This window comes from Eucalyptus grandis, chromosome 3 (assembly GCF_016545825.1).
Source record: "Eucalyptus grandis isolate ANBG69807.140 chromosome 3, ASM1654582v1, whole genome shotgun sequence".
In the NCBI taxonomy this organism is placed as follows: domain Eukaryota; kingdom Viridiplantae; phylum Streptophyta; class Magnoliopsida; order Myrtales; family Myrtaceae; genus Eucalyptus; species Eucalyptus grandis.
This window is the reverse complement of record NC_052614.1, coordinates 47312242-47384330: the sequence shown is the minus strand read 5'-3', so window position 1 is coordinate 47384330 and position 72089 is coordinate 47312242. Positions and strand designations below refer to the sequence as shown.

At 38.7% G+C, this 72089-nt stretch overlaps 2 protein-coding genes across 5 annotated transcripts; both read left to right on the top strand.

The window, feature by feature from the left end:
- Window positions 1-19049: 19049 nt before the first annotated feature.
- Window positions 19050-25419, top strand: LOC108958631 (TMV resistance protein N-like). Of its 3 annotated transcripts, none has more exons than XR_005549374.1 (7): window positions 19050-19217; window positions 19497-19694; window positions 20239-20717; window positions 21270-22392; window positions 22655-22942; window positions 23030-24601; window positions 24707-25419. XR_005549374.1 is itself a non-coding variant. In XM_039308631.1 (6 exons), the coding sequence occupies exons 1-6, from the start codon at window positions 19086-19088 to the stop codon at window positions 24464-24466; spliced, it is 3657 nt and encodes a 1218-aa protein (XP_039164565.1). In that variant the 5' UTR covers window positions 19050-19085; the 3' UTR covers window positions 24467-25419. The 3 variants fall into 3 exon arrangements, 1 of the variants encoding a protein (XP_039164565.1); XR_005549375.1 differs by having other exon boundaries at window positions 23030-25054; window positions 25137-25419; XM_039308631.1 differs by having other exon boundaries at window positions 23030-25419.
- A 39101-nt stretch (window positions 25420-64520) lies between these two features.
- On the top strand, window positions 64521-70987 carry LOC104439794 (TMV resistance protein N). 2 transcript variants are annotated; one of them, XM_039308795.1, is made up of 9 exons: window positions 64521-64581; window positions 64923-65156; window positions 65700-66178; window positions 66740-67853; window positions 68115-68402; window positions 68490-70056; window positions 70205-70306; window positions 70432-70647; window positions 70733-70987. In XM_039308795.1, exons 1-6 carry the CDS (start codon window positions 64552-64554, stop codon window positions 68982-68984), a joined length of 2640 nt encoding a protein of 879 aa, XP_039164729.1. In that variant the 5' UTR covers window positions 64521-64551; the 3' UTR covers window positions 68985-70056; window positions 70205-70306; window positions 70432-70647; window positions 70733-70987. The 2 variants fall into 2 exon arrangements, with proteins under 2 accessions (XP_039164729.1, XP_039164728.1); XM_039308794.1 differs by having other exon boundaries at window positions 70432-70987.
- Window positions 70988-72089: the final 1102 nt, after the last annotated feature.

Here is a 72089-nt window from a genome sequence, read left to right as displayed (position 1 = left end):
TTAGTTTTTTTTTTTTTTTTTTTTTTTGTGTTGCCAACAAGTCATACCCACGAGCTAGGAACAGTTGTAATGAAATGTTGCTCCCATGATTATATGTTTATTTTTTTCACTATTAATTCAAATCTTTAGTGAATCAAATAACAATTTTTTCTTAGTGAATTAAATAATTTTTTTATGTAATAAAGTTGGGAAATCAAAAGAAAATTCGAAGTTTCACTAAAAGTTAAGAAAAAGGAGTTGCCTCGCCACTTTGAAAACGCGGTTGGTTTAATCGCCGTTCGATCCTTTTACTGGCTTTTCTTGTGCCTGATCCACAAGCGAGTACAATACTCAAACATTGCCCGCGTGGGGTGTATGCATATTCAAGTACATCTCCCATTCTTCTTTGTCTAAAACAAATCCATCCCCAACTTCAATACTTGGTCCAGTAAAATTTCGTACTTCTCACACTTGAGTACTCTCATCATTTTCATCATCAATGTAATATTCAACATATACTTTAACTTCCTTGACATGAAGATAATTGGAAACAACATCCTTAATACTATTATCATCATGAAAGTATCTCAAATCATCCTTCAAGCTTTTCCCATGATCACAATAGTGCAATTTTTCTATTTTGCATTGTAACTGTTGCACTATATCTCTGCTCTTCAGCAAATTGGGACACCATGCATGGAGGTTAGGGTGCAAGCTTTGTCGAATTAGTCATTAACTTGGAGGTGGGATTGATGGCCTCCTTACATAAGCAACGATGGTACATTCATTTCTACCAACATATTCCCACTCATCAGTGCCAACAACAAATTCCCCACATAAAAGATCATGATGTCTAGTGCCATCCCCCATGTTGACGCTACACCGAAGGGAAAAATAAATAAATTTGGAACTACAATTTAGAAAGGATGACAATCGCAACTATTGATTAAACAACAACTCATCGGTTCTCGCATTGATCCATAGAACCGGTTCCCAATATTTACAAAATTACATTCATCAATTAATATCATGGTGAACCTAGTTTATATGTAGAGCATTAAAACTTGTTTGGCCTTAAGTTTGGATTGAATTACAAGCCATTGATTTTGATTAAGAATTAAAAACTATAGTATTGAACAAATCGACAATACTCTTTAGTTAGGAACTCAATTTCTCTAAAGCTCATGGTGTGTCCTCTTAGGGTTTCTCAACACGGAGAAAATGTGGAAAATTAGATTTTACATTGGAAATCCCAACCTTTATAAAAGTCAAAACATTAATAGTTTGATCAATCTTTTTTTCAACATCAACCTAATCTAGTCATAAGGATGGCTAAAGAGAGACTAATTATGCTCTTAATTTCGTATCATCAACATTTATGGACATCTTCAATTCGTCTCTTCCATCCTCTTCCTTTGTCTTTTTTTTTTTTTGAATAAGAAAAAAAGTAAACGGATTATTAGAATGAACAAAAAGTAGAGGGGTTAATCCCATTACGCACCCGAGAAATAAAATTAGTCAATAATGTCCCATACTACAAATATATATGTAGATATATATTAAGCGAAAAATTACAAAATAATTAAGCAATTGAGTTGAAATCTCTTTTTTTTTTTTTTAAATAAACAAACAAATAAATATAGGTCCTATCTAGGCATGCAAGTGGAGTGTTCCATGCTCGGAACTGAATGCCGAACCGATACTCACCAGGTTCAATAAATTGAAATCGGAACCGAATCAAAATCGCCAGTTTTGGCACGATCCAATTTGGTTCTGGCTGGTTCAGGCAGTTCCTAATTCTTTTGCACACTTCTAATTTCCGCGACTTTGTGCAGAAGAGGCGTGGAACCTAACAAGCAATAGTCACATTCTCATATGCAATACTGACACCTGCTTGAATAAGAGTTAATATCACGAAAAATCATAAATTGGTATATCTATAACAAATTTTACTTTCCAATAAACAATCAAAGTGTTGAATTGAAGAACACGCGACAGTTGACGAATGTACTAATTTGAGATTTTACTCTTTGTTTGTTATGGATGTATTAATTTGTGGTTGTTCATAATATTAAGAAACTAACGGAAAATAAATTTATCATAAATATATCAATTTGAAATTTTTGGTGGTTTGTCACAGATATACCGATTTGGAATTTTTTTGTGATCAAAAATTAATTTTAGGTAAATTTATCACAGAAAAACCGCTTTAGGGCTTCTCGTGATAATGACCCAATAAATAAAAGAGAAAACCAACGTGCAATACTGATGTTCCCTAGTGGAGTGAGTAAGCATATTCTCCACCAACCCATTTGGATTAAAATGTGAATTGGCATGATGCCTAAAGTCTCTTTTGTTGCAGGAGGCATGTGCATGGTCGGTCGCTGTCCCATCCCATTTGTAATAATATCACAAGGGCAATAAAAATTGGACCCACGTCTGAATTTGCACCGTCTGAGTCCAAGTAGATCTTTCGATTGTAAATGTAGCTAGAAGCAATGTATCTTCTTAGTCATAAAAACTCTCGGCCCAAATTGCGCCGCGCTCTTGCCATCCAACGGTGTGAGACTCTTGTCGATCGAACGGTCGCTATGCATGATGCATGGAAAGCGCAAAATAATTGCACGCATGATTCGCTGCACCAATACAGAGGAGGTGCGTAGAAAGGGACCTCGGCAGGGGCTTTTTGACTTGACTGGCCTTTTTCTATTCATAAAGAAAATAGGAAAGAGAGAACCAATCAGCATGCTCCTTGTTTAATGATTGGTGGGAGAAGGTAAAGAAAAAGGAAAAGAGAGAGTACTTTTCTTTTATTTTTTATTTTTCTTTATTTCCTTCTTCCCCTGTTACCGATTGTTGGGTCTCCACGACCGGCTAGAACTGAGGGTCCGTAAGCGCAAATCTAGCCAGTGGCATAACGAGGCTCCCTCCCTGCTAGAGAAGGAAGAAGAAAAGGTTAAAAGAAAGGGAAAATAATAAAAATAATATTATAATATTATTAATAGTTGTTCACGTCAATTTCAACCGCTCCACATAAGACGACCGTCATTTATATTAGCGATTTTTGATTAAATTAATTGAATGTATACAATTGATAAAATATGAAAATATTTATAATTTAATTAACAAAATTAAAAGGTTGGATTTTTTCTCCTAGCACGCAGCGCACTTTATTGTGTATGCATGAACGATGCTGCGTTTTTGCCATCCAACGGTCCAGGACTCCTCACGCTGATCGAACCGCTACGGTGCATGATGCAGGGAAAGCGCAAAATAATTGCACTCGTGATTCCCCGTGGCAGCCGTGCGCGGGAGGTGCGTGGAAAAAGAACCTCTGCAGGTACAAGAGGCCTTTTTCACTTAACCCGCCTTTTCTATTAATAAAGAAAACTGAAAATAATTGATTGACTTAATTAAATCAAATTAATTCCTTTGCAGGACATTACACGAAAATGCATTTATCGTGCAGGAATTTCCGAGTACTTTAATACCACCTCTTTAAATTATCATACCTTCCTTCACCCACTTCCGTAATTTTGTTTCCTCTCCTAGCTGGGAAGATGGCGTAAAGCTATATCTCCAACACAACAACTAGAATAACGCAGTATTCCCATGGAGACATTAACGTGTGACAAAGTGGAGACGGGCCTTTGCAAGCATAATAATCTTTGGGCCATTGAGAGAGTAATGACATATTGTGAGCCACAAATTTTTAAAATAGTGAGACGCATTTTTCAAGTAGTGAGGGAAACTTTTTACTTTTAGTGAAATTTTGGATTTTTTATTTCTTGACTTTAAAAAGTGATTAATTACATAAATGTTATTTGATTACAAAAAATAAAGAAAAATGTTGCGTCACTAAATCAATGCGTAATTATTAGAAAAATAAATGAATAATCACGGGAGTCATATTTCATTACAACTGTTCCTAACTCGCATCGTTAGTATGACTTATTGGTGATGTAAATGAATTAATTTAATCAAGAAAAAAAATTCATTGGTTGAAAAATTTTACTAAATCAATGCATTTTCATGTAATGTCCCACAAGAAAATTTCTACAAAATCCATGCACCTCCTGCATGTTTCTGTGGAAATTACGTGTGCAGTAATTTGCCCTTCCCGTGCAGCATGCATCGCAGCGGTTTGATCGGCATGAAGAGTGCTGGACTGTTGGATGGCAAGAACGCAACATTGTTCAAGCACGCACAATCGAGAGCGTTTTGTGTTGGCGACAACACGTCCAAGGCTTATAAATCAGTGGAGATCGCAGCAATTATTTTTTATTTATCAAATATGAGATTGATCTTTTAACATTTATCTCATTTGTGAAATATAAGTCGAATATAAGTTATCATATCAAAATAGGTTTCGCTACTTTGCTAAACTCTTCAAAACCTCGTCATAATCTTCAACATATTCTACATATTAATAAATAATTCTTTTTAGCATTTATTCCCAAAAAGTCAGAATCAAGGAGTAACATCTACATATTAATAAAAAAGTGATTGACATTAAGCTAATTATCCGATATTCAAACAATAACATCTACCCAAATAATTAAAAAAAGTCATTGATCACCTAAATTGTTATTTTAGTGAGGGAACTTTTTTACTTTTAGGGAAGATTTGAAAATTTTGTTTTAGGTTCTAACTTTACTATAATGTGGATCACGTTTGCCTTTATTAAAAAGGTCATTGATGGACTAACACATTTTCATTCTCTCTTTTGTTTTTACTTTACCCTCTCCCACCATCATATCTACCTAAATAATTACAAAAAACATTAATCCCTTAAATATTATAATAATGTAGATTGCTTAGCGCGTTCATTATGAAAGTCACTAATGATCTAACACGTTTTCGTGTACCGTCTCTTTTGTTATATCTTTACCTTTTCCCTCCATCCACAATCAAGTGAGGTCTATGAGTTCAAAACGTGGAATTGGAGAAGTGCAATTTTGAATTTGTGTTCCAACCGGAGGACACTAACCGAGTTTTGTTATAAAAGGAATCAATCCTCGTTTTTCAATATTTTGGCTATTCAATTCATTGCGAATTTATGTTAAGCAAATCTGAATATTGCAAAAAAGCTACGTAAACTGTAAATAAGTATTTTCTAAACGCCACATATCTTCTTTTTCAGTAATTGAATTAAGTGAACCTTTGTGTACAGTGTGACGCACGTACTCAACACAATAAGCTATAATAAAATTGGGTTAATATCCTGAAAATCCCAAACTGTTATGCATGTGACAAATTTATTTAAGATCATGAAAAATCCTATACCGATAGACCTGTGACAAATTTATCCAAACTAACCATAAAAAACCACAAACTGTATATTTGTGATGAATTTACCTCAAAATAATTTATTTGACCTCCACAAACTCTAAAATTGTACATTTGTGACAAATATACCATCAATTACATTGAATTAATACAACAAAAAATTACAAAAATTGTATAACTGTTACAAACAGATAGTAAAATCCCTAATCAATTATTACGTGTCATTCAACTTAATAATTTAACGGTAAAAGTTAAGGGATACATTTTGGGATAAATATGGTACTAGTTTAGAGCTTTTTGTAGTAAAAAAAATTAGTTTATAATAAATTTATCGTAAGTATACCAGTTTGGGATTTTTTAGGTTATTAACCCAATAAAAGTGTACTCGTTTTAAAATAACAATTCATTAAAAGTCATTGCATATCATGTGTTTTGTTTTCGTAATTTCTCGTGGATACTTCCGAAATGCAGAGTCCGAAGCAATGAACCTACAACAGCTGCAAGAGAAAAATATTTGCGAAGAATAATCAGTTCCCAACTCACGTTGTACGTAAAGGCATTAATTTAATCAATAAAAAAATCGTTGCTTGAAAACTTCTACCAATTCCCAAAAAAAAAATGTTCCATCTTTAAATATGAGGGGCTCAGTCCGCAAATACCATAACCATGACAAAGACTTTGTGACTTCTTTATCGTAGAAAGCCTCATGTTAATAATCAATGAAAGAAACATTATATATGAATTAAAAACACGGTGTATATATGATAATTTACACTATTATTCTTAATGAATATTAAATTATTTAAGCTCTAATAGTTTTGTAGAAAATGATGTTTGATTATATCGTTTACAAAAATGAATAATTAGAAAAATATTTTTATCATACACGAAAATGATTAGATATAAATAATTATTGATAATGAAAATATTTTTTATTGACTAATTATTTCAAGTAACAAAACAGATCATTTAAAAAAAAATTCAAATTATTTTTTTTGTGAAACAAAAGAAGCATTAATTATATATTGAATTCAATATTGCATAACTCACGAGGTCCACTTGGCTATATAACAAAAATGTGATCGATAAATATGGTCTATGATAATTTGTTAGGATCTAATATTGAAACAAGAATATCTACCCAAATGATTAAAAAATTCATTGATTAACATTTAGTGAGTGAACTCAACGAGAAAGTTTTCACTATCGATTACTGTAGTATTTTATTAATTAATACATCCATGACAGGGTGCGATTAAAACGTACCGTTTTGTTTTGATATGCTACGATGAAAAGACACCCTTTTGAAAGAGTGTGATGGAGTCATATAAAAGACTCCGGATGACAACCGTTGATAAGGTTGGCAGAATGTATGCTGAATTCTCTCATTGTTTTGTCCCCTTTTCATTAATAGAAAAAAGAAGGCGTTCAATTACTTCTTTACAAGAACGATCGGCATTTACGCTGTGGAAATCGGGTGTTTTCCTTGTGATTATATTCAGACCAACGTGAGGTAATATTGTTCATGATTCATCCGCAATTCAACGTTCGTTCCGGGGTTAATTGTTGTTTGCGCATCGGATAAAGGTAAGTCGTCTTCCACCGACTTGAATTCCAACATTGGTATCAGAGCCCGGTCGTGATTTTTGCCTTGTTTTTTTATCGAATTTTATCGTTTACCGCTTGATATCAAGATCCAAAGATTGAAATCTACACTGTTTGGATGTCTAATGGTCGGAATTGCTATATGAATTATCGAAAACGAACCGAAGCGAAGAACGGGTTCGAGGTCGGGTACACTCATATGGTTTTGGCCATTTTTTGACATATTTTTTCGGCCAAAATCATTTTTTTAATATACAGGGTGAAAGTGTTCGTCGAGACGAGTCTGACGATGGGTAGATCGCCGCTGAAGGATGCCGGACGTGCCCACACATGCGGCCAAAAGCCGCTGTATGTGGGCGTCACGCGCTTGAAGCGTTGGGAATGCCAGTGTGTGCGTAACACGCGCCGGTTGGCGAACCGGCGCGTGATGACGTCACCGTGACATCATTCAACGGTTGGTTGCCGATGACGTCACCACCGGTGGCGGTTCGCCAACCGGCGACCCGACCCACGACCCAACCTCGACCGTTAACCGGTCCGAAGGTCAAACCGGTCGAATCGGTCATCGGTTGGATCGGTTGGGCCGCTTGCCGGTTGGACCGGTTGGACCGGTCGGACCGGTCAGGAGTCATTTGGCTCGCTGGCACGTGCGCCACATGCGCCGCGCACTCAGGCAACACATGTGGGCGTGTGAGAGCTCCGATTGGAGGGTTATCAGCGGCGTTTGGTTCATATAAGTGTCCTCTACACTGTGATATATTTATTTTGTATGTTTTAATTTTATAAATGTATAAAATTATGTACGGAACCCTATGTACGCGTATTTTTAAGGTACAAATGCGTAGTTTATTCATTTTTAGCTTGTATTTTCTTAAGTTTTAGGAAATACAGTAGCTGGCCTGTATGAAAATGATATCAAATATGCTGTGTAGAGCTTGGTTCGATGGTAGCATGTATATAATTTAATATACTTACAATTTTCTATTTCCAAGAAAATTTGAACAATGGTAGGAAATCCTTATTTTCCTGTTACATGTTGAATTGCGGTTTTGATTGTAGTTACAGCATGATTATTTTTTGTACGTTGGTTCACATTATGCTATGTTTTTGTGTTAATGGAAAAATGTAGAAATTACATGAGGTCATACAATTATTTGTCCTAGTGGGAGTTTGTAAGTTGGTAAAATTCGAAGGAGTTCTCACCTAGAACTTAAAATTTGCACAAATTAAACTAATTAATGATAATGGAATAATCGTACATAAAAGTTGATTGGGAACATAGTGAACTTTTGTTTCTGTGTCTTTTGTTGAATTATCATTAATTTAGTTTGTCTTTACTGCAAATTAAATATGTGTGTTACTCTTAAAAGTGTGCTAGTATTGATTCTGCGTTTATTATGTCAATGTGTTATAGCAATTGATTATGGTTTCGGCATCCAAGACCATTGTGGCTGACCTCAATAAGGGTGAGAAGCTGAACGGTGACAATTATGATATTTGGCACCGAAAGGTTCAGTACATCCTTGAGGAGTAAGAGGTTTTGGAAACCCTTAACGATACCATGGATGAATCTGAGCATGGAACTTCAGCTCAACACATGAGAGATCTAGAAGCTTATCAAGCTTGGAAAAAGAAAAATAGTATTGCTCGCATCACGTTGCTAAGCTGTATGCAAGATGATCTCACGTGTGAATTTGAAAGTTATGATAAAGCTCAAGCTATGTGGGTTGCCTTGAAAGTTAAGTTTGGGGGTATATCTGCCACTAAGCTAAGGAGACTCACCATCAAGTTTGACATATACCAAAAGCGCCTAAATGTAACGATGAGACAGCATCTTTGAGAGATGTTAAACATGATTCATGAACTAAAGTCGGCAGGTCACTCCCTTACTGATGAACAACAAGTTCAGGCTGTTATAAGGTATCTTCTCGACAATTGGGAGCATATGAAGATCAATATAACGCATAATGAGAATATTGTCACTTTTGATGATATATCACGTCATTTGGAATTAGAGGATAAGCGCCTAAAGGCTGCAAGATCCTTTACCCATGCTTATGTTGCTGAATCGAGTTCGCGCAAAGTTTCGGGCTTCAAGCGCAAAAGAAATTCTCAATTCAACAACAAAAGGAAGAAGACTGATCAGGCACCTAAGAGGGCTAAAACCTTCCAACACAAGAAGCATGGTGGGAAGAAGGATAAGGCCAAGATGAAGTGCTACAATTGTGGCAAAATGGGTCACTTTGTTCGTGAATGCACTGAGCCGAAAGAGGTACCCCATTACTCCATTACTTTAAGTAATGCTTTTATTTCTAGCACTGTAATGCTTGCTAAATCTCATCTAATGTGGATTGTAGACTCAGGAGCAACAGATCATGTAGCTAGAGACCGAGAAGCATTTGTGGAGTATCGTCAGATTCAACCTGGAAGAAAATTGATATATGTTGGGAATAACTCAAGAATTGAAGTGAAAGGTATCGGCATATGTAAATTAATTTTACGTGGTGGTCGAAACCTATTCCTACATGATGTCCTTTATGCTCCAGATATTCGATGAAACTTGGTCTCCGTAGTTATTCTTCTTAGCTTAGGTTATGAATTGAATTTCCATGGTGATTGTGTTGACATTTTGTATGGAACAATTTATTATGGTTCAGGTCATGTGTCGAATGGTTTTATGGTGTTAAATATTGATTATGATTAGTACAATATTAATGTCGATAGTTATTTTTCTTTAATTGCATTTTCTAGTAATGTTGAGTTTAATGCAAGTATTTGGCATGCTAGATTAGGTTACATTAGGTTGTAAAGAATGCAAAGATTAGCTAGAGAATGTCTTTTAGGGTCACTCACTAATGTTGATCTACCCGTATGTGAATATTGTCTAGCGGGAAAAGCAATTAGAAAATCATTCGGTAAAGGGACTAAAGCCGAATTTCCATTGCAACTCATACATTCTGACATTTGTGATCCTTTGAATGTGAGGGCGAGGCATGGAGTCTCATATTTCATCACTTTCATAGATGACTTCACGCATTTCGGTTATGTCTTTCTGATCTCTCATAATTCAGAAGCATTAGATTGCTTTAGACGATATATAGCGATGGTAGAGAATCAGTTGAACAAAATAATAAAGACATTGAGAACCGAACGCGGACATGAGTATTTATCGGAGCAATTCAAGGCTCTTTGTGATGAAAATGGGATTGTACGACAATTGACTATTCTTGGTACTCCACAACAAAATGGGGTAGCTGAGAGAAGGAATAGAACCCTATTGGATATGGTTAGGTCTATGATAACGCAAGCAAATTTACCTATCTCTTATTGGGAAGATGCATTATTAACTGCTGCCCATGTACTTAACCGAGTGCCCTCAAAATCGGTCACTTCCACCCCTTATGAATTATGGACTGGTAGAAAACAAAACTTAAGTAATCTACATCTATGGGAATGTGCAGCTTATGTTCATGATTCTTCCCATAAATATGGCAAATTAGGTCATAAAGGGAAGAAATGTATCTTTATAAGATATTCTGAACACTACAAAGGGTACGTGTTCATAGGTGAACAAGCCGATGGAAGTGTGACCGAAATGGAGTCATGAGATGTCACGTTCTTGGAGAACAATTTTCCTAGTAGATGTGAGATTGATAAGGACTTCCAATTATATGAAATGGAAGATCCTAATAACACACCCACTAATGTTGTAGAGAAAAATGAAGATTTACCTCAACATGCAAGAAATAATGGGAGTGTTGCATCGCTTGACGAATTGAATTCAAGAGAAACTCAATTGCGTAAAAGTAATTGTAAAAGTATTCTTCGTCGTCGTTTTGAGATTGAAGGGGAAGCATTTATGATTACTCGGAAGACGATGCCGAGCCTAAGACTGTTCAAGAGGCTCTCTCATCCTCTCATAAGGAAGGATGGAGAAAATCTTTAGAAGATGAAATTGAGTCAATGAGGGCAAATCACGTCTGGGACTTGGTTAATCTACCACTCAATTGCAAGGCCATTGGAAAAAAATTGGTCTTTAAGATTAAGTGACGGGTGGATGGATCCATTGAAAAGTATAAGGCTCGGCTTGTCACGAAATGTTATACTCAACAAGAGGGTATAGACTATGAGGAAACATTTTCACCAATTGTAAGGTTTGCCTCAATACACCTTATTCTAGCCATCGTTGCACATTTGGATCTTGAATTACATCAAATGGATGTAAAGATGGCATTTCTCAATGGAGAACTAGATGATGAAATTTATATGAAGCAACCAATAGGTTTCATAGCTAAAGGTCAAAAGTATAAAGTTTGCAAACTTCATCGCTCAATATATGACCTTAAGCAATCATCTAGATAGTGGTATTTTCGTTTTCATCGTGTTATAACCACTTTTGGTTTCACGATGATCGAAGAAGATCACTATGTATATGTCAAGCGGTCTGAAGATAAATTTGTGATTTTATTACTTTATGTGGACGATATTCTATTGGCTATAAATGACAAGATTTTGGTTACCACCATAAAAGAATGGTTGTCCTCCAATTTTGAAATGAAAGACATGGGAGAAGTTGTTTATATATTATGAGTTAAGATCGAAAGAGATCGATCACTCTGCCCAACACACTACACCCTCCTCGCCTTATATAGACGATAAGAGGTCACAAAGACACACACAGGGACCAAGCTCACGGGTCCAGATACAAACAAAGGCATCGGAAACTTCCGGGAGGGAATTATTCGCACACTATGAACAGTAACTGTACTGTGCACAGTACCTTTCCCTAGCCTAGTGCTACAGTAAAAGTGAACAGTAACTTGCTACAGTGAAAATTGTACGGACTCAACGATCTCGTCCGTCACGAGCATTGTAGCTACAAACTGAGTCATCAGAGCTGTCTTCTAGGAGATGTGCCTCGTATTTTTGTTCAAGGGCTTCAAGGTCTTCAGGTGAGAGGATTTGGCTCAGCCTTCGTGATGAGTGAGCCCAATGGGATGCTTCTTCTTCAGCCCAGTTTGTGTTGTCATCTTCTTGAGTGTCGGCAGGAATGCTTGGCTGAGGCCAGTTGGATGGCTGTGCATAAAAGGATATGTCTAGGTTTTGGAATATGGACGAAGGTCCTTGTTCATAGGGATCCTGGGACAGAGGGCCTCCAAAGCGTGCATAGGGGTCTTGAGTGGATTGGACAATATCATCTGTTCCTGTCATTTCATGATCTTGAGACGATGCAGCTTGTCGGTATTGCTCGAGTGCTTCCTTAGCTTCTGGTGCTAGGTCATAATGATCCCACGTAGTGGGTACATTATTCCAAACATTTTCAAGAATAGTTTTGTTTTCCCGGTACAAGATTCTCTGGATTTCTCGGTACTGGTGTTCACAAAATCTAACAGATCTTAGATAAGATTTGTGAATTTGGGCTTCCCTGCTATTCAGATGGGGTTTGTAAGATGTGGTCCCTATTTCTAGTGGATTATCGATGATGATGCCATTATTTGTGAAAAAATGCCATGAACGTCGGAAAAACAAGATGGTATGGACTTCAGGATTTGGAGTCGTGGTTCTCAGTTCTTTTTCCAAGAGTTGTTTCCAATGAGTAGGATGATAGAACCAATTAAGAAAGTCTAAGAGATTCTTATCACTTTCTTTTTCAACATTTCTTCCGAGTAAAAATATCCTGGTGAGGTTGGCAATGAATCTTCTTGTTGGAATCTCAATGGCTATTAAGTACTTATTGGTTAAGTACCATAATAACGTCTTGAGTTGATCAGAGAAATCATCTTCCTTCCAGATAAGGGGATGAATGAATGGATAATTCAAATTTAACCCAAAAGGATAAAGAATCGAACCTCCATTGAATCTGAACAGATCTGAGATTTTCCAGGTTTTCAGTAAGATTGTCATTCTGGATGTGTTGAACAATCTCCTGGGGATATTTCCAGCTTGACAAGTATTTGATCTTCTCAATCTTGTATTTCACACCATAATTGAGCATATGGAAGGCAGGTCTCTCGATGTACATGTTGATTTTGGCTGGTGCTTTGGGTCTTGACAAAAAGTCAGCAAGTACATTTTTTTTGCCAGGAATGTGTTTGGTTTCAAAAGAGTATTTCGAAAACCATTCAGCCCATCGAAGCAGCTGAGAATTTGGAATCTGCTTCTGTTTAAACTTGGTCATCTGAAGGAAAGATGACATGTCTAATTCTACTAGGAAGTGATGGCCGATGAGATGGAATTCGAACTTTTTTATTCCATTTTTTACCGCCAAGATTTCTCTAAAAGTGGAGTGGTAATGCATTTTAGCCTGAGAAAACTTTCCACTTTTGTGAGCACAAAGGTGTCTCTTACCATCAATTTCTTCGAATAGGATGGCTGCCCAGTATTCATCATCGTCGGCTTGAAGAATTCTTCTTCCTGTTGATGGTATTTGCAATGGTGGGAGATTCTGCATAATCTCTTTAAGTTCAAATGACTGCTTTAGTCTGGAGTTTTTCCCAAGGTGGGGGATTCTTTTTCAGCATGGATTGCAAAGGAATCAAGAGCTTTGCAATATTTGGGACAAAATCCTTAAGATAATTGATTATCCCAAGAAATTGCTGAACTTGTTTTATAGTGAAGTTGTCTTTAGGAAACTTCAATAATTCTTGACTATGTTTAGGGTAAGATCCGTATAGTGGATATATTTAATAAATGACATACGCTTTTAATCCACTATAGCATGTAATTCATACTACATGTGCATTGTTTGACCGACAAGAGAATGTGAGTAAAATTATCCCTATTTACTCATCGTGTGAGCTCTTGAGGTAATTTATAATTTATCTCATTTTGTGCCCTATGTTACTTCTGAATATGTTCTCGAAGTGAAAGATCAATGTTGTTACTTTAGCATGTTACCGACGATCATGAATAGATATGGCATTGTGGGACGTGTCTAGGAAAGCAGTTGTTCTAAAATGGAGAAAGACATGAGTGCGAAGGAAGACTATTGTTGTTTTATATCTATCACATGTATTTACTGGTCGATCAATTATATCGCCTTATGTGGTTGCAGATATAATTGTAAATACATGGTGTTTTTGACAATAGTCAAGTATAGCCTTTAAAGGATAGGTATACTTGGACTAATGTAACAAAATATGTCTGGGGTACTATGAGACATCGATCGTTTATTTTTTTTCGGGGTTGTAGCCATTATGTTATCCTTAACAGGTGCATAATTTGAGCTCCCAATTGTAGGTGTACTCATTGGTCGCACGGCTTACTTACTAGTATGAATTGTTTCGTAAAGTTGACGAATGTTGAATGCCTTATATTCTTGAAAGAGAGCTATCAAGCCCATCATGTCCGAGTGAGAGATGTAGTATTTTATTAATTAATACGTCCATGATGTGGTGTGATTGGAACGCATCGTTTCATCTTGATATGCTACGATAGAAAGTCACCATTTTGAAAGGGTGTGATGGAGTCATATAAAAGACTTCGGATGACAACCGTTGATAAGGTTGGCAGAACCTACACTGAATTCTCTCATTGTTTTGTCCCTTTTCCATCAATAGAAAAAAAGAAGGCTTTCCATTACTTCTTTACAAGAACGATCGGCATTTACGCTATGGAAATCGGGTGTTTTCCTCGTGATTACATTCAGACCAACGTGAGGTAATATTGTTCGTGATTCATCCGCAATTCAACGTTCGTCCCGGGGTTAATTGTTGTTTGCGCATCGGATAAAGGTAAGTCTTCTTCCGCCAACTTGAATTCCAACAATAACAATTTATATGTAAACATTGCCTTGAATAATGAGTATTTTTTGTTCATATAATTTTATAAGTGATACAAACGGTCATTTTTATAAATATATTTATAAAAATAATTATTTATGTGAAATAAAGAGAGCCTCAAGTGAAAGTTTGAATTTTCTTTATGTTTTCCAACTTTATTAGAATGGGGATCACTTTATAGACCCAATACATTGTTTCGATTTAATTAAATCTCTTTATTGATATAAAGGGTGTCCCTTTATAAAACCAAATATATTTTTAATCCAATTAATTATTTTCATCTTTTCTAGGGACAATTCCCTAAAAGGCCCCAAAATTTAGGTCCAGTCCCAATTTTACCCCAATTTTTTTTTTGTCTTAGAAAAAATCCCAAACTTTAGATTTAGTCCCAAATCTACCCCAAATCTTTTTTTTGATCTTAGAAAAAACTCTAAAATTTAAGTTCAATCCCAAATCTGCCTCAAATTTTGTTTTGTTTAAAAAAAAATCTTCAACTTTTAATCTATTTTCAAATCTGTTTAGTCTCAACTTAATGTGGCTTTTCTAGATCGATAAAAAATACACATAAGTAATGTGACTTGTAAAATTATCTTCAAAACAAAACTATTCTAGGATATATAAAAAAAAAAAAAAAAAAAGACTAACCACGACTGTTGGACAGAGTGCTAATGGGGCAAATTTAGGACTATATTAAAAATTGATGATTTTCTTTTCAACAAAAAAAAAAATGGGATAGATTTGAGATTTGATCGAAAATTTATATTTTTTTAGACAAAAGTTTAGGGCAAATTCGAAATTTTTTTTTAAGACAAAAAATTTGAGATTTGGGATTTGATCGACAAAATTGGGTTGCTGTTGAGGCTGCGGTTTCTTTCTCTTGGGCTTTGGGTTTGATGATGCCTTGGTTTGCTACCTTATGGTGTCTTGCTGCTGATTCACTTTGGCTGCGTTGTTCGTGGCCTCGGGTTTGGCGACCGTGTTGCTTGGTTGGCTCTACCGCTTGGCTGGCTGCTTTTCTATGGTGCTGTGATGGATCTCTTTTGTGGCGGTCTGTCTGTTCTTCTTTCTGCCTGTTGTTTAGGTTGGTTCTCTTGTTTTTGGTTGCTGCTTGTTTGCGATTGCCCTTCTTTTACTTCGGCTTCCTTCCACTCGCTCGACTTGTTATCACCATGAGTGAAAGTTTTTGAAGTCGGATCTTGTGTATAGTTGGTTAAAGCTTTATATAATTTTTAACATTACCAACAAATAAAAATAAAAATTCAAGATAAATTTAGGACTAATATTAAAATTTGGGATTTTTCCTGAAATACAAAGTTCGAGGCATAATTAGGGTTAGACCTAAAATTTTAGTTATATTTATTTATTTATGGAATTAGCCCTCTTTTCTTTCATCCTTATCCTCTGCGTGTCTATGGCCCACTGCCACTCTCTTTTCTTGTCCTCGTGATCGGGACATATCTCTCTTCACTCAGTACTCACGCGCCACACACTCACCCGCGCGCAGAGCACGCACCCACGCACACGCGTTATCCATATGTTATGCTTCTAGTTGGTAATCATATTCTCCACTAACTAAATTAAGAAAAATTGAATTCTCTCTTTTTGTCGTATGGCAACGTTTGATCCGATCTAATAATATCACGAAGGTCCCTTGCCGGTGCATGTTAATGTCTAATGATGATGATATGTGTTAATTGATTGAATTAATTAAATTTAATTAATTTTCTTATGGGACATTAATTGAAAACGCGATGATTTTGTAGAAATTTTCTCGGCTCACCAATAAGTCATAACAACAATGAACAGTTGCAATAAAATACAACTTCCATAGTTATTCATTTATTTTTTCATTATTAATTCAATTTTTTAGTGAATAACAAAATTATGTAATAAAGTGGAGAAATAAAAAGAAAATTCAAAATTTCACTAAAAGTTAAAAAGAGTTCCCTATTGCCTTGAAAAACGCGGTGGTTTAATCGCCATGGATCTTTCTTAACGGACTTTTCTTGGACCCAATCTACAAGCGAGTAGAACATCAAGTGAGCAGAATATTTAAGCGAATCACGCGCGTGGGTGTGTTGCTCCCACTTCCCAGCGTATGCGAGCAGAGATGTCAAGTCACGGGGATCATTATAAAAAGAAATATACTTATGTAACCCCTTTAATTAATTATAAAATTAATAGCATGCTGAGCAAAAAAAATTAATGTGAAATTTACTTTTTTAAAAATTTATGACTTAGAGTATATTATTACTTTTACAGTGACTCAAAATTTTTTATACTACGGCCCTGTTTGGTTCGGCATTAGGAAAACTCTTTGGGGCTCTAAAGGGATTTGGTCAAATGCTGTGATGTTTGGTTCAATTTTTTTAGGACTTCGAGAAGATGCAATTGCATCTTAAAGGGGCTTCAAAGACCTTTGGGGGAATTGAGGGGTAGAGATCCATTGGGAAGTTGCATTTTCAGAATGCAACTTCCGGTATTGTTTATCACTTTGTTTATCTCTCCAAAGTGGAGAAGCCGATTAGAGACCAACGACCACCGGCCAAGGGGTCGCGCACGCCGGCAACGCACTAGTGACCGCCGGCCAAGGGTTGCCCAACCCCGGAACCGCCGCCGGACCTCGGGCGACCTAGGCCGCCGCTTAGCGACGGTCCCCGGGGTTGAGCGACCCCAGGCGACAGTGCGACCCCAAGCGAAGGTCGCCTTAGGTCGCGCGACCTAAGCAGCCAAATCTGGCCATTCGGCCATTGGATCCGACGGTCTGATGGCCGGACTTCAAAAAAGAAAATAGAATTTTTTTTGTTTTGTTTTTTTAATTTAATAAAAGTCATTTACAAATGTAAATTTTACCAAACGGTATTTTGGCCAAAGATGTATCTCAATGCAAATTTTATCAAACGATATTTGCATTTCGAAAACCCCTTCACCCAAAGGTATTTGCATTTCGGCAAATGCATTCCCCAAAACCGAACCAAACGGACCCTAAAGCCCGTGCTCTTGTACTTAACATTTCTCTTTTTTCACATGTTAATGTCTCCGTGGAAATACTTCGCACTCTAGCTGTTGTATTCACGCTTACATGAAGAAATAGCTTCATGGCATCTTCCTAGCAAGGAGAGGAGACAAAAGGACGGAAGAGGGTGAAGGAAGGTATGATAATTTAGAAAAGATATGGTATTTAAACTGATCAGTATATTAATGCCACAAGTATGTTAAGTTCCTGGATAGCATCGTGCAATAATCGATGTCAAAAAGGAATTAGAGGAACTGACTTTGTGGCCTGGACTCACAGACAAGGAGACTACAGAAATTCATTTGTGGTGCTTAGAAGAAGACGCGAGAAATCACAATTGATTATGGAAGCCAATTCATGAAGCACGCTGAGAACGCTATTACCTTTGCATAACCTTCAAAAATATAAATTAGATGGAAATTAATCTATGTCAAAAAGTGAACATATAGATTACTTCTATAGTTTATTATTCACCACCCAAGCAAGTTATTTTATTTATTTATTTTCCCTAAGGGATTTTATACTCCGAATCTTTCTAAATATATAGACACCCGACGCATCTTTCTTCTCTACAAAACATCTATTTACTAGACTTAATGGAGCAAGGTCTATTAAGGAAATGAAAGCGGGGAGATATGGTTAGAAAGGGAGTCAGGGACTACAGGATCTACTTGAAAGATTACAAGTTGTGGCCAAGAGACGAGACTCAAACTTCACTGCCAAAATTATGCAAGTCGAAGAATAAAATTCTTCTAATCCCCAAATCAACGCTGAAAAATGCCTGGAGATGTCAAAGATTCCACAGGAAAATGACCATAGTTAAAGCTCCGTTTGTTTCGGAAAATGAATAATATGGATAGCATTTCCTAAAAATGAATGAACTAAATATATGAACTAATATATTTTCATTGTTTCTGAAAATATGTAGACATAAATTATTGTCGATAATAAAAGCACTTTCTATTGACTAATTATTTCAAGCGATACAAATAATTTTTAAAAAAATAATTTTCAAATCATTTATTTTTTGCGAAACAAACGGAGCTAAAAATATAATGGTTTGTGTTGCCTTGCTGACCAGCAAGATGGGTTTTCTGGCAACGACAGTACGCGGTTAATATTCTCCATTAGAGTAATATAGTAATCGGCAGAACTTAATTTATATATGGAGGGTCCAATTGAATTGAACGAACATAGGAGGACTACGGTCCGTTTATCGCATCCTCTTCGGGGAGTACACGACAATTTTCCCTCACGTTGCCCAAGCGCCCAGCGGGCGCCCACAAGTCAATGGTAAGTCAATGGTCTTGGTCATGAGAATAATGTCTATCGACCTCCTGTGCCTCTGCGAGAGAAAGCGCCAGAGAGAGAGAGAGAGAGAGAGAGAAAGAGAGAGAGAGCAGAGGGAACAAGCAATGGCTTTGATGGCGACCATACTGGATGTGAGCGAGCAAGCAATTTGTGCCTTATTGTTCCTAGCGTTCTTAATTTTGCTGGGAATGATTGGTTTTGCAGTGGTTGATGCTGGAAAGAAGAGAAGAAACCTGGTTAGTTTTCTCTGCATCTCTGGGATTTGTGTTATCACTGAGAACGCGTTTGACACGAATAAGGTGGAATCGGTCGCTAAACACCATCTGGAATCTTAAAAATCTCCTTCGAAGCGAACGATTGAACCACCGAATGTTAGAAATCACAAGATCTTACCGAAAGTCCAAGCTCTATTGGGCCTGTTAAGTAGTCTTTTGCTTTCTCCTAAAATTTAAAATATTATGTAACTTTCAGAAAATTACGGAAGTGTCATACAGTTTGTTGTCTAATGTCTATAGACCTCCTGTGCCACTGCAAGAGAAAGCGCAAGAGAGAGCGAGCAAGTGGCGCCTTCGCCGGCGACTATACTGGGTGTGGTGATTCTGTCCAAGGGAATGGCTTCCGCTTCCGCTTCGGGTTTGTGTTGGTCCACAGCGTCTCTAATCTTTTGCCGAGAAATTGCTTTTGCAGCTGCGGCTGCTGGGAGAAGAGACTCGGTCAGTTTTCTCTGCATCTTCGAGATCTGTATTACTTTTAAGAACGACTTTGACATGAATACAGTGGAACCGGTCCTCTGCTTGTAGTTCGACCCCACAAATGCTAAATAGCGTCAGGAATTTTACTAATCTTCTTTGACGTGAACGATTGAACTACTCAACGTTCAAAATCACGAGATCCCGTCAAAACTCCAAAAACTAATGACGTTGTAAGTTGGGCCTGTTAAATTGCTTTCCCCTAAAATTTGTGATATCGTTTAAGTTTGAGAAAATTATGAAAAGATCACGCGTGAATTCGCACACCGACATTTGATTGTCAAGAAAGTTCCGAGAATTTTGAATTTTAGAAAAAATATCAAAATGCGCGAGTTGCAAAATATAGTTACTGAGGCTGCTTGCTGTCTTAGGTTCCTCTACGTGGGAACCATTAAACTTTGGTTTTTTTTTTTTTTGGTATCTTTTTTTCTGTTTGGCCAGAAGCATAAGGTTAGTCTGAAACACTATGTTTACTTTGTGAAGCTGTTTAGTTTTCTTGATTTGACAGGAATCATCTTCATCATCATCATCTAGAATCAATTATGAAGTGTTCTTGAGTTTTAGAGGTACAGAGACTCGCAAAGGATTTACGGGTCACCTTTACAGCCAATTGATAGATGCAGGGATTCATGTCTTTAAAGATGATGAAAATCTCCGTGGTGGAGAAGATATCAAAAAGCAGCTAATAGAAGTGATCAAGGGGTCAAAGATCTCGATAGTCATCTTCTCCAAGGATTATGCTTCCAGTAAAAGTTGTCTCATGGAGGTGGTACAAATGTGGGAGTGCAAAATCTTGGATGAACAGACGATTATTCCGATCTTCTATGATATTAGTCCCTACGATGTAAAACGCCAGGCTGGAGATTTTGCAACGTCCTTCGATCAACATAAGAGGGGTGAAGACGCAGAAACCATAAAAAAATGGAAGAATGTGCTTCGAAAGATCGGGGGATTAAGCGGATATTATCTGGCGGAGATCAATAGCGGGTAATTCCTTCACTTCTGGTTTCTATTTCCATTCCTAGATAGGGGGAAAAAGGTATAGGATGATGTGAAAATAAACACGAACCTTTTCCAAAAAATATTATATGTAATCATGGCGATGATGATGCACGCTCGAGAGATCTTTAAGGTCATTCTTCTAATATTCATATCATTTAACAAGTGCTATATGTCTATTGAATGACCAGTGACTAGATTAAAGTGGCCATTTGAAAATGTCTTGACTTAGGACATAGCTGCGAGTTAGACCATCCGACCCGGTCTCCCACGCTCCGTTCGTTCCCCCTCGGCATTTGAAAATGACCCGACAGAACTTTTGTTTTGCAGATAGCATGACATCAATGTCAAAATTGCTATGTGCGTGAAAGGGAAATAGACCATGCTTTAAAACTTGCTCTCCATTTTTATTGAAGATTCCCCCTGCCCTGTTGGTTGGTTTATTTTGTCGGTTCATTCCCCACTTGATTTTTGTCTACTTATTATATATGTGTGTATTGACTTTGTTCTCATCCCGTGCTTCATCACTTACGTTTGAAGGGATGAGTCCCGGCTCCTACAAATAGTTCGTGGACGTGTCAGGCATGTGTTGAAGAAGGATGACCAAGTTGTAACCGACAAACTAGTCGGAATTGATCTTCATGTTCAAAAGGTGATGAGGAAGCTAGGTGTTGTCTACAGCCATGGACAAGCGATCGAAGTATGTGGGAAAGATGTACGCCTCATTGGAATATGCGGAATGCCGGGTGTTGGAAAGACTACACTTGCAAAGGTTGTATTCAACGAGATGCATAAATTGTTTGGGCAATGTAGCTTCCTTGAAGGTATTAATTTGCACAGAGTCGAGTATTCACAAGAAATGTTGATTGCTGACCTTCAAAAAGAAAAACCAGCACCACTTAAATCGTCTAATGAAGGTGTTCAAGATATATCACATCGATTTGAGAGAATGAAGGTTCTCATTGTCCTCGACGATGTGCATGGGGTTGAACAACTTAAAGCATTAGCTGGAAAGCTTACTTGGTTTGGTCCGGGAAGTAGAATTATTGTGACCACAGATGACACAATAGATATTCTAAAAGATTTTTACAACGGAGCGGTTGAAGAACATAAGCTAAAACCAATGAGCCAAGGGCATGCTCTTCAACTCTTTCGTAAGCATGCTTTTCGTGGGTATTCTCCCGAAGAAGTCCGTAGGTTTGATTCCTTGTCCATACAAATCGTCGAGGCTTTGGAAGGGCTTCCTTTGGCAATTGTGCTTTGGGCTGCAAATTTGCGCCGCCAGAAAAAAACGAAAATATGGAGAGAGGCCTTAAAAAGATTAAAAGGAGACCAAGGAAAAAACGTAGAAACTGCCTTTATGGAGATTTACAATTGTTTAGATAGATATACAAAGGATATATTCCTCGACATAGCGTGCTTTTTTATTGGAAAGGATGAGAGGATTCCCTCTTACATGTGGGAAGCTTGTGATTACTGTCCTTTGACAAGAATACAACAACTTCGTGATAAGCATTTGTTGGAAGATGGAGAAAATAATGAATTAAGAATGCACAATCTGTTAAGAGACTTTGGCAGGAAGCTCGTCCAGGCAAAAGACCTTCGTAAGCGCTGCAGGATTTGGGATCACAGTGAAGCACTTGAAATTCTACAAAATCGTTCGGTAAGTTTTCAAAGCTTCTAGATTTTTTTTTTTTTAGTGGGTTACGAAAGCGTTCAGATAAACCTTCCATTTCCATTGACAGAAACATACTTCTTTATTCAATGTCCAAGGGAAAAGAAATGGATTTGTTCTTAAGACGATTTATAAGACGTAGTGGATACCCACTAATCTTGAAAATTTGATTTGTCTTATTTCATTAAAAGGAGTAAGAAATTAAGTTCTCAACTTACTCAAACGATTTTCCCCAATCGAGACTTGTCAGGGTAGTGGAAGTGTCGAAGGCATTGGTCTCACAGTTGAAGAAGGTTCAACCATCTGTTTTACATATGAAGAAACTCACCGAATGTCGAATTTGAGGTACCTCAGACTGGACCGGGCTAAAATCCAGGGAAATACTAGGAATCTTCTTCCAAGATTGAGGTGGCTTGATTGGAGAGAGTGCCATTCGATTCGTGAGCTATGTAACACGCATTTGGAGGAGTTAGTCATTCTCAATCTGTCTGGGAGTTCGGTTGCCAGAGATTCACAAATCTGGAGGCGTTTCGAGGAGGTATGGCTGACATTTGCTTTTTAAATCTCGTGTTAAAATGATAGGCACGGGCAAGTATAAGGTGTCATCTTCTTTTGCACGTTGCAGGAGAAGAAGTTGAAAGTCTTGAACCTCCAAGGATGTAATGAGTTAGTTGCATCGTTAAAATTTCAAGCTCCAATCAATTTGGAGATATTGATACTGGAAGATTGTACTTGGTTATCTGAAATTGGGCAATTCATCAAAGAGCGGAAGAACTTGAGTTCCTTAAACTTGAGAAAGTGCAGCCTAGTCAAGAAGTTGCCCCAAGAACTGCGCTACATGAAATCTTTGAGGGAACTTCTGATTGATGGAACTGGCATAAAAGAAATTCAAATCGAGAGTGGTTCTTGGAAGAAACTTAGAAAACTTAGTGCCTGTGGCTGCACAAATTTGGAATATATATCCCCAATTGGCCACCTAACGAAACTCAGATGTCTTGCTCTGGATGGTGCTAGCATTGATGGGCTTCCAGATAATTTTGAATTTCCCAAGAATCTTCAAAGACTTTCTTTAAGGGAGTGTTTGAAGGTGGAAACACTTCCACCTTCCATCGGGGACCTCGCGCTGCTGGAGGTTATGGACCTTTCACTCACTATTATCAAAGAACTACCACCGTCCGTCAGGAAATTGAGACATTTGAAGACGCTGAAGATGACAGGCACTCCCCTGCAAAAATTTCCTGAAGATATAGTGAACTTAGAGAAACTGAAAGAGATAGATTTCTCTGACTGCACACATTTGGAGGCCCAAGATTGTTGGGATATCTCAGGATTACCCTCTTTGAGAATTTTGAGATTATCGTCATCCATTGTGGCTGGGCTGCCTCAAAACGTTGGCCGTCTCTCTCGCCTACAAACCCTTGACATAAGTCAATGCGACCGACTTCAGGTACTACCGGAGTTGCCCTCCAGTTTGCAGAGTCTTCGCTGGGGATCCCCAAAAATGGCCGTCCCCGACTTGTCAAATCTGACAAATCTAAAAGAGCTACTTTTGAAAGATGTTGTTCAGCAACCAATAGGGGGATTATTGAATCTAAAGACCCCAAAGGCTCCAGATATTGGGTGGATCACGAGATTAACAAGTCTAGAGACCTTGGAATTGTCCCTTTCAAACGTCACCACTCTCCCTGGGAATGTTAGTGCCCTTACTCAGCTCCGGGAACTCTCTTTATCCTACATGAAGGAGCTAGACCTCACACAACTTCCCTCATCCCCAAGCTTATGGACTCTACGTCTCAAACATTGCAAGATTCAAGAGCCAAATTTCTCTAGTCTGATTTGTCTGTCAGAGCTAGAACTAGACGACTGCAATTTAGCAGAGATCGATAGCCTTGAAAATTTAGAGCGTTTGGAAGTCCTGACAATTCTTGATTGCAGGAGTATAACAGACGTTAATGGGCTCAAAAATTTACCACGTCTCAAGAAGGTGAAAGTTTTCCCTTCTGATCCTGCCAGTCTATCAGAATTACGCAAACGTGGATGTGAAGTGGACTTATGCGGATAGGCTATGCCTGTATCTTGCGTTCTTCCTGGTCAGTGGCTAGATAGTCTCTATCCTGTACGAACTACCGTTGTACTTTCAGTCTTTGACAGGACATCTCCTTTTAGTCTTAAGAAACTGGAGGGCGACCTCTCTAAGGTACATGCTCCAATTCTGGTTACAAAACTTTTTAACCAAAACAAAGTTGGATTTTATCGTTTCCATGAATTCCTTGTGTATATTGCATCGGATCTATCTGTGCAGGGCCACAAAATACCCCAGGAAAATTATTTGCATCTGGCAATCAGTAGTGGCATCAACAATCTCGCATCAAAACCATTGCTGAAGGTCACGCAACACTCGAATTGCTGCATATTTTGTTGGTGTTCCATTTGTACTGTTTTTATGAGGGTGCGGTTCTCCAAAACACCATTTACTGTACTTTGTAGCCTGTAGGATGCATCCAAAAGCCATCCACTGCCACACAGCTGTTCGATTCCGATGAAAAAGAGAAAACGAAGGAGAAAAATAAGATCCTGCATCCATGGGCGACATTGCAAGGTTTCCAAGGTTGTGAGCCATCACGGGCCTTTACTTCCGTCGGCTATGCTGGTGAGGTTTGCCCTCAACACAGCCTTCGGTTTTGCCTCTATTCATACCTGTTGATCAAGTCATTGGGCTCCCGAATCTCCAGGAGCTGATTACAGGAAGGTGATCCGAAATGGATGTGACAGAGATCTAATGTGAAGGAATTGCAAGAGAGTGCGCTCGCGATTGCGAAGTTGAATAGGCCGATGATTGCGTTGTTACCAGAAAAAGAGAGAGAAGCGTGTTTGAATTGATCTGCTGCTTGGAAAAGGATACTTTTCATCCATCGTTCTCTCCTCCTCTTCGTAATAGATTCGCTTCCCTCGTATCTCTGGATAAAAATCCTGGTTAATGGTGATAGCTTAACTCTTCCGATCGGAAACCATGCTTGTATCTAGAGGTGTGCAAAAGAACCGGGACCCGCCCGGACCGCCCGGAACTAGACCGGAACTACTTGGAACCGGTGGTTCTTGAGGGAACCGGTCCGGTTCCTGGTTCCAATTTATGGGAACCGATGGGTACCGGTCCGGTTCCCGGTTCCATGGGTGAATCCGTCCACCCGGATCGGACCGATTATATTATAATAATATATTGATTTATAATATTAAAATAAATTTCGAAATTACTTATTAACAAATCTAAATTTTAGGGCTCCATCTTCTCTCATGGTTTCCATGTTTTAATAAGAATTTGGTCAAGTGTGTAAGCTACCTTTCGGCAACTCAACAAGTGGCTCATTCAAAGGATACTTTCGAGACTCACATATGACACTGTGTTTAAGAATATGTGGAGTACTAGTGGAATTGTTTCTACAAAAAAAAATTCAGTAAAGCAAATGTTATAAGAGATTTAACATTATTATGGAATAAAGGAAAAGATGATTTACATATGACAATCATCCATAATCTTGAACTTAAAGAATATTTTAGATTTCAACTAAAATGATTCAAAAATAGGAAAAAAAAAAAACCTATTTCTCTTATGTGGTAGTGCTTTCCAATAAAATAAAGAAAAATGGTACCCTTAATTAAACCGATTTGATTTAAAGAAAAATATTACTTGATATGAAAAGCACTAACGGCGGGATTTGGAAAACGATATTATTGTTTGTGAGACCGGTTCCATGGATCCACCTAGGAACTGGACCGGACCGGCGGTCCGGATCTTGGGTGGATCTATGCAACAACGGGTGGTTCCCGATTCCAATTTTTTGGAACCGGTCCTTAGTGGGCGGTTCCCAGTTCTAGGTTGGGAACCGCCCACCCGGACCATGCACACCCGTACTTGTATCGGTCTATAAATCCATAAATAATAACAAAATTGGGAGAACGGAGCTTTTGGTTGAGCCACATCATCACTAAATTAAATTTTCTTTTGCTTCTCTTAGCATTACTAAAAGTTACATATTGATTGAAAAAGGTAAAGGTATTGTAATAATTAATAAAGTTAACAAATGCCTACTTAGAAACCATATATGTGTGTGATAATTTAAAAAGTTAGAGGTTCCTACTTAGGACCTGCATAGTAACGTTTTTATTTCTCTCAATTTTTGTTCTTTTGTTTCTCGGAATAAAAAAAAAATAGAAATCCATTTGATAACGCCAATTTATTTTTCTATTCCCCAGAATAGAATAGTAGCCGGGGAATAGATTGGAACAAAAACAAGAAAAAAAAAAAAGGAGCTTCTTGTTCTCAGGAACAATTTCCGAAATAAGCCAATTTTTTTCTTTTCTTTTTTTCTTTTTGTTATTCTTGCTTGCCGCGCCACCACCGGCCTCCTGTCAACCGCTGGCCATCTCCGGCCGCTCGCAGCCACTATCGGCTGACCGCCAACCTCCTACCAACCGTTGGCCACCTCCGGCCACCTGCAGCCACTACCGGCCAACCACCGGCTGTCGGCCGCCACCTCTTGACCGTCGGCGACTGTTGTCGTCGTTGTTGCCTAATCGTCATCGCTACCACCCACAGCCCACCAGCCACCCTCGACTGCTAATGACTGCCATCAACCGCTATTGTCGTCAACAGCCTACCGCTACCGTCAGTCAGCCGCCCATCGTTGCACGACCGTCGACTATCGACTGCCACACGATCGTCACTTGCCACGCGACCGCCGCTTGTTGCCCGTTGCCGCACGACGTTGGCCGCTGACCGTCGCCATCGCACGACCACCGCCCACAGCCCACTGGCTGTCCCCTCCCGTAGCCGCCTGTTCGCCTTCGGCGGCCGGTGGCTTGTGAGCGGCAGTTAGCGGCAATGGTTGGTGGCCAATGGTCGTGCGCGGTAGGTGGTGGTCGTGCGGTAGGGCGGCGATTGGCGGTCCGTGAGCAAAAGAAAAACGAATCAATACAAAAATAAAAATCATACCAATTGCATTTCTATTCTTTTTATATTACAAGAATAGAAATTTTGTGTAATTACCAATCACATTATTTTACTTAGAAATTGTTCTCCGGAGTTGAAATAGAAAAGAATTATTTCTAAAAAGAAACTGTTCCCCGGAGTAGAAGTGTTATCATGCGCACTCTAAGAAACCATATATAAGAGTTTTTTGGTCATTGAGTCATCAATGCTGATTTTGTTTAAGGACCAAATCTGTAATTGGCGATTTGTTAGAAGTAATGTGTGTTTTTTTGTCAAACCATAAATGTCGTTGATTAGCATGTATAAATTGAGTTTTGTAATGGTATTGGTGATTATACCCATTGCGGTCAATTTTGACTTCTATTAGATTGAATATAGATAATTAATGCAATACATTCCGCTTGAATGTCTCTTCAGTCGCTATTTTCGCAACAATCCATTTTCCTTTCTGATGATTTAGATGATTTTTGGCATCTAATAATTTCTGTGTATAAGTATTAGCCAGTCGGGGTCTCTGCCCAGTCCCCACCGGTTCAACAGCCCTTTACCACAGAATTAGCATTTTCTTAATTGATAATTACTTTCATTTATCATCTTTTATATAGTGCTTTTGTACATTAAATGAGGTGGCATTGTTATTTGAGGAGCCAAATCGAATTACATAGTAGTCAGGACGAAGACAAAATGGCCCTTGAACTGCGATTTATATTATTTTTTTCCGTCTTTGACATTTTTTTTGGTCGAATTCCCTCTTTGACATTAAGAAATAACATATTCTCACTATGACACTTCATATGTGTACACTTATATTTACCTGCACTTAGCTTTGTCCTTCATATTAACATTGGAATATTTTTTAATCACAGCGCGGTTTAGGTATTTAAAAAGTCATATTGTAAAATAGAGGACATCATAAAATGGTTACATTCGAATAAATGATCTAAAAGATTGATCTTTCTTTCTTTTTTCCTTTCTATACTACGATGTGCAAATTATCAATTTTTTTACATGATTAGTTACCTTTTCGCTTACGCTAATCGGGATACACACAACCCTTCGGTGCTCGGTAGCACCGTAGGGCCTCGTTGCAAGCCGCTAATTAGACGTAAACCCCGGGGGAAGCTAGCACAAGACCTCACCACCATGGTCCCCCACTTAAGACGTGTTGACAACGCAGAGGTTCGAATTCGTTCCCTCGGCGATAAGGTAGTAGAGCCCAACCAACTGCGCTGCCCACCGGTGGGTTACGCTTTAATTACTTACTGTGTCCTTTTTATAATAAACTCTATAATTGGATAATCAATCTTTTTTTCTCGTGCTAGCATTTTTCCATATAAAATTAACTAATATTATATTGTGATTATTACGTTAAGATCTGCAGTAATTGGAAGCAAACGTATATCCTATAAGCTACAAAGGAGTATCTATACTCAAGCTTCCACGACCTTGGAGGAGGCTCGGAGACCTCAAATCTAAGGTCGCTGTGGCCGTTCCACGAATACCAGCCTTAATCGGGTGTTTAGGAGTGAAATCTAGACTCCAGAGTTTCCTTTCACCTCTTTCGTTTTCCCTCCTTAGCCGGACGAGTTGAGAGAACAGGATGAACGATTTTTAGTTCTTACACCCTCAATGTACGAGAAACGTTCTTTCTGTTCCTTAAAGAAAGGACTGTACGAGATACATTGCACCCCATTTCGTCCATATCATTCACACAAGTCCCCTACTGAACTATACGGCCTCGCATGCCGTTGCTTTCAAGCATCAACACAAACGGCTCTAAATTCAAGCCCCGCCCCAACCGAAAAGCTACAATCCACAAACCTCAAATCAAGGCCGATGTGTTGGGTGGTCTTGGGCCTCTCTCACCCCAAAAGCTAAATTAAAGGATAATGTTTTCCCTCATACTTATAAAACAACCACTAGTCCCTTCCACAATTGATGTGAGACAATCTCAACAATCTCCCCCTCATACATAGGGCTTGGGTTAGAGACGCAATAATCTGTAACTCTCACGTGTGACTTTTTTTGGGTCCAGGCTTGTTGGTGACCTGGGTTCTGATACCAATGTTGAGTGGTTTTAGACTTCTCTCACCCTAAAAATAAACTCAAAGGATAAGACTTTTCCTCACGCTTATAAACCAACCACCAGCCCCTGTTATACGAGACAACCTCAACACGATATCTCTTTGAAATGCACCCCGGGCCATCTAATTCAACAGTTAATTTGACAACGATTAGCATCTTGAGGAGCTAGTCTTCTCCTTCTAGGTCGTTTTCGGCGACCGGAGTTTTCCTCCCAAAATGTTTGATGGTGTAAGTCGTGAGGAAGGAATGATCTGGGAAGATGTTGGGAATAGGCTTTGGATGTTTCTTTCTAGACTACTTTGCCGGTATTGATTTATGAAAGTAGAGGAAAGATGAAGGAGTTTGCCCAGAGAGATGAACAGTATAGGAACAAGGAACAAGATACAGTAACCATCAAAAAATAAAATAATCTGGAAAATTCAAAAATTTGCCTATTAGACCGTTGCATTAGCATTTTTAAGTTAAGATTAGCTGGAATGATTATATTCACATTCATAAAAAAAATTAAGATTATATTAACAAAATTAAAAAATTTAAGATCAAATACGTTCATGACCGAGGTGATCATTTTTCCTAAATTATACTTGAAGGATCCAATTCAACCGAACAACTTAGGAGAACCACCTGCCAGTTTATTTCATCATCTTTATATGCTACTACCACTGAAAAGTCCTTTTTTCCCCGTCAAGCAAAGTTCATCATTACTCTTGTTTTCTTATTTTATTATGATCTGTTTTGAGCAACCACTCATTAGTCCACCTCATATGAGTGTTGGATGGGCGAGATCAGAATGGCCGGCGATTTTCCCTCTCTCGCGTTGCGGGTGCCCAGAAGTCCAATTGTCTTGGTCATGTATTAAATGAATCTGATGTTTATAGACCTCTTGTGCCTGTGAGAGAGAGAGAGAGAGAGAGAGAGAGAGAGAGAGAGAGCAATGGATTCCATGAGGGCACTACTGTCTGCGGTGTTTCTTTTTCTCGAATAATTGTTGCTGCAGTTGTTGGTCACACAGTGGGTTCGATGGAGACAACATTGGCTGTGGTGTTTCTTTTTCTCGGAATGATTGTCGTTGCAGTTGTTGGTTTCACAGGGTGTTGGACGACGACAACACCGATTGAGGTGTTCCTTCTTCTCAGAATGATTGCTGTTGCAGTTGTGATATCCTGAATTTTCAGTCCAGTTTTCAATTGAATAAATTGGGCCTTTCATTGACGCGCCTATAGTGCAATTCTCAGAGCTGATCACTCGTGAGATAACTAGACTATCCGGGGAAGTCATTAAAAGATTTGAATGCAATGGACTTGAAAATTCGACCGGAAATCGACTGCTCGACCGTGCTAGTCTGCAAGAGTCATTATGGCATTGTCAAAATCGATCCGAGATCAGAGATAAGTTGATTTGATTGAGACGTGTGATCAAAGTGTGGATGATTCCACCTGATTGCAAAATTTTCGTCAATCGGCACTAGATCGATTTTCTATCGTTTTTGGTACCTTGTGCTGGTAATTGAAACCTTAAGATTTTCACGACCACCGAGAGTTGCCGACGTTTGAAGTGGTACATTGTGGCTCCAAGAAAATTGATCACGGGTCATTTGCACTAAAAATTTCTAAAAGCTATGCGAGCCTAGGTCATGCTAGAATCGCGCCAGATTGAAATTAATAGCAAATTTAAACCCGATTTCAGAAATTGAAAGTTCTGGCATGTCACAAGTCATTTTAGGAACGTCGACTCAGTCTCAGAAGATTTTTCTGCAAACCGAAACTTTTTGGAAAAAAGTCGAGGTAGGGTTGTTTTTGTCTAGAAAATGTCGGCGACTGTTTTTATCGTGAAATTGGGATGCAAGTGGGATCAATTGATGAGGAAAAATACCAATTGGATCAATGAAGTGCCGTTTGATTTTATAGTGGCCGGTTTGTGTTGAATTAAGAAAGAATGGTGTCCAATTGGAGAGGAATCCTTGCAAATTCGTAGCCCCCTATCCACCACAACTTTTGGACCATCTCAAACCCTTTTTAGAAGGGGCATTATGGGCTGGAAATTGCTGGTGGATGACAGTCCATGTGGGGACCAACAAGGGGGACAGAGATGGGGATGGAAGCCAAGTGGTCCCCCTTATCTCCTTCATCCTTCCCCCTTAGCCACTGTCGACCATCACCTTCCTCTCCTATTTCCTTTGTTGTTTGAAGTTCAACAAAACTAAGAATTGCATAGGAGAGCAACCAGCAGCCCCAAGACGTCGAGTAGCCCCACCAAAACGCCGTCCCAAGCCAACCGAAGCTAGCAGCTCGCCCGTATGTGTGTGGTCGTCTTTCTCTGCTGTTCGCGCATCCAAAGCTGTCGTCCAGCGTCGCCAGCTGCTGCTCATCGCCACCAAGGCCGTCGGAGGTTCCGCCTGATCCGCCATAGCTCCTCCTCCGCCCACTTGGACCGTCACTATCCCTCCTTCACTGTTTCAGCCATCGATTTAGCCTCTGTAGTTCAAGAATAGAAACTGAAGAACCAACAAGCAGTGAGGCTTCGTGGAGCATTTCTGGGCCCTTCTGGACCTCGCTTGGTGTCGCCATGGGCTAGTTTATCGCTCGCCTTCACGTCCTCGTCACGATGAACTCACCGGTGTGCAAATCCGGTGAGTTTGCTCACTAAACCTTACTTAGTAGGCTAATGATGCTTAAGGGTTGTTTAGATTAACTTAAGTATGGATTAGTGATAAGCTAGAATGGTTAGATTAGCCTTAGAATAGATTAGGGTTAAGCTAATTAGTGAGATCCGTTGACGATGGATTAGTCGAATCCAGTGAAATTCCTACATTTCTAGTTTCTAGACCCCTGTCGTTTGCCATTTTTGTAGATCAAAATGAGTTACGAATTTGAGGTTGATGTCTTTCGAGAAATGTTTTAGACATCTTCAGTTACAACATATATTTTTCTCAATATTTTTAAAGAATTAAAAGAAGGAGATATCAACTCCGTCATTTGCAAATAGAAACTCGGACGGTGCTGGAATTTGTAACTTTTTAGGATTCTAGGGGTTTTTATCAACTTTTAGGGTTCGAATTTTAAAATGTTTTCTCACAAAAGTTGTTTGTCACGTCCTCTGGTTTAACATACTCAAATTTCATATCAAACGGATATGTCTTGGACCTCGAACCAAACTGATTTCGGAAAACAGACTTTCTGGAAACAGACCCAGTTTTGGTGCTGCGTTGAGCGATTTACTGGGCCGAATATAGAAGGATTTGGGTTAAGATGTCTACATGAAAAATGTTTGTTTATGTGTCCTTTGCCACATACTAAAATTTGAGAATTTTCCAAACTTGCTTGATTAGATTTTTTGGATTTAAACTTGGAGACGTGCGAGTGGGCCTATTCTGTCAGTTAGGGCCGATTATGGTTTTGTGATGGTTCTTGAGGCTTTGCTTGCTGGAAATTGCATATTTAATGATATAAGGGTGGTTTGTGACATGCCTAGATTTTATGCTTGATGATCGAGTAAAAGTTAAGAGAATCCGTCCCCAGCGTGTGTTTGTGGACGTTAGTAGTTATTATTCTTCCCCGGCGTGTGTCGGTGGACTTTATTCTTCCTTAGCGTGTGTCGATGGATTTTACTCTTTCCCAGCGTGTGTCGGTAGTTATTAGTCTTTCCCGGCGTGTGTTGGTGGATATTACTTAACTCGATGTGTGTCGAATAAAGCTGCTTGTGTGGGTAGTAATAGTTAATTAATTGGAACGCATGTTGAGTTGAATTGATGGATCGACGCGTGTCGGTAATTCTTGCTTTGATGTGTGTGGGTAGTTCTTGCTTGTGTGAGTAGTGATTTATTTATAATTCTTGCTTTGATGTGTATTGGTAGTTCTTACTCGTGTGAGCAGTGATTTAATTATAATTATTGTTTTGATGTGTATCAGTAGTTCTTGCTCATGTGAGCAGCGATTAAATTGTGATTCTTGCACGTGTGAGTAATGATTGATTTGGACGTTCCAAATTGGTGTGTGAATTTGCTATATACACATGGTTGTGATAAGAATTGTGCTGACCTGCAGGAAGGAACTGAGACCAAGGTAAGCCTCTGTGATTGTATGATTGTGCGTTTAAGACATCTTAGGCGTATTACCCTCCTAATCGGGATTTAGAGTGTGAACTTGCTGAGATTCATATCTCACCCCATTGTGGGCTTCATTTTTCAGGACCGTAGGGTGGAAGGCCTGGAGCTGATTTGAGATGATCTGAAGTATAGGTCAAATAGAACAGTTCCTTTTGAGAGTCGATCTTTGGAAGTCTTGTGATGGTAGACTTTTGTATATGACTCATTTGGCCTATATCAACATGTTTTGCTTTTGAATCTGATGTCCTGCTTTTCTATCCCGAGATGGTTACTGTCAGGGGATTTGTTATTTGCTTTCGCATATGCAATAAAATGAAAGGGTCGACAACTCATCCTAGGAAGTCGCAAAATTTTGATCAACCACTGAGGGATGGGCATGCGCTCGAGGGTCGGGGCATAACATCCCCGTTTAAGTAGTATCAGAGCTTAGTTATGTCTATGGAGTGGTAAGGTGCGATGGGTCCTTGGGATAGTTAGTAGGATTAGTCTTTAAATTCATGTTGGTGCATGTTTGTGATAGCTGTTTGGTAGCATTGTTTGTTGCTATCGCTCGACTTTTAATTCGGTGTCAAATTGGAAGTCAGGTTTCAGTAGAAAGCTGAGCTATGAGCGATCAGGAGCAGAGGACTCCTAGTAAGAGGACCATGAGGCCTGTAGCTCGAGGTAGGACACCGACTAGGATTGGTACCCAAGGAGGCCATGGTAAAGCGCCAGCATGGGCTAGCGCAAGTAGAGTAGCACCAACCTCCCGTTGGTGCTGGGGTAGCAGCCCTTGGTTATCCCAGAATGGAAGGGATCATGCAGGCGCTTGAAGCTATGCGGGACTTGATAGGGCAGTAGGCCCAGAACCAAGTCGCCATTGCTGCAGCCGCTACTATGGCTACCGTTGCTGCCGCTGCTAAGGCCGCACCCGCCGCTGCACCCGTTGCCGCACCTGCTAGAGTTAAGCTTGAGAATGTGGTAGTGCCGAGAGAGACCGATCCATAAGCTCGTTGAATAGTTCTTGAAGCTGAATCCACCGAGGTTCATTGGTGCTGGAGATCCGGAAGTTGCTTCGCTCTAGATCTAAGATCTCGAGAAAGCCTTTGTACTTCTAATGTGCAATGAAGAGGAGAAAATGGTTTTTGTGGTGTACCAACTTCAAGGTAACGCCAACATCTGGTGGAGAGCCGCCAGAGGTTCAATATTCCCGGAAGGTGTGGTCCCGGTGTGGGATGCCTTCTTAAGAGCCTTTAATGATCAGTATTTTTTGGGTACTGCCCGAGAACAAAAGATGAAGGAGTTCTAGTGCCTTCGTCAGGGATCATTATCTGTTGACCAGTATGAGGTCAAGTTCGCTAAAATTTCTCAGTATGGCCGAGATTAATTGAGGACCTAGAAGAAAAGGCCCGAAGATTCGAAAACAGTCTTCGCTTGAAGGAGCTGTCGCTCGCCATTCCGCCGTCCACCACCTACGCCAAGCTACCGTTCCTCCCCTCTGCCAGTCTAGTCGCCGTCCAGCTCTTGCCGCCTCTGTCCAGCCCCGTTCGGCCACCACAGGCTACGGTTCGACCACCTTCGGTCGCCGGGAATCGCCGTGCAGCCTCGTCGGACCGCCACCTACTCTCCCGACCCTTTACCGCCCCCAACGAACCCTTTTTCCCCTTGTTTTGTAGCTCGGGTAGTAAACCCACAAGTGGGTTTGCAGCAAGTTCATGGGCCGCTTTGGGCCGTTTCCAGGCCCCGAACCCAGGACTTGATTTGAGAAGAATCGTTTCTCGTGTCGTCCCAGTCGGATTGATACGTTTTGCGCTAAATTCCGGTGAGTCATCTCACTAGTCCTTACTTAGTAGACTAGTGATGCTTAAGGATTGATTAGATTTAATTAAGTGTAATTATGTGGTTAGATTAGAATAGATTAGTGATTATTAGATAATTGAGATGCATATTAGACATTTTGATCATGCAATTAGCAAGTAGATATAGTCTACTATTTATTGAATGCATCTCGGGATTTTTCCCGATTCAATTTGGCTTCCAATTAGGCATTACGGGCCTAAATTGGATTTATCGTATTTATTTATTAATTTTTGAAATTTATTTATTTATTTTCCGGAAATTAAGCAAGGATAGCCGACGACCGGAATTTTATGCTGAATTAAATTATTTGTGAAAGTGGGAATTATTCTTTAATTAGATAATCATCGGTTATTAATTGAAAAATAATCGGGCATCGGTTGGTAATGCCAAAAATATTTGAATGGATTGTAGAAAAGGTGGGAGTATGGAAAGGAAAATATTAGATTTTGGCTAAGGCCAGCCCTGTGCCCACGCACGAGATTTTATCGGGTATTTTTAATATGAAGAAATTAGGCCAAGACATTACTTGAATTGAGGAATTTAAATGCGAGGCATAATGTCATTGGGCCATGAGGAATTAATCGTGTGTTGGTTTATAGTTTAAGCAAGATGATTATTGGAAGTGATGTGATGTGTGGTGCGTTAAGGGAAGCCAATGGGTCACGAGCGGTTAAAGGACTAAGTACTACATGATAGCGAGATTTCTTGTGGGTTACCTCTAGCGCCTTATACCATCGCTTATTGTAGTCAAGGGCTAAGTGTTACATGGCGACCTGAGCCGCATGGGAATTACCTCTAGCGCCTTGCAGTATTATCATGCATAGTGAAGGGTTAAGTGCTACGTCTCGTGTGAGTTACCTCTAGCGCCTTATACTATTGCTTTTGTAGTGAAGGACTAAGTACTACACGATAGCGAGACTTCGTGTGAGTTACCTCTAGCGCCTTATACTATTGTTATTAGTGGTCAAGGATTAAGTACCGCATGATGACAAGACTTCGTGTTGGGTCACCTCTAGCGCCTTGAGCTTATATTTGAGTGGGGATGTTGAATTGGAACGTTGAGATTAATTATCGAGTATAGATGAAATCACCGATATGATTTGATCCGTTTGTCATGAATTGATTGAACTAACTGAATTGGCCGGGGAATGGTCATCGTTGACAAGTAATCGACTAGATCAATTGATCATTGCTTTGATCTGACGTTGTGAATTGATTGATAGAATGGAAATGACTGTGAGTAGTCTTGTTGGCGTATAATTGACTAGGTCGATTTGATCGATGCTTCGATCAGTGATGTGATTGCTTGGATGCCTATTTGATATGTGCTAATATGTGGGTGGAATCTGAGACCAAGGTAAGTCCTCTGACCCGTGTGTGCATAGGCAGCCCGGTTAGCGTATTGGTTTCCTAATCGAGTCTTAGTGGGGTAGAACTTGCTGAGACGTAGTCTCATCCCGATTGTGGGACAACATTTCAGGCCCGTAGATGGCAGCACCTCCACCTCCTCCACCTCGTCGTCCTGCCATGCATTTCGGTATTCCTTAAGAGGTTACCGAGCTAGAAATCCACTACCATATTCACCCTCACCCAGAAAGACTAGAGTATGTCCTGGTTAAGTCGATTGTCTGGGTTGACGTAGGAGAAGCCGCCCTGAGGCCCCATCATTATAGGTGTCATGGTACCGGGAGTACTTTGACGGGCGAAGAGAGGGGCCATTCCTAAGAACGACGTGCCTATGTACGTTCTAGAAGAAGCTTTTGGGGAGGGTACAGCAGATCACGCGGATGGGTCGGTTGTTGATGTTCAGGACCCGGCACTTGCGGCTGAAGCCCATACTCCGGTGTACTCAGTGGATGACGATAATTGGAACGACGAGGGTGGTGAGATCGGGGATCAAGGGGTGGAAGAACCATAAGAGGACAGAGTGGGGTGCAGCAGAAGAAGTATCGGAAGATGAACCAGCACCCGAAGCCAAGGAGGAGCTTGAAGAAGAAGAAGATGAGGAACCTGAGGAAGAGGAGAGCGAATCAGAGGAGTCAGAAGAGGATCAGGATGGTCCTGAGTATGACCCAGATAAGGATTGAGATCTCATCTCTTTTTGTGAACCCTATGTTTATGGGTAGATAGAGTGAGACTTTGAAATTGTGAATAGTTTGTGAAGTGCTCTGTTTAGTGCTATGTATAAAGGTTTGGTTATAAATTTTAATATGAAAAATATGGCATGCTTTTCTATCCCATTGTTTTATTGTCTGGAGATTTATAACTGCTTCTGCATGTGCTTAATAAATGAAAAGGTCAACGATACATAGTCTTAGGATATCGCATTTTAAAATCGACCAAATAGAAGGATGTGTGCATGCCCGAGGATCGGGGCGTGACATCCCCTTTTTGTGGTATCAGAGCGAAGTTCAAGATTAGAGTGATAAGGAGCATTGACCATGGGATAATTGATAGGAAATGCCTTTAAATTCATGCCGGTGCATGTCTGTGTTAGCTGGATGCTAAAATTGCTTGTTGATTAAATCGCTCCATTTCTAATTCGGGGTTAAATTGGAGGTAGGTGTCAATAGATTAAAGAAACACTATGAGCGATCAGGAGCCGAGAACTCCTAGGCAAAGGACCTTACCCTCAGTGACTCGGGCTAGAACGCCGACTAGAGGTAGTGCCCGGGGCGGCCGAGGTAGAGCGCAAGCTGAGGCCAGCGCGAGTGGTGTAGCACCACTGCCAGTTCCACCGGTTGGTGCCGGGGTAGCAGCCTCTGGTGATCCCAAGTTCGAAGGGATCATGCAGGCGCTCTAGACAATCGGAAATCTGATGAGGTAGTAGGCTTAGAATCAAGCTGCCGCACAAGTTGAAGTTCCACAAGGGAACATAGTTGCAGACAAACCGATTCATAAGCTCGTTGAACATTTCCTGAAATTGCAACCACCAAAGTTCACTGGGACAGGAGATCCCGAGGTTGTGACTCATTGGATTGAAGAATTGGAAAAAGCATTTGAGCTACTGAAGTGCTCTGAAGAAGAGAAGGTTACCCTTGCAGTGTATCAGTTGCAGGGAGTTGTTAGTACTTGGTGGAGGGCCACCAGAGGAGAAGTATTCCCGGAAGGCGTAGCCCCAGTGTGGAATGCCTTCGTTAAAGCGTTTTGTGACAAGTACTTCTCCAGTTGTGCCAAGCAATTGAAGATGGTGGAATTTCTGTGTCTCCATCAAGGTCCAATGACGGTGGACCAGTATGAGGCGAAGTTCATTGAATTATCACAGTATGCTCCTAGGTTGATCCAGGATCCCGAGGAGAAGGTAATGAGGTTTATAGATGGCCTCCGACTAGAATTGAAAGATCCGCTGGTGCCATTTGATATAAAGAACTACAATGAGCTGTATGGACGAGCTCAGCTGATCGAGAAAAATCTGAATGAACGAGCCGTCGCATCTGGATCACGATTCGGGTCTAATCAAGATAGGAATCGGTTTGGGAAGAGACTGATGACTAAAGGAAGGTATCCCATCCCACTCAACAAGCGGGATAGGATTGGAAAGTCAACGCCCAACTTGATCGACGTGTGTAGTTTCTGTAGGAAAAGACATGGCTCAACTCCATGTTATAGGAGGACGGGAGCTTGTTTTAAATGTGGCAAGCACGGCCACCAGTTCAAGGATTGTCTGCGCAGGCAAATGAGACCACAGCAGCTGCCACTACCGCCATAGATGGGTCAGAACCGAGGACTCCTGCCATCAATTGCACAACAGGGTGGACCATTCGAACCTCCGGCTCAAGGACGGACATATGCCATCACTAATGGACAAGATAGAGGGAAAGCACCACAAATAGAACACCACTAGGATGGTGAAGGGGATAGGAACGAACCGACCATGCACTAATCAGAGGAAGAACATTTTTGGGGTGATTTTATCAAAGTAGCACAACGAAATTTTGGTTAGGTTTATAGATATTCAGTTTGTTAAAATGAAGTTGTAAAGAGGAGAATCACTGATTAGAGTGGTGCCTAAATATTTTGCTTATGTATAACTTGATGTTCTATATAAAAAGGTTTGACTTAAGGAATGTTTTGTTGCAATGAATTGTGCGTTCAATGAGTATCTGGATCAGTTGTGATCGTGTTCATTGACAATATTCTGGTGTATTCGAGAAGTAATGAAGAGTATGAGAGCCATCTGAGATTAATGCTTCAAACCTTAAGAACCCATCAATTGTATGCTAAGTTTAGCAAATGTGAGTTTGGTTGACTCATGTTGCATTCTTAAGTCACGTGATTTTAGGAGAAGGAAATCTTCGTGGACCCAAAGAGGATTGAAGCAGTGACCAATTGGCCAAGACCGACAACCGTGACAGAGATCAGAAGTTTTCTGGGTGTAGTAGGGTATTACAGAAGGTTCGTGGAAGGGTTTTCGGTGTTAGCATTGCCTTTAACTCGACTCCTGAAGAAGGAAGAAAAGTTCGTGTGGATAGACTAATACGAGTGTAGTTTCCAAGAGCTTAAGGAAAAGCTGACTTTCAGATTTTTGATGATGCGACACTAAGGTTCCAAGGACGTTTCGTTGTACCTGACGATGTAGAGCTTGGAGAGGATATTTTATCAGAAATACATCGTAGCAGTTATGGCATACCATCCTCAGACGGATGGCCAATCTGAAAGGACGATTTAGATTCTCGAAGACATGTTAAGAGCTTGTGTAATAGACTTTAAAGGAAGTTAAGGAGATCAACTTCATCTGGTGGAATTCGCCTTTAATAACAATTATCAGTAGAGCATTCAGATGGTTCCATTTGAAGCGTTGTATGGCAGAGCGTGCAAAACACCAGTGTGTTGGGATGAAGTAAGGGAAAGAAAGATATTAGGCTCAGAGTCAGCTCAGCAGTCAGTAGAAGCCGTGGTAGTGATCAGAGGCAGATTGAAGATAACGCAGAAAGGCGGAAAGTTATGCAAATAAGCGTCGAAGGTCTTTAGAATTTCAAGTTGGTGATCATGTTTTTCTGAAAGTGTCACCAATTAGGGGAACTTCTCGCTTTGGTAAGAAAGGCAAACTGAGTCCGAAATACGTAGGTCCGTTTGAGATTCTTGAAAGAATCGGGAACCTACCGTATCGTCTTGCGTTGCTGCCAAGTTTGGCGCAAGTGCATGACGTTTTTCACGTGTCAATGTTAAGGAAGTACGAACCTGACCCGACCCACGTGCTCAATTTCGAGGAATTGGACGTGGATGACCCTGTGTCATATGTCGAAAGCCCAGTTCAGATTATCGATCGCAAAGAGCAAGTTCTGCGTACAAAGACCATCCCGTTGGTCAAAGTGATCTGGCAACACCACGGTACAGAAGAAGCGACATGGGAGACTGAGGAGTCAATGAAAGAAATGTATCCCCACCTTTTTGCTTAAGATTTGTAAGGTTTAAATTTCGAGAACGAAATTTTTATAAGAGGGGAAGAGTTATGACATCTTGAATTTCTCAACCTATTTTCTTTTGAATTAATCGGACATTTCTTTGATGCGTTTATAGGGCTCTTCTCAGAGCCAATCATTATTGAGATAACTAGACTGCAGGTAAGTAATTAAGAAAAATTTTAAGGCAATAAACTTGAGAATTCGATCAAGAATCGACTTCTCGACCGTGCTCATCTTTAAAGGCCATTGCGGCATAGTTAAAAATCGATATAAGATCAGAGATAGGTCTGTTCGATTGAGATGTGTGGCCGATTAAGGGTGACTCCACTAAATTGGAAAATTCTCGTCGACCGACACTAATTTGATTTTACTGTCGTTTTGGTACCATGTGTCCGTAATTGAATTCTCGAGATTTTCACGACAATTGAGAGTCGTCATTGAGTCGAATGGGTTCATAGTGGTTCGAAGAAAATCGACCACGGGTCATTTACCTTAAAAAAGTTTTGAAAACCACCTGGTAGCCTAAGTTATGCTAACGACGCGCCAAATGGAAATTAACCGTCGATTCAAGTCCAATTTAAAAATTGAAGGTTCTGTCGTGTCACAATAAATTCTAGGATCTATGACTCAGTCTCAGAAGATTTTTCTGTCAATCGAGACTTTTTGGGAAAAAGTCAGTTTAAGGCCGTTTTCGTTCAGTTGAAGCCGGGGATTAATTATGATTGTGAAGTTGAGAAGCGTGAGGGATTCTTGAATGAGGAAAATAATCAATTTGATATTCGAGACATCAATTGATTTTTGTGAGAGTTAATTGAGAGAGCATTAAGAGAGCATTAAGAGGGAATTTGGATGCAGAATCGCATATGGGGACCAAGTGTTTTAATTTGAAATTTTCTTTGGAAATCTATGAGCTTATTAAAAAGAAAATGGGATGAGAATTTTCTATTTTAGGAAATTATTTTGTTTAGTCTTCTTCCCATTTTATTTTCCTTTTTGGACTCAACACTTTTTCCCCCTTTTGCCACAAGCCTCTCTCTCCTTTCTTTCTTTCTTTTTCTTTTTCTTTCTCTCTCTCTTTTTCTCTCTTTTCCCTCGTGCGAGAACCTCCACCGACTCCCCTCCCTGCCGATTTCAATTTTTCTTCTCCGTCTCTCCCTTTTTACTTTTGACTTTTCAACTCTTATCTTCTTCTCTCTCTCCCTCGACACTCTCTCTCTCCCCCTCTGTTTGAACGGAAACAGAAGACAGAAGTAGAAGCCGCATGAAGACAGGAGCAGCTCGTCGCCGCCCACACGTCTCCTGTGCGCTCCAACGCTCACCGTTCACCTTCACTTCTCTCTCTCTCCCTCCAGCCGCCGTTGTTACCATCTTGCTCCCTCTCCACCTGCTGCTCAACGTCCCAGCAGATCTGGGAAGACTCCGGAGTAGGCAGCAGCAACCGGCGTCGCTTGAAGGAGCTGTCGCTCGCCGTTCCGCCGTCCACCACCTCCGCCGAGCTGTCGTTCCTCCCCTCCGCCAGTCTGGTCGCCGTCCAGCTCTTGCCGCCTCTGTCCAGCCCCGTTCGGCCACCACAGACTACGGTTCGACCACCTTCGGTCGCCGGGAATCGCCGTGCAGCCTCGCCGGACCGCCACCTACTCTCCCGACCCTTTACCGCCCCCAACGAACCCTTTTTCCCCTTGTTTTGTAGCTCGGGTAGTAAACCCACGAGTGGGTTTGCAGCAAGTTCGTGGGCCGCTTTGGGCGTTTCCGTGCCCCGAACCCGTGACTTAATTTGAGAAGAATCGTTTCTCGTGTCGTCCCAGTCGGATTGATACGTTTTGCGCTAAATTCCGGTGAGTCATCTCACTAATCCTTACTTAGTAGACTAGTGATGCTTAAGGATTGATTAGATTTAATTAAGTGTAATTATGTGGTTAGATTAGAATAGATTAGTGATTATTAGATAATTGAGATGCATATTAGACATTTTGATCATGCAATTAGCAAGTAGATATAGTCTACTATTTATTGAATGCATCTCGGGATTTTTCCCGATTCAATTTGGCTTCCAATTAGGCATTACGGGCCTAAATTGGATTTATCGTATTTATTTATTAATTTTTGAAATTTATTTATTTATTTTCCGGAAATTAAGCAAGGATAGCCGACGATCGGAATTTTATGCGGATCATCGTGGCGCAGTCCATTTGTTTAATTGAGCTTTATTTCATGCTGAATTGAATTATTTGTGAAAGTGGGAATTATTCTTTAACTGGCTAATCATTGGTTATTAATTGAAAAATAACCGGGCATCAGTTGATAATGCCAAATATATTTGAATGGACTGTAAAAAAGGTGAGAGTTATGGAAAGGAAAATATTAGATTTTAGTTAAGGCCAGCCGTGTGTCCACGCACGAGATTTTATCGGGCATTTTTAATACAAAGAAATTAGGCCAAGACATTACTTGAATTGAGGAATTTAAATGTGAGGCATAATGTCATTGGGCCATGAGGAATTAATCGTGTGTTGGTTTATAGTTTAAGCAAGATGATTATTGGAAGTGATGTGATGTGTGTTGTGTTAAGGGAAGCCAATGGGTCATGAGCATGTAAAGGACTAAGTACTACATGATAATGAGATTTCGTGTGAGTTACCTCTAGCGCCTTATACCATCGCTTATTGTAGTCAAGGGCTAAGTGTTACATGGCGACCTGAGCTGCATGGGAATTACCTCTAACGCCTTGCAGTATCGTCATGCATAATGAAGGGCTAAGTGCTACGTCTCGTGTGAGTTATCTCTAGCGCCTTATACTATTGCTTTTGTAGTGAAGGACTAAGTACTACACGATAGCGAGACTTCGTATGAGTTACCTCTAGCGCCTTATACTATTGTTATTGGTGGTCAAAGACTAAGTACCGGACGATGACAAGACTTCGTGTCGAGTCACCTCTAGCGCCTTGAGCCTATATTTGAGAGGGAATGTTGAATTGGAACGTTGAAATTAATTATCGAATATAGATGGAATCACCGATATGATTTGATCCGTTTGTCATGAATTGATTAATTGAACTTAATTGGCCGGGGAATGGTCATCGTTGACATGTAATCGATTAAGTCGATTGATCATTGCTTTGATCTAAGGTTGTGAATTGATTGATCGAATGGAAATGACCATGAGTGGTCTTATTGGTGTGTAATCGACTGGGTCGATTGGATCGATGCTTCGATCAGTGATGTGATTGCTTGGATGCCTATTTGATCTGTGCTAATATGCAGGTGGAATCTGAGGCCAAGGTAAGTCCTTTGACCCGTGTGTGCATAGGCAGCCCGGTTAGCGTATTGGTTTCTTAATCGAGTCTTAATGGGGTAGAACTTGCTGAGACGTAGTCTCATCCTGGTTGTGGGACAACATTTCAGGCCCGTAGATTGCAGCACCTCTACCTCTTCCACCTTGTCGTCCCGCCTTGCATTTCGGTATTCCTCAGGAGGTTACCGAGCTAGAAATCCATTACCATATTCACCCTCACCCAAAAGGACTAGAGTATGTCCTAGTTAAGTCAATTGTCTGGGTTGACGTAGGAGAAGCCACCCTGAGGCCTCATCATTATAGGTCATGGTACCGGGAGTACTTTGACGGGCAAAGAGAGGGGCCCATTCCTGTGAACGACATGCCTATGTACGTTCTAGAAGAAGCTTTCGGGGAGAGTACAGCAGATCACACGGATGGGTCGATTGCTGATGTTCAGGACCCAGCACTTGCGACCGAAGCCCATACTCCGATGTACTCAGTGGACGACGATAACTGGAACGACGAGGGTGGTGAGATCGGGGATCAAGGGGTGGAAGGACTAGAAGAGGACAAAGACTGGGGTGCAACAGAAGAAGTACCTGAAGATGAACCAACACCTGAAGCTGAGGAGGAGCCTGAAGAAGAAGAAGATGAGGAACCTGAGGAAGAGGAGAGCGAATCAGAGGAGTCAGAAGAGGATCAGGATGATCCTGAGTATGACCCAGATGAGGATTGAGATCTCATCTCTTTTGTGAACCCTATGTTTATGGGTAGATAGAGTGAGACTTTGAAATTGCGAATAGTTTGTAAGGTGCTCTGTTTAGTGCTATGTATAAAGGTTTGGTTATAAATTTCAATATGAAAAATATGGCTTGCTTTTCTATCTCATTGTTTTATTGTCTGGGGATTTATAACTGCTTCCGCATGTGCTTAATAAATAAAAGGGTCGGCGATACATAGTCCTAGGATATCGCATTTTAAAATCGACCAAATAGAAGGATGTGTGCGTGCCCGAGGATCGAGGTGTGACAATGATTGTGTGTACTTGACGATGTAACACTCATGGGGAAATTTTGTCAAAAGCTCATCGTAACAGTTATAACATTCATCATAGCAATACGAAAGTGTATCAGAATCTGAGTCGACACTGTTGGTGGTCCAGTATGAGGATGGACATCACCAATCATGTCACTAAGTGTCAGATGTGTCCGTAAGTGAAATCACATCTTTGTCAACCGAGAGGACTTTTGCAACCTCTCGAGATTCTCGAATGGAAAAGAGAACATGTCACACTGAACCTTGTGATGAGATTGTCAAGGAACCAGGGGGGTAATGATTCTAATTGAGATAGGGTTCAACAGATGGATGAAGCCTACTAACTTCAATGCAGTACGAAAAGATCTCGATTTGAATAAGCATACAAAAGTATATGTGTGTCAAATAGTTCGTCTGCATGGAGTGCTAGTGACGAATTTATATCAGATCTAGACCTGAGGATTCCCAGTTTCAGTAGAACAGTCAGATGGTTCCTTGTGATAATCAAAGCGCAATTCATCTTAGTAAGATTTCATTTTTTTTATTCTAGATCGAAACATATTGATGTTAGATAAGATGTTCTAGATGAAAAATTGTTGGAACTTGAGAAAATTCATATAGATCATAATAGTTCTGATATAATGACGAAAACTTTATCAAGAGAGAAGCTTGAACATTGCCAATTGATAGTAGGGATGATGAATCCCTCCACATTGTCGTGAGGGGTAGATTTGTTAGCTGTGTTCACTCATATGTGAAGGAACCCCAATAAGTTGCAAGCCCAAAAAGGGTTTGAGCCCATATGATAAGTTATATGTAGAAATAAGGTTTCTCACTATCTATATAAAATAGTAGCTGCAAAAGGAAATAGTAACAAGAGAAAAAGAAAAAGTAGAAAATCCGGGGGTTGAGACAATATCTGATTTACATCAAGCTGGCATCAAAGGTCGATTCGTGGTCCGATTGAGTTGAAATTTTGTCAGCATGTTCGTGACGCAATTTTCTTGAATTTGAACGGTTTGATTTTCGTTTGAAGCTCCCTACATCAAGTTTTTTGTGGATTGATCAAAACCTGCGATTTTGGTCAGATTTATCTTTGATATCTTGTGAAATTGAAGTGTATTGCCAAGAATTATGTTCTTGAGGTGTTTGCTGCTATATACCTCTAGTATTTACTAGAGAAGAACATTGTTCACCCAATTTTGTTGATAGTAAAGAATTTCGAGTGAACTCCGATCCCGTGATTTTTGATCTCCTCACATTGATGAGGTTTTCCACGTAAAAAACATCTTGTGTTCGTATGCTTAGTATTTATTTTACTATACTATATCGATTCATATTAGATTTACACAATATGGAAGATTATCTTATTATGCTGCGTTGATTTGATATTGTTCGAATTGTTACTGTTCTCCCATTAACGACCGATTGCATCATGCTTCTACTTGTTCACTCCACCTTTTTGGACAAACACAACGACTCGATCAATTCGTCATGGTCAAGGTACTCTAAAGGACAAAAAGCAAATGGAAACTTGCTATTGAGATTGAAAAATGCACCGATACAAATTTCATGCCAATCTTACTACGAAGGACAAAGCGCAAGGGAATATAACAGTAGTACACATATGAATGCAAAGTAAGAATTTCTTAATGTCATGGAGGAAAAGGAAAATAACAAATATTGCAATTTAAGAGCTATTTTTTGTCTTCTCCCCAACCACTGTGGTTTTTGTCTTGATTCCTCAAATAAAAACAATTTCCCAGCAGCCCTTTATTGGAGGAGGATAACTACCGCCTGCGTAATTTCCACGGCATCGCGCGGCAGGCGCATGGAGCCTAACAGGCAATACTCACATTCTCACATGCAATTTTGACACATACTTGATTTACTTTTTTGTTAATATGAAAATAAATAAAACTTAATATCATGAAAAATTCCAAACTAATACATTTATGATAAATTAACCATCCGTTAGTTTCCGTTAAATTTTACCGTTGAATTGCTAAGTTAAATGACACACAAACCCTCCATTTGTTACGAATGTATCAATTTAAGTTTTTTATGAAATTAACTCAATAAAAAAAAAGGGAGAAAACCAATGTGCAATATAGATGCTCCCTGCTCAAGTGGGTAAAGCATGTTCTCCACCAACTAGTTTCGATTAAAACATAGACCACAATAATGCCTAGTCGGTCTCTTTTTGGAGGATGCATGTGCATGATCCGTCGCCATCCCATCCCATTTTGTAATAATACCATGAGTGCAATAAAAATTGGACCCACTTTTGAATTGAAACCGTCAAAGTCTGAACACATTTTTCAATCATAAATGTTGCTAGAAGCGATGTATCTCCTTAGTCATAAAACCATTAAACCCAAATTGTATGGCGTTCTAGCCATCCAACGGTCTAAGACTTTACGTTCAAATCAAACGGCCGCTATGCATGCCGCACGAAAAGCACAAATAATTGTGCGGGTGATTCCCTAGAGCAATAGTACGCGGGAGGTGCGTGGAAAAGAACCTCTGTATAGGCCTTTTTGACTTGACTTACCTCTTTCTATAAATAATTTTTTATAAAAAAAAATGAAAAATGAAAAAGAAGAAGACAATTCATTAAAGGAAAGTTGTATCGACCGTGGGACTCTTTCCTCCGTTGGGTTGATACAACTTTCCATTAAAGGAAGGAGGGAGAGCCGTGGCGCATTTTAGCGACCACCTGTTTCATCTCCAGTACCTCGGGAGTGAACCCGATGAGTAACTGGTTTCCTGACCCCTTTGCAGGGGCGTGGTGTAACTCCATCACCAAACAGCCCACTAATTCGATGCCCTAGTTAGAGTCCAGGGACCGAGGGACCCGCAGCACATGGGGATTCCCACCCCTACCAGGTTTTCCCTGGAGTGCTACTTAGCCTTTTTTAAGGACATGCTAGGTCCAATGCTTCGTGTTTAATGATGGTGGGAGAAGGTGAAGAGAGAGAGGACACTTTTTCTTTTCTTTTTCTATTTTTTTCTTTTTATCCTTTCTTTCTTCCTCTTTTCAGCCCAGTCATCAGGCCTCGATGACGGGGTAGAAGTGAGGGCCGACAAGGGCAAGCCTCGCCAGTGTAAGACGAGGTTGTGCTCAATGACTAGAGGAGGAATAAGAAGGAAAGGGAAAAAATAAAAATATATTATTAAAAATTATTTACGTTAATATCAGTGACGTTACATGGAACGATCGACATTTACGCTGACGATTTCTAATTAAAATTAATTAGATAGACTAAATTGATAAAATATAAAAAAAAAAATCATATTTAATTAATAAAATTAAAAATTTAGAATTGAATCTGGAAAATTAGAATAAATTTAGGACGCCACCAACTCTATTATGCGTGCTTGAACAATGCTGCGTTCTTGCCATCCAATGGTTTGAGAATCTTCATGCCGATTGGACCGCTACAATGCATGCTGCACGGAAAGTGCAAATAGCTGCACACTTAGGTTGCACATGACAACGCTTTTGGTTGGGAAAGAGTTTTTTTTTTTTTTTTCAAATAGTTCTTTTTTTTTTTTTTATAAAAAGAAATAGTTCTTTTTATTTCTATTTCTAATAATTTATGAGTAAAAGAACATGTTTGGTAATCGCCACCGCCCATCGCCCACCACGACGGCGCAATCGCCACCGCCGACCGTCGCCCATCACCACCTGGCCGCTAATGCATGACCGCCACCCGCCGCCCACCGCCACCGCCACACGCCGATGGGTTGTGCGGCGCGGTGGTTGGCGAGGCGGCGGTTGGCAGCGGCCAGGGGGCCGGCGGCCGGCGGTGGGTGGTGGCTTCAAGCGGTTGAAGGTGGCCGCGGCAAGAGAGAAAATAAAGAAAAATAAAAAAGAAAATTAGCTTAATTCTAGAAATTGTTAGAACAAGAAACAACTTTTTTTGCTTCTCGTTTCGATCCAAATCTATTCCGAGCTAACTTTCTATTAAAACGAGAAAAATAACTTTAAGATTCTAAACGAATTTATGTTCTTTTTTTTTACAGGAATAAAAGAACAGAAATCTTGAAAAATAGAAATGTTCTCATGCGCTACCTTACTTGGGGGAGGTGGGTGGAAAAGAAGCTCCGTAGGAGGAGGGGCCTTTTTACTTGACCCGCATTTTCTATTAATAAAGAAAATAGAAAATGATTGGTTGAATTAATTTAATTTAATTAATTCATTGGCATGACATGCAGGACATTACATGAAAATGCATTCATCTTGTAGGAATTTTTTAGTAATGATTTTTTTATTGATTAAATTAGTTTTTTTGTCGTCAATAAGTCTTGAACTGAGAGAGAGTTAAGAGCGGCTGTTACGAAGTGCGTGACTTCCATGATTATTCATTCGTTTTCTCCATTATCATCTCGAGTTTTTAGTGAATCGCGTAACAATTTCTTTTTTGTGAATCAAATAAATTTTAAGTAATAAAGTCGAGAAATTAGAAGAAAATTCATAATTTCATTATAAGTGAAAAAAAAAAAAAAAGTTTCCTCGCTACTCGAAAAACGTGGTTAGTTTCATCGTCGTTGGATCCTTTTTACTTGCTTTTCTTTGGCCCAATCTACAAGCGAGCATAATGTTCTAAGTACATCGCTCGCGCGCGTGGGTGTGTGCAAAAGTAGAGAACATAAAAAGCAGCGAGTGAAGAGAGAGAGAGAAATGTCGGATCACGAGAAGGACGAAGGACAATTATAAAAAGTAGAGAGTGACCGTGGGTGACAGGCGATGTGATGGGGATAAGGTTAAAAAGGAGAAAAAAATAGAGGGTGACCCACGAGAATTGAATAGATCAGGAACACTAATTTTATGACGAACTTGCATTTCAATGAAGATAAATAATTGCAATTCTCTACCACCAGCCGCGGTGGGACCACCTGATAAGATCGCGATCCTCAACGAAGAGGTAAAGGGTTAAAACCAGGGGGAGGCCCAGGTGTATTAAGTGTGACTCGGGGTGGTGGGTCCTCCTTGCAAGTGTCACTTAGGGGTTTACGGCCTTGTTGTCGACTACCAAAAAAAAAAAAAAAAATAATAATTGCAATTCTCCACCACCGGCCGCGGTGGCTCCACTGGATAAGACTCTGGCGATCCTCAACGAAGAGGTGAAGGGTTCAAAACCCAGAGGAGGCGCTAGGTGTATTAAGTGTGACTCGGGGGTGGTGGTCACTGTGCTTAACTAGTGTCGGCATGGGGTTTACGGCGCGGTGTCGAGCTTGGCCCGATTCTCCAATACAAAAAAATAAAAAAAAAAATAATTGCAATTCTCCACATACAATTTAATTTTTCTGAAATTTCTTCGGTTTGTGTGTAGATTGTACAAATTTCTCGTATCATCCTTACTTGACTAATTTATATTTGTCAAAACTTCTTAATCTAATCCACTAGATAGAATAACTTCCTAATCTAATTCAATCAATTCTCCATTATCTATATCTTCATCAAAGATTCTAAGAAGTGTTTTCGTTTGTTGAACTTTCTCTAACATAATCGCTATATGTCTCGCCTCCCTCTCTTTCCTCTCATATTCTCCTGTCTAAAATAAATCTATCTTCAACCTTAGTATTCGATTTAATGTCATTTCATACTTTTTATACTTGAGTACTCTTATCATTTTCATCATCACCGCAATATTCAATATATACTTATAATGATAAACAATATACTTTATGCCATTAACATCATGGAGTATCTTAAACCCTTTTTCAAGATTTTCTTAATATCACAATAGTGCATTTTTTCTATTTTACATTGTAATTATCACACTATATTTCCTACGAAATTAAATATATGATGATCTCCTTACTGCGACAACGATCTTACATTCATTTCCACTAGCATGTTCCTATCCATTGGTGCCAACAACAAACAAACAAAGATGTCTATGGTGCTGTCTCCCATAACGACACTGCACCTAATAAATAAATAAATAAAAAAGAACTTTTGGAACCACAATGCAGAAATGATGCAACTTCCCATGGAGGTTGTATAATTGCACCTAATTGATTAAACAACGAATTAGTATTATCGTTTAGCAGACAGAAAGCAACAAAACTAGCATCAAATTGAGACGACCAATTGAGGACCATGCAATGGCAATTTCATTGTTACACAGTTCTTTTTCTAGCACCGCCGCCCCCACGGTTGACCAAGAACTCTAATTTTTCCTTTCTATACCTAATTTTGGCTTAGAAACCCTAACTTTTCCCTCTAATTGAGCAACTCAGAGAAAGATGCCGAACTTGAATGAGTGAGAGTAACAAAAATGGCAAATGACAGCAAGTAACAGGGAGAGCGGTGTGACGGTCAGCAAACATTGAAGACAATCTACCCTTATAAATTTTATTGTGTGCGATGTTGTTTTTGTTTGGTTTAATTGAGCGATCTGGTTTTTCACATTCACATGGTTTGGATTTCTTTAAAAATATACCAACTCATTTTAATTCTTTAATTATAAACACCATGTAATTGTTTTGGCTGGAAATTTCCCTCCAAGGCTCTTTCTTCTTCTTCTTTTCAATAGAAGACAGCTTTTATTCATTCATCCCCTAGAGTTTTGATGTTTAAGAGAATACAATTCAAAACATAACATATCATAGCTCAGAGGGTTTGGGGGCTTAGTGAGTCAATTAGAAGGGAGATTCACTATTCAGTGGGTTTTAACAATCCAACTTGATTGGCTTTTCGTGGGCGACGTTGAATGAAAACGTTCTCTACTTAGGCGGGAAGGTTGTTGCAATCCACCGATAAGCTTTAGATGGCCTTCGGTTGCTGTCCCATCCCATTTGTAATAATATCACGAGGGCAATAAAAATTGGATCCGCTTATGAATTCGCAACTGCTCGACCGAGTCCGACCATATTTTATAATCGTAAATGTTGCTAGAAGCAATGTATCTTCTTTAGTCATAAAACCCTAAAACCCAAATTGCACCACGCTCTCGCCATCCAACGGCCCAAGACTCTTTGTGACGATCGAACGGCTGCTACGCATGCTGTACGCAAAGCGCGAAATAATTGCGCGCGTGATTCCCCACAGCAACAGAGCGCGCGACGGGAGGCGCGTGGAAGAGGACCTCTGCAGTGGCCGCCTTGACTTGACTTGGGTTTCTCTATTAATAAAGAAAACAGAAAAGGCAACCGACGAGCATGCTCCTCGTTTATAGATGGAGGGAGCAGGTGTAAAAGGAAAAGGGAGGATCCTTTTTCTTCTCATTTTTTTTTTCTTTTTATTCTTCCTTTCTTCCTCCTTCAGCCGATCATCAGGCCTCGATTATTGGCTAGTGTGAGACGAGGTTAGAAGAGAAAAAGGATATGGGAGAAAAAATAATTAAAATATTATTAACAATTATTTACGTCAACAGTCATATCATAAATAATTATCAGTATCTATACGGGCAATTGAATTAATTAAATGGACTCAATTGAAATATATATATATATATAATTCATTTGATAAAATTATAAAATTTAAAAGTAACATAATAAAAGCGAATATGACTAACTCTATTATGCGTGCTTGAACAATGCTGCATTCTTGCGGTCGAACTGTCCAAGACTTTTCGTGCCGACGGAACCGCTGCAATGCGCGCTACATGGAAAGTGCAAACAATTGCATGCGGAATTCCTAGCAGCAGCCGTATGTGGGGACGGGATATGCGTGGAAAAGAAGCTTTATAGGGACAGGGGTCTTTTTGACTTGACCTGCCTCTTTTAAAACAACAATAATAATAATAATTGATTGAATTAATTACATCGAATTAATTCCTTTGCGCGAGATTAACTAAAAATGCATTCATCCGGTAGGAACTTTCAAGTAACGATTTTTTTATCGATTAAATTAATTTTTTTTGCTTGTAACTAATAATTTATGCCCACGGTGAGATTTAAGAACAGTTGTAACGATGTGTGCGACTCCCATGATTATTCATTTATTTTTTTCACTGTCGATTCAAATTTTTAGTGAATCGAATAACAATTCCTTCTTCGTGAATCAAATAAATTTTATGTAATAAAGTTGAGAAATCAAAAGAAAATTCAAAGTTTCACTTCAAAGTAGGAAAAAAAGTTGCTTCACTTCTCCGAGAAGCGCGGTTGGTTTGGATCCTTTCTACCGGCTTTTCGTGGCGCAATCGACAAGCGAGTAGAATATTAAAGTATATTCGTGCGCGTGGGCGTATGCAGAAGTGGAGAACATTAAATGTAGCGAGCAAAGAGAGAGGGAGAGATGTCAGGTCACGAAGAGGAGGAGGAGGAGGAGGAAGGACAATTATAAAAAGTAGAGACTGACGGACATAAGGCGATGGGAATAAGATTAAAAAGGAGCAAACGAGAGAGTGGCCCACAAGCATTGAATAAATCAAGAATTGCATAAAGGTAAATAATTGCAATTCTCCGCATGGTACAATTTAATTTTGCAATTTCCTCTACTTTTGTTTTGATTATTATTTGAATAATTTACATTTGGCAAAACTTAATAATCAAATTCACCTGACAGGGCGACTTTCTAATCTAATTTACTCAATTCTTCATCACATATGCATTCACCAGATCTTTTGGGACGCGTTCCCTTTTTCTCTTTTTCTCCTTTTCTTTCCTTCTTCATCCTCCAAAGGCAAGGCTCGTCCAAGGCAAGCAAGGTTGCCCTCGATGGCTAGAGGAGGAAGAAGGAAATATTAGAAAAGGAAAAAATATTAAAAAATATTATTAAAAATAGTCTACATCAACACCAGTCGCGTCATATAGAATAATCGACATTCACGTTATTGAATGAATTCAATTGGTTAAAAGATAAGAATATTTATTATTCAATTGATAAAATTAAAAAATTAAAAATTAAATTGATAAAAATATAATAAGTTTAGAAATTTTTGGATTTTTCTAACATACACCACACTCTATTGTGCATGTTTGAACAATGCTGCATTTTTGCCATCCAACGGTCCAAGACTTTTCATGCCGCGAACTACTATGATGCATGATGTACGGAAAGTGCAAATAATTGCACGCGTAATTCCCTACAGCAGCCTTATGTGGGAGGTGCGTGCAAAAGAGTCTCCACAGAGACGGGCCTTTTTGGGTATGTTTGATAACCGGCCAAACATTATCAAATTCTATTATTTTGTTATCGGCAGTAATTTTGGAACAAAATCGTGTTTGATAAATTTTTTATTTTTGGGAATAAATTTCTATTTTTTTGTTCTTGGAAATAAATTTGGAACAAAAAAAAAATTGATTCTTGTTCCCAAAAATAATTCTAGAATCAAGCCCACATTTTCTCTTCTTCTTCCCTTTTCTCTTTTTCTTCTTTCCTTTTCTTCTTCTTCATCCACCGCCGTGGTTGTTGTCCGCCGCGGTCCACCGTCCATTGCCCATCGCCGCCGGTTGCCAGAGGCTCTTCAGGCTAGGGCGAGGCCCCGCAGCTCGCCAGAGGCAAGCCCAGCCCCGATGAGGCCCTGCCGACGAGAGTGGGCGACACTCCAGTGAGGTTGCGGACCCTCATCTAGTCAATTGCCGGACCGGCGTCCGGCCACTTGAAGAAGGATTAAAAACTATAGTATTGAACAAATTGACAATACTCTTTAGTTAGGAACTCAATTTCTCTAAAGCTCATGGTGTGTCCTCTTAGGGTTTCTCAACACGGAGAAAATGTGGAAAATTAGATTTTACATTGGAAATCCCAACCTTTATAAAAGTCAAAACATTAATAGTTTGATCAATCTTTTTTTCAACATCAACCTAATCTAGTCATAAGGATGGCTAAAGAGAGACTAATTATGCTCTTAATTTCGTATCATCAACATTTATGGACATCTTCAATTCGTCTCTTCCATCCTCTTCCTTTGTCTTTTTTTTTTTTTTTTTCCCGAATAAGAAAAAAAGTAAACGGATTATTAGAATGAACAAAAAGTAGAGGGGTTAATCCCATTACGCACCCGAGAAATAAAATTAGTCAATAATGTCCCATACTACAAATATATATGTAGATATATATTAAGCGAAAAATTACAAAATAATTAAGCAATTGAGTTGAAATCTCTTTTTTTTTTTTAAAAAAATAAACAAACAAATAAATATAGGTCCTATCTAGGCATGCAAGTGGAGTGTTCCATGCTCGGAACTGAAAGCCGAACCGATACTCACCAGTTCCAATAAATTGAAATCAGGAACCGAATCAAAATCGCCAGTTTTGGCACGATCCAATTTGGTTCTGGCTGGTTCAGGCAGTTCCTAATTCTTTTGCACACTTCTAATTTCCGCGACTTTGTGCAGAAGAGGCGTGGAACCTAACAAGCAATAGTCACATTCTCATATGCAATACTGACACTGCTTGAATAAGAGTTAATATCACTGAAAAATCATAAATTGGTATATACATAACAAATTTTCTTTCCAATAAACAATCAAAGTGTTGAATTGAAGAACACGCGACAGGTTGACGAATGTCTTAATTTGAGATTTTACTTTGTTTGTTATGGATGTATTAATTTGTGGTTGTTCATAATATTAAGAAACTAACGGAAAATAAATTTATCATAAATATATCAATTTGAAATTTTGGTGGTTTGTCACAGATATACCGATTTGGAATTTTTTTGTGATCAAAAATTAATTTTAGAAATTTATCACAGAAAAACCACTTTAGGGCTTTTCGTGGTAATGACTCAATAAATAAAAAGAGAAAACCAACGTGCAATACTGATGTTCCCTAGTGGAGCGGGTAAGCATATTCTCCACCAACCCATTTGGATTAAAATGTGAATTGGTATGATGCCTAAAGTCTCTTTTGTTGCAGGACGCATGTGCATGGTCGGTCGCTGTCCCATCCCATTTGTAATAATATCACAAGGGCAATAAAAATTGGACCCACGTCTGAATTTGCACCGTCTGAGTCCAAGTAGATCTTTCGATTGTAAATGTAGCTAGAAGCAATGTATCTTCTTAGTCATAAAAACTCTCGGCCCAAATTGCGCCGCGCTCTTGCCATCCAACGGTGTGAGACTCTTGTCGATCGAACGGTCGCTATGCATGATGCATGGAAAGCGCAAAATAATTGCACGCATGATTCGCTGCACCAATACACAGGAGGTGCGTAGAAAGGGCTCGGCAGGGCCTTTTGACTTGACTGGCCTTTTTCTCTTCATAAAGAAAATAGGAAAGAGAGAACCAATCAGCATGCTCCTTGTTTAATGATTGGAGGGAGAAGGTAAAGAAAAAGGAAAAGAGAGAGTACTTTTTCTTTTATTTTTTTATTTTTTCTTTATTTCCTTCTTCCCCTCTTACCGATTGTTGGGCCTCCACAACCGGCTAGAACTGAGGGTCCGTAAGCGCAAATCTAGCCAGTGGCATAATGAGGCTCCTCCCTGCTAGAGAAGGAAGAAGAAAAGGTTAAAAGAAAGGGAAAATAAAAATAAAAATAAAATTATTATAATATTATTAAAAATTATTTACGTCAATTCCAACCGTTCTACGTAAGACGGTCAAGCATTTATATCAGTGATTTTTAATTAAATTGATTGAATGAATTCAATTGACAAAGTATGAAAATATTTATAATTCAATTAATAAAATTAAAAAGTTTAAAATTAAAGTTTTGGAATTTCTTTCCTAGCACGCAGCTGATCGAACCGCTACGGTGCATGATGCAGGAAAGCGCAAAATAATTGCACTCGTGATGATTCCCCGTGGCAGCCGTGCGCGGAGGTGCGTGGAAAAAGAACCTCTGCAGGTACAAGAGGCCTTTTTACTTAACCCGCCTTTTCTATTAATAAAGAAAACTGAAAATAATTGATTGACTTAATTAAATCAAATTAATTCCTTTGCAGGACATTACACGAAAATGCATTTATCTTGTAGGAATTTCCGAGTACTTTAATACCACCTCTTTAAATTATCATACCTTCCTTCACCCACTTCCGTAATTTTGTTTCCTCTCCTTGCTGGGAAGATGGCGTAAAGCTATACCTCCAACACAACAACTAGAATAACGCATTATTCCCATGGAGACATTAACGTGTGACAAAGAGGAGACGGGCCTTTGCAAACATAATAATTTTTGGGCCATTGAGAGAGTAATGACATATTGTGAGCCACAAATCTTTAAAAGAGTGAGACGCATTTTTCAAGTAGTGAGGGAAACTTTTTACTTTTAGTGAAATTTTGGATTTTTTTTATTTCTCGGCTTTAAAAAGTCATTAATTACATAAATGTTATTTGATTACAAAAAATAAAGAAAAATGTTGCGTCACTAAATCAATGCATAATTATTAGAAAAATAAATGAATAATCACGGGAGTCATATTTCATTACAACTGTTCCTAAATCGCATCGTTAGTATGATTTATTGGTGACGTAAATGAATTAATTTAATCAAGAAAAAAATTCATTGGTTGAAAAATTTTACTAAATCAATGCATTTTCATGTAATGTCCCACAAGAAAATTTCTACAAAATCCATGCACCTCCTGCATGTTTCTGTGGAAATTACGCGTGCAGTAATTTGCCCTTTCCGTGCAGCATGCATTGCAGCAATTTGATCGGTATGAAGAGTACTGGACCGTTGAATGGCAAGAACGCAGCATTGTTCAAGCACGCACAATCGAGAGCGTTTTGTATTGGCGACAACACGTCCAAGGCTTATAAATCAGTGGAGATCGCAGTAATTATTTTTTATTTATCAAATATGAGATTGATCACTTAACATTTATCTCATTTGTGAAATATAAGTCGAATATAAGGTATTATATCAAAATAGGTTTCGCTACTTTGCTAAACTCTTCAAAACCTCGTCATAATGTTCAACGGATTCTACATATTAATAAATAATTCTTTTTAGCATTTATTCCCAAAAAGTCAGAATCATGGAGTAACATCTACATATTAATAAAATTGTGATTGACATTAAGCTAATTATCCGATATTTAAACAATAACATCTACCCAAATAATTAAAAAAAGTCATTGATCACCTAAATTGTTATTTTAGTGAGGGAACTTTTTACTTTTAGGGAAGATTTGAAATTTTTGTTTTAGGTTCTAACTTTACTATAATGTGGATCACGTTTGCCTTTATTAAAAAGGTCATTGATGGACTAACACATTTTCATACTCTCTTTTGTTTTTACTTTACCCTCTCCCACCATCATATCTTCCTAAATAATTACAAAAAACATTAATCCTATAAATATTATAATAATGCAGATTGCTTAGCGCGTTTATTATGAAAGTCACTAATGATCTAACCCGTTTTCGTGTACCGTCTCTTTTGTTATTTCTTTACCTTTTCCCTCCATCCACAATCAAGTGAGGTCTATGAGCTCAAAACGTGGAATTGGAGAAGTGCAAATTCGAATTTGTGTTCCAACTGGTGGACATTAACCGAGTTTGGCTTTATAACTGTGAGGAATCAATCCTCGTTTTTCAATATTTTGGCTATTCAATTCATTGCAAATTTATGTTAAGTGAATCTGAATATTGCAAAAAAGCTTCGTAAACTGTAAATAAGTACTTTCTAAACGCCACATATCTTCTTTTTCAGTAATTGAATTAAGTAAATTGAATTAAGTAAACCTTTGTGTACGGTGTGACGCACGTACTTAACACAATAAGCTATAATAAAACTGGGTTAATACCCTAAAAATTCTAAATTGATACATGTGTAACAAATTTATCTAAAATTAATCTTTTGACCATGAAAAATCATAAACTTGTGGGAAAATTCCAAATAAGGACTTGGAGTGAATCTATTTTCTCAAATAAATACCCAAAGTGAACTTTATGTCATATAAGGACCCGAAGTGGACCCATTGTTTCAAATAAGGACTCGAAGTGAATTTTGTGTTAAATAAAGACCCGAAGTGATCAAGTTAATTTCTATTGAGGACCTTAGTTCGCCGGCAAACATTTTTCGGCGATTAAAATTGAGGCAATTTTGTTAGAAATTTGTGATCGGAAAAAAAGGAAAAATTCTAAATGAATTAAGTTTAGGTTATTCATTTAGATGTTTATGTTTTCTTCTTTCTTCTCCCCCACTGCTCCTCAACCAAATCGCTACCCGGTCATCATCGCGACTCGATTCTCGTCACTCCTCACCTTGCTCGACTGTGGAGAATTTGGGTTTCCGCAAACAAATAAAGAAGCATATGGTTTTCTTCTTATTTTTGAATTTGTGCCTCAACCAGCGGAGAATTTGGGTCTTCGAATTTGCGGACGATGGGTACAAGGAAGGGGAGAACTTTGGTCTTTGACTTTGTAGATGATGGGTACAAGGAACGGGGAGACCATAGAAAACCTAGGGTTTTTTTTTTTTCTGTTTTAGGATTTGTTAATTTTATCTTTTTTTTTTACAAAATTGCCCAAACTTTGGTCATCGAAATGTCACATGCTTGATTCAACTTCGGGCGAATATTTGGCTAAGCGAAGCTCGGGTTCTTATTTGGAATTGATTCTACCACTTCTAGGGTCCTTATTTGAGACAATGGGTCCACTTTAAGTTTTTATTTGACACAAAGTTCATTTCGGGTCCTTATTTGAGAAATTTGAACAACTTCGGGTCCTTATTTGGAATTTTCCCTAAACTGGTACACCTGTGACAAATTTACCTCAAACTAATCATCAAACACCCCAAACTAGTATACTTGTGATAAATTTATTTCAAACTAATTTATTTGACCTCCACAAACCCTAAAATTGTACATTTGTGACAAATATACCCTCCGTTAAATTGAATAAATATCACAAAAAACTGCAAAAAATTGTATAACCGTGACAAACGGATAGTAAAATACTAAATTAGTATACTAGTTAACTGTCACATGTCATTCAACTTAGTAATTTGATAGTAAAATTTAAAGGTAAATTTGTCAATTTATCACGAGTGTATCGGTTTGGGGGTAAATATAATACTAGTTTAGGATTTTTTGTGGTAAAAAAATTAGTTTATAATATATTTGTCATTAGTGTACCGGTTTGGGGTTTTTTAAGTTATTAACCCAATAAAATTATACTCATTTTAAAATAACAATTCATTAAAAGTCATTGCATATCATGTGTTTTGTTTTCGTAATTTATTGTTAATACTTCCGAAATGCAGAGTCCGAAGCAATGAACCTACAGCAGCTGCAAGAGAAAAATATAAGCGAAGAATAATCAGTTCCCAACTCACGTTGTACGTAAAGGCATTAATTTAATCAATAAATAAAAAATCGTTGCTTGAAAACTTCTACTAATTCCCCCCAAAAAAAAAAGTTCCATCTTTAAATATGAGGGGCTCAGTCCTCAAATACCATAACCATGACAAAGACTTTGTGACTTCTTTATCGTAAAAAGCCTCATGTTAATAATCAATGAAAGAAACATTATACGTGAATTAAAAACACGGTGTATATATGATAATTTACACTATTATTCTTAATGAATATTAAATTATTTAAGCTCTATTTGCTTTCGTAGAAAATGATGTTCAATTATATCGTTTACAAAAATGAATAATTAGAAAAATATTTTTATCATACACAAAAATGATTAGATATAAATAATTATTGATAATGAAAATATTTTTCATTGACTAATTATTTCAAGTAACAAAAACCGATCATTTTTAAAAAAGAATTTTCAAATTATTCTTTTTGTGAAACAAAAGAAGCATTAATTATATATTGAATTTAATACTGCATAACTCATGAGGTCCACTTGGCTATATAACAAAAATGTGATCGATAAATATGGTCTATGATAATTTGTTAGGATCTAATATTGAAACAAGAATATCTACCCATATGATTAAAAGATTCATTGATTAACATTTAGTGAGAACTCAACGAAAGTTTCACTATCGATAACAATTTATATGTAAACATTGCCATGAATAATGAGTATTTTTTGTTCATATAATTTTTATAAGTGATAAAAACGGTCATTTTTTTATAAATATATTTATAAAATTATTTATTTATGTGAAATAAAGAGAGCCTTAAGTGAAAATTTGAATTTTCTTCATGTTTCCAACTTTATTAGAATGGGGATCACTTTATAGACCCAATACATTGTTTCGATTTAGTTAAATCTCTTTATTGATATAAAGGGTGTCCTTTTATAAAACCAAATATATTTTTAATCCAATTAATTATTTTTATGTTTTCTAAGGAAAATTCCCTAAAAAGCTTTAAAATTTAGCTCCAGTCCCAATTCTACCCCAATTTTTTTTTTTGTCTTAGGAAAAATCCCAAACTTTAGGTTTAGTCTCAAATCTACCCCAAATCTCTTTTTGATCTTAAAAAAACTCTAAAATTTAAGTTCAATCCCAAATCTATCTCGAATTTTGTTTTGTTTAAAAAAATCTTCAACTTTTAATCTATTCTCAAATCTGTCTAGTTTCGACTTAATGTGGCTTTTCTAAATCGATAATAAATAAACATCAATAATGTGGCTTGGAAAATTTTCTTCAAAATAAAATTGTTCTAGGGTTTAAAAATTAAAAATGACTAACCACGACTTTTGGATAGAGTGCTAATGAGGCAAATTTAGGACTATATTAAAAATTGATGAATTTCTTTTCAATAAAAAATTTGGGATAGATTTGGAATTTGACCTAAAATTTAAAATTTTTCTGACGGGGCAAATTGAGATTTTTTTTTAAGACAAAAAAAGTTCAAGATAAATTTAGGACTAATATTAAAATTTGGGATTTTTCCTGAAATAAAAAGTTCTAGGTATAATTAAGGTTAGACCTAAAATTTGAGTTTTTTCTTTTTTAAATTTATGGAATTAACCCTCTGTTCTTTCATCCTTATCCTCTGCGTGTCTATGGCCCACTGCCACTCTCTTTTTCTTGTCCTCGTGATCGGGACATCTCTCCCTTCACTCGGTACTCACGCGCCACACACTCATCAGCGTGCGGAGCACGCACCCACGCACGCGCGTTACCCAAATGTTATGCTTCCTTGCAGATTGGGGTCCAAGAAAAGTCATTGAAAAGAGGATCCGCGATGACTAAATTAGATCAACAAGTTTTCAACTATCAGTACCACCAATTTTGGACTTTCAGCCTCCATAATCCTAACTTTCAGACTAAAGTCCTTTAAGAATGGTTGTTGAACACCCCCAAAATTTTCCGATGGACTTTGAGCTTCGAGTGACTTTAAAAATGCCGAATTAAACACACCCTAGTAAAGAAAATGGAAAAGAGAACCTGCCAGCATGCTTCTAGCTGGTAATCATATTCTTCACTAACTAAATTAAGAAAAATTGAGTTCTCTCTCTTTTCATATGGCAACGTTTGATCCGATTTAATAATATCACAAAGTTCCCTTGCTGGTGCATGTTAATATATCTAATGATGATGATATGTGTGTTAATTGATTGAATTAATTAAATTTAATTAATTTTCTTGCGGGACATTACTTGAAAACGCGATGATTTTGTAGAAATTTTCTTTTGTCTCACCAATAACTCATAACAACAATGAACAGTTGCAATAAAATACAACTCCCATAGTTATTTATTTATTTTTTCATTATTAATTCAATTTTTTTAGTGAATAAAAAAAATTTATGTAATAAAGTGGAGAAATAAAAAGAAAATTCAAAATTCCACTAAACGTTAAAAAGAGTTCCCTATCGCCTTGAAAAAACGCGGTGGTTTGATCGCCATGGATCTTTCTTATCGGACTTTTCTTGGACCCAATCTACAAGCGAGTAGAACATTCAAGTGAGCTGAATATTTAAGCGAATCACGCGCGTGGGTGTGTTGCTCCCAGCGTATGCGAGCAAAGATGTCAAGTCACGGGGATCAGTATAAAAAGAAGTCACGGGGATCAGTATAAAAAGAAATATACTTATGTAACCGCCTTTAATTAGTTATAAAATTAATAGCATGCTGAGCAAAAAAAAATTAAAGTGAATTTTTTTTTTTAAATTTATGACTCATAATATGTTATTACTTTTATGGGGTCTCGAAAATTTTTATGCTACTAAAGCCCGTGCTCTTGTACTTAACATTTCTCTTTTTTCACACGTTAATGTCTCCGTGGGAATACTTCGCACTCGAGCTGTTGTGTTCACGCTTACATGAAGAAATAACTTCATGGCATCTTCCCAGCAAGGAGAGGAGACAAAAGGACGGAAGAGGGTGAAGGAAGGTATGATAATTTAGAAAAGGTATGGTATTTAAACTGATCAGTATATTAATGCCACAAGTATGTTAAGTTCCTGGATAGCATCGTGCAATTATCGATGTCAAAAAGGAATTAGAGGAACTGACTTTGTGGCCTGGACTCACAGAAAGGAGACTACAGAAATTCAGTTGTGGTGCTTAGAAGAAGACGCAAGCAATCGCAATTGATTATGCAAGCCAATTCATGAAGCTCGATGAGGACGCCATTACCTTTGCATAATCTTCAAAAATATATATTAGATTGAATTGATCATTTTGTTTTGCTTGTAAAATGATGGATGTAGACTTACTTCTGCAGTTTATTATTCACCACGCAAGCAAGTCTTTTTTATTTATATATTTTGCCTAAGGGATTTTATAGACTCTGAATCTTTCTGAATATATAGACACCCGACGGGCCGACGCACCTTTCTTCTCTACAAAACATCTATTTACTAGTAAATAGAGCAAAGGTCTATTAAGGAAGTGAAAGCGGGGAGATAGGGTTAGAAAGAGACTATAGGATCTACTTGAAAGATTACAAGTTGTGGTCAAGAGACCCCAACTTCACTGCCAAAATTGTGCAAGTCGAAGAATAAAATTCTTCTAATCCCCAACTCAACACTGAAAAATAAGATTCGACTGGAAAATGATCCTAATGAAAGCTCCGTTTGTTTTGCGGAAAATGAATGATTTGAAATGTATTTCTTAAAAACGATCATTTGTATCGCTTACAAAAATAAATGAACAAAATATATTTTTATCATTCATAAAAAATATTTAGACATCGATAATGAAAACATTTTTTATGGACTAATTATTTCAAGTAATACAAACGATTTTTATAAACTCATTCATTTTTCATGAAACAAATGGAGCTAAAGATATATTGGTTTGTGTTGGCTTGCTGACTAGCAAAATGGGCTTTTTGGCAATAATAGGACGCCATTAATATCCTCCATTACAGTAATATCAGCAGAACTTGATTTATACACGGAGGATCCAATTTAATTGAACGAACTTGTGAGGAATACGATCTGTTTATTGCATCCTCTTCGGGGAGTACATGACAATTTTCCCTCACGTTGCCCAAGCACTTGGCGGGTGCACAGAAGTCAATGGTCTTGGTCAAGTGTAAAATGTAAAATATATTGTCGTCTAATATCTATCGACCTCCTGTGTCTCTGCGAGGGAAAGCACCATAGACAGCGAGAGAGAGAGAGAGAGAGCAGAGTGAGCAAGCGATGGCTTCGACAGCAACGATACTGGCTGAGGTAAATCCGTCTCTCCCGATGTCTTCAATTTGGTTCGTGGCGTTGTTTATTTTGCTGGGATTTGTATTATTCTTTGGAACTTCTTTGACATGAACACGATGGAATCGGTCCTCTGCTTGTAGTTCGACCCCATAAATGCTCAATATCATCTGGAATTTTGCAAATCTTCTTTGACATGAACGATTGAACCACTGAATGTTAGAAATCACGAGGTCCCATCGAAAGTCCAAGCTCTATTGGGCCTGTTAAGTAGTGTTTTGCTTTCTCCTAAAATTTAAAATATTATTTAACTTCCAGAAAATTACGGAAGTGTAATACAGATTGTTGTCTAATGTCTATAGACCTCTTGTGCCACTGCAAGTGAAAGCGCAAGAGAGAGCGAGCAAGCAGTGCCTTCGATGGCGACTATACTGGCTGTGGTGATTCTGTCCAAGGGAATGGCTTTGGCTTCGGCTTCGGCTTCGGCTTCGGCTTTGGCTTGGGCTTGGGCTTGGTGTTGGTGTTGGTACGCAGCGTCTCTAATCTTTTGCCGAGGAATTGCTTTTGAAGCTGTGGCTGCTGGGAGAAGAGACTCGGTTAGTTTTCTCTGCATCTTTTAGATCTGTATTATTTTTTAGAACAACTTTGACATGGATACAGTATAACCGGTCCTCTGCTTCTAGTTCGACCCCGCATATGCTAAACATCGTCACGAAATTTACAAATCTTCTTTGACGTGAACGATTGAACTACTGAACGTTCAAAGTCACGAGATCCTGTCAAAACTCCAAGCACTAATGACGTTGTAAATTGGGCTTGTTAAATAATGTTTCGCTTTCCCCTAAAATTTGAGATATCATTTAAGTTTGAGAAAATTATGAAAAGATCAAATGTGAATTCGCACACCGACATTTGATTGTCAAGAAAGTTCCGAGAATTTTGAATTTAAAAAAAATATCAAAATGCGTGCGTCGCAAAATATAGTTACTGAGGCCGCTTGCTGTCTTAGGTTCCTCTTCGTGGGAACCATAAAACTTTGGTTTTTTTATTATATTTTTTTCTGTTTGGCCAGAAGCATAAGGTTAATCTGAAACACTATGTTTACTTTGTGAAGCTGTTTAGTTTTCTTGATTTGACAGGAATCATCTTCATCTTCGTCATCTAGAATCAATTATGAAGTGTTCTTGAGTTTTAGAGGTACAGATACTCGCAAAGGATTTACGGGTCACCTTTACAGCAACTTGATAGATGCAGGGATTCGCGTCTTTAAAGATGATGAAAATCTCCGTGGTGGAGAAGAGATCAAGTCGCAGCTAATAGAAGTGATCAAGGGGTCGAAGATCTCGATAGCCATCTTCTCCAAGGATTATGCTTCCAGTAAAAGTTGTCTCATGGAAGTGGTACAAATGTGGGAGTGCAGAGTCTTCGCTGAACAGACTATTATCCCGATCTTCTATGATATTAGTCCCTACGATGTAAAACACCAGGCTGGAGATTTTGCAACGTCCTTCGATCAACATGAGAGGGGTGAAGACGCAGAAACCATCAAAAAATGGAAGAATGTGCTTCGAAAGATCGGGGAATTAAAAGGATATTATCTGGCGGAGATCGACAACGGGTAATTCCTTCACTTCTGGTTTCTATTTTCTTTCCTAGATAGGGGGAAAAAAGGTATAGGTTGATGTGAAAATGAACACGAACCTTCTCCAAAAAATATTATATGTAATCATGGCGATTATGATGCATGCTCGAGAGATCTTTAAGGTTATTCTTCTGATATTCATATCATTTAACAAGTTAAAGTGCTATATGTCTATTGAATGACCAGTGACTAGATTAAAGTGGCCATTTGAAAATGTCTTGACTTAGGACATAGCTGCGAGTTAGACCATCCGACCTGGTCTCCCATGCTTCGTTCGTTCCCCCACGGCATTTGAAAATGACCCGAGAGAACTTTTGTTTTGCAGATAGCATGACATCAATGTCAAAATTGCTATATGCATGAAAGGGAAATAGACCATGCTTTAAAACTTGCTCTCCATTTTTATTGGAGATTCCCCCTGCCCTGTTGGTTGGTTTAATTTTTGTCGGTTCATTCCCCACTTGATTTTTGTCTACTTATTTTATATGTGTGTATTGACTTTGTTGTCATCCCGTGCTTCATCACTTACGTTTGAAGGGATGAGTCCCGGCTCCTAAAAAGAGTTCGTAGACGTGTCAGGCAGGTGTTGAAGAAGGATGACAAAGCTGTAACCGACAAACTAGTCGGAATTGATCCTCATGTTCAAGTGATGATGAGAAAGCTTGGTGTTGTCTACAGCCATGGACAAGCGATCGAAGTATGTGGCAAAGACGTACGAGTCGTTGGAATATGCGGAATGCCGGGTGTTGGAAAGACCACACTTGCAAAGGTTGTCTTCAACAAGATGCATATATTGTTTAAGCAATGTAGCTTCCTTGAAGGTATTAATTTGCACAGCATCTTGTCTTCACAAGAAAAGTTAATTGCTGACCTTCAAAAAGAACCTGCACAACTTAAATCATCTGATGAAGGTGTTCAAGTTATACCAAATCAATTTAGGAACATGAAGGTTCTTATTGTCCTTGACGATGTGCGTCGGGTTGAAGAACTTAAAGCATTAGCTGGGGAAGTTGGATGGTTTGGTCCGGGAAGTAGAATCATTGTGACCACAGACTCATTAAATATTGTTAAAAAATTTTACAACAGAGCGATTGAAGAACATGAGCTTACACCAATGGAACAAGGCAGTGCTCTTCAACTCTTTCGTAAGCATGCTTTTCAAGGGTGTTCTTCCCAAGAAGTCCGTGAGTATGACTCCTTGTCCATATCCATCGTCAAAGCTTTGGGAGGGCTTCCTTTGGCCATTGTGCTTTGGGCTTCAAATTTACGCCACGAAAAGAAGAAAATATGGAAAGAGACCTTGGAACTTTTAAAAAAAAACCAAGGAGATGACGTAGAAGCTGCCTTTAAGGTCAGCTACAACTCCTTAGAAGGTACTACAAAGAAGATATTTCTCGACATAGCATGTTTTTTTATTGGAAAGGATGAACGAATTCCCTTTTACATGTGGGATGCTTGTTGTTACTATCCTTGTAGAGGGATAAAACAACTTCGTGATAAGCATTTGTTGGAAGATGGAGAAAATAATGAATTGAGAATGCACAATCTCTTAAGAGACTTTGGCAGGAAGCTCGTCCAGAAGAAAGCTCCTCATGAGCGCTGCAGGATTTGGGTCCACAGTGATGCACTTAAAATTCTACAAAATCGTTGGGTAAGTTTTCAAAGCCTCTAGAATTTTTTTTTTAGTGGGTTACGAAAGCGTTCAGATAAACCTTCCATTCCCATCAACAAAAACTTACTTTTCTTTATTCATTGTTGGAGGGAAAAGGTAGGGATTTGTTCTTAACACGATTTAGAATACGTAGTGGATACCCACTGATCTTGAAAATTTGATTTGTCGCATTTCATTAAAAGGAGTAAGAATTAAGTTCTCAACTTACTCAAACGATTTTCCCCAATTGAGACTTGTCAGGGTACTGGAAGTGTCGAGGGCATTGATCTCACAGTTGAAGAAGGTTCAACCGTCTGTTTTACATATGAAGAAACTCACCAAATGTCGAATTTGAGGTACCTCAGATTGTACCCGGCTAAAATCCAGGGAAATACGAAGAATCTTCTTCCGAATTTAAGGTGGCTTGATTGGAGAGAGTGCCATTCGATTCGTGAGCTATGTAATGCGCATTTGGAGGAGTTAGTCATTCTCGATCTGTCTGGGAGTCCGGTCGCCAGAGATTCACAAATCTGGAGTCGTTTTGAGGGGGTATGGCTGACATTTGGTTTTTAAATCTTGTGTTAAAATGAAAGGTACGGGCAAGTAAAAATTGATATCTTCTTTTGCACGTTGCAGGAGAAGAAGTTGAAAGTCTTGAACCTCCAAGGATGTGTTCGGTTACCTGCTTCGTTGAATTTTCAAGCTCCAATCAATTTGGAGATATTGATTCTGGAAGATTGTACTTGGTTATCTGAAATCGGGCCATTCATTAGAAAGCTGAAGAACTTGAGTTCCTTAAACTTGAGAAAGTGCAGCCTAGTCAAGAAGTTGCCCCAAGAATTGCGCTGCATGAAATCTTTGAAGGAACTTCTGGTTGATGGAACTGGCATAAAAGAAATTCAAATCGAGAGTGGTTCTTGGAAGAAACTTAAAAAACTTAGTGCTTGTGGCTGTACACAGTTGGAATCTATATCCCCAATTGGCCACCTAGAGAAACTCAAATGTCTTGCTCTGGATGGTGCTAAAATTGCTGGGCTTCCAGATACTTTTGAATTCCCCCAGAATCTTCGGAGACTTTCTTTAAGGGAGTGTCGGATGGTGGAAAACTTCCACCTTCCATCGGGGACCTGAAGATGCTGGAGTTTTTGGACCTTTCACACACTAAAATTGAAGAACTACCACCGTCAGTCAAGGAATTGAGAAATTTGAAGACGCTAAAGATGGAAGCACTCCCCTACGAAAATTTCCTGAAGACATTGTGAACTTAGAGAAACTGGAAGAGATAGATTTTTCTCACTGCACAAATTTGGAGGGCCAAGTTCGATGTGATAATTCAGGATTATCCTCTTTGAGAATTTTGAGATTATCGTCATCCATTGTGGCTGGGCTGCCTCAAAACATTTGGCGCCTCTCTCGCCTCCAAACCCTTGACATACTGGAATGCGACCGACTTCAAGTACTACCAGAGTTGCCCTCCAGTTTACAGAGTCTTCGCTGGGGATCCCCAAAATTGACAGTCCCCGACTTGTCATATCTGACAAATCTAAAAGAGCTACTTTTGAAAGATGTTCAGCATCCAACAGGGGGATTATTGAATCTAGAGACACCAAAGGCACTAGATATTGGGTGGATCACGAGATTAACAAGTCTAGAGACCTTGGAATTGTCCCTTTCAAACGTCACCAATCTCCCCGGGAAAGTTAGCGCCCTTACTCAGCTCCAGGAACTCACTTTATCCTACATGAAGGAGCTAGACCTCACGCAACTTCCCTTGACCCCAAATTTGTCAACTCTCTGTGTCAAACACTGCAAGATTCAAAACCCAAAATTTTCTAGTCTGAAATATCTGTCAAAACTAGAACTAGACGACTGCGATTTAGCTAAGATCGACGGTCTTGAAAATTTAAAGCGTTTGGAAATCCTGAAAATTTTGGAGTGCAGAAGTATAACAAAACTTGATGGGCTTGAAAACATAGTAAGTCTACGGAATGTGCAAGTTTGGTGGACTCCTCAAGTCGTTCTACCAGAAAAATTATCTGCACTGGTTGAACTCGACAGATGCGATTATTAGGCTATACGTCCGTAATTTGCATTCTCCTCGGTCAGTGAATAGATGGTCTCTGTCCTATACGAACTACTATTGTACTTTCAAGTCTTCGACAGGCATCTCCTTTATAAGAAGCTGGAGGGCGGCCTCTCTAAGGTACATGCTCGAATTCTGTTTAGAATTTTTTTTTACTTGAAACAAAGTTGGATTTATCATTTCCGTAAATTCCTTTTGTGTTTTAGAATTCTTTTTTACTTGAAACAAAGTTGGATTTATCATTTCCATAAATTCCTTTTGTGTATAGGGCATTGGATCTGTGCAGGGCCACAAAATACCCGTGGCAAAGTCTTCTTGTCCCGCAATTGGTGATGGAATCAAGAACCTCGCATCATAACCATTGCTGAAGGTAGTGATTCCACTCGAATTGCTGCATATTTTGTTGGTGTTATGTTTACACTGTTTTCATAAAGGGCAATTCCATTTCCCCGGCATCTATGGCTGCTTACTGACATAGTGAGGCCATATTCACAGAGAAATCAGATAAAGGTACGATTTTCCGAAACACCATTTACTGTTAGTTGGAGTCTGTAGGACGCATGCAGAAGCCGTCCACAGCCACTCAGCTCTTCGATCACGATGAGAAAGAGAAGACGAAGAAGAAAAACAAGATCCAGCATTCATGGGCAACGTTGCGAGGACTCGCGGACGTGAGCCACCACCAGCCTTTACTTTCTTTCAGCTCCGCTGGTGAGATTCGTCCTCATCACCGCCTTGAAGTTTTGCTTTTATTCGTTTCAGTTGATCAAGTCATCGGTTCCCGGATCTCCTCCAGGAGTTTTTTTATAGGATGGCGATGCGAAATGGATTTGACGGAGATCTAATTAGAAGGAACGACAAGAGAGTGCGCTCGTGATCGTGAAATTGAGTAGGATGATTGCGATGTTGAGAGAGAGATAGAGATGCGTCTTTGAATTGATCTGCTGCTTCGGAAAGGATACTTTTCAACCATCGTTCTCTTCTCCTCTTCTAATTCGATTTCCTTCCCTCGCATCTCTGGATATCATGGTGATGGGAAACAGGCCCTGTATCCATCTAATTTTTAATAGTAACAAAACATAGATAACAGAGCTTTTTGTCGAGCCACATCTTAATTTTTCTTCTGCTTCTCCTCCACATTACTAAGAAATACATATTCATTGAAAATGGTAAAATTATTGCAATAATTTTAAGAATTAAAGGTTCCTAATTTTTTTGGTCATTGAGTCATTAATGATGATTTTTTTTAAGAACCGATCGAATCTGTAATTGGCGATTTGTTGCAATTAATGTGGTTTTATTTTTTTGGTCAAACAATTAATATTGTTGATTAGCATGTACAAATTGCTGTACACGTTACGATCAATTTCGACTTCTATTATATTTAATATAAATAATTAATGCAATACATTTCGCTTGAATAAATGTATTCTAATCCACCTACATTCTTTCCCGTCGCTATTGTCGCAACAATCCTTCCTTTCTGATGATTTAGATGATTTTTTTGGCATCTTTTAATTTCTATGTATAAACTGGTAGGTATTACTCAGTTGGGGTCTCTGCCCGGTCCCCACCGGTTCAACAGCCCTTTACCACAGAATTAGCATATATTTTTAATTGATAATTGCTTTCATTTATCATCTTTTATATAGTGCTTTTGTACGATAAATGAGGTGGGATTGTTATTTGAGGAGCCAAGTCGAATAACATAGTTACATAGTGGTTGGGAGAAGACAAAATGGCTCTTGAACTGCGATTTCTAAGTATTTTTATTTTCCTCTTTGACATTAAGATGTAACATATTATCACTTGACGCTTCATATGTGTAAACTTATATTTCCGTACACTTAGCTTTGTCCTTTATATTAAGTTCCATTTGTTTTCTAGAAAATGAATGATTTGAAAAATGTTTTCCTAAAAATGATCATTTAAATAACTTGAAATAATTAGCTAATATATAATATTTTCAAATCATTCATTTTTTGTGAAATAAACACGATCTAACATTGAAATAGATCTATATCAGTGTATTTTTGGATCCCGTAGCAAGTTTCTCATTGCCTTCATCCTTTAGGTTAATAAAAGTTATATTCTATGGAAGAGTATCATAGAATGGTTACAATTGAATAAATGATCTAAAAGATTGTTTTTTT

Bases quoted from the DNA above. Each gene is read 5' to 3' on its own strand.
- LOC108958631 (XM_039308631.1), top strand. From the start codon at position 19,086: ATGGCTTTGATGGCGACCATACTGGATGTGAGCGAGCAAGCAATTTGT. The intron at 20,718-21,269 runs GTAATTCCTTCA...TTACGTTTGAAG, and splicing joins CTGGCGGAGATCAATAGCGG to GGATGAGTCCCGGCTCCTAC. The intron at 22,393-22,654 runs GTAAGTTTTCAA...GAGACTTGTCAG, and splicing joins AAATTCTACAAAATCGTTCG to GGTAGTGGAAGTGTCGAAGG.
- LOC104439794 (XM_039308795.1), top strand. From the start codon at position 64,552: ATGGCTTCGACAGCAACGATACTGGCTGAG. The intron at 64,582-64,922 runs GTAAATCCGTCT...TAATGTCTATAG, and splicing joins CAGCAACGATACTGGCTGAG to ACCTCTTGTGCCACTGCAAG. The intron at 66,179-66,739 runs GTAATTCCTTCA...TTACGTTTGAAG, and splicing joins CTGGCGGAGATCGACAACGG to GGATGAGTCCCGGCTCCTAA.